The sequence below is a fragment of the Oncorhynchus tshawytscha genome, linkage group LG21 (genome assembly GCF_018296145.1).
Source record: "Oncorhynchus tshawytscha isolate Ot180627B linkage group LG21, Otsh_v2.0, whole genome shotgun sequence".
NCBI lineage: Eukaryota > Metazoa > Chordata > Actinopteri > Salmoniformes > Salmonidae > Oncorhynchus > Oncorhynchus tshawytscha.
In genome coordinates this window covers 342,929-403,876 of record NC_056449.1, presented here as the reverse complement: position 1 = coordinate 403,876, position 60,948 = coordinate 342,929, and the positions used below count along the sequence as shown (strand labels likewise).

Here is a 60,948-nt window from a genome sequence, read left to right as displayed (position 1 = left end):
TAGTAAGTAGAAGGACTGTTACTTCAATTACATTTCACTCAAGTAGAAGTAAAATTACTGGTGTAAAGAAACCATAATTTAAAAAGTACTTGGGGTAAAAGTAATTGATTTTCTTTTAAAATAAAAACATTGACCTTGATAATTAGCTAATTTCGCTAAGGTTACTTGAACGTTGTTAGACATGATCTTCTCCATGCATTACATCGAAAAAGGAAGAGAGGAAATGAATGTACAGTAGGAACTAAGTTCATTTATTTTATGAGTTGCAACAAGGCACATCTGTATTTAGAAAACATTAAGGATATATATAAAAATGTACTATTAACATTTGAAAATAAATTAAATATTCAAAGAAATTAAAATCAGGGGTGGAAAGATTACTGAGTACTACTCAAGTACGACACACTAGTAGAAAGACGATGGCCAAAGCTTACTCATGATGTTGCTTCATTAAAAGGACTCGCAAAACACCGGTCTCAACATCAACAGTGAAGAGGCGACTCCAGGATGCTGGCCTTCTAAGCAGAGGTGCAAAGAAAAAGCCATATCCCAGACTGGCCAATAAAAAGAAAAGATTAAGATAGGCAAAAGAACAGACACTGAACAGAGGAAATTTGCCTAGAAGGCCAGCATCCTGGAGTCGCCTCTTCACTGTTGACGTTGAGACTGGTGTTTTGCGGGTACTATTTAATGAAGCTGCCAGTTAAGGACTTGTGAGGCGTCTGTTTCTCAAACTAGACACTAATGTACTTGTCCTCTTGCTCAGTTGTGCTCCGGGGCCTCCCACTCCTCTTTCTATTCTGGTTAGAGCCAGTTTGCGCTGTTCTGTGAAGGGAGTAGTACAGTGTTGTACAAGATCTTCAGTTTCTTGGCAATTTCTCGCATGCAAAAGCCTTCATTTTTCAGAACAAGAATAGACTGACGACTTTCAGAAGAAAGTGCTTGGTTTCTGGCCATTTTGAGCCTGTAATTGAACCCACAAATGCTGATGCTCCAGATACTCAACTAGTCTAAAGAAGGCCAGTTTTATTGCTTCTTTAATCAGGACAACAGTTTTCAGCTGTGCTAATATAATTGCAAAAGGGTTTTCTAATGATCAATTAGCCTTTTAAAATTATGAACTTGGATTAGCTAACACAACTTGACATTGCAACATAGGAGTGAGGGTTGCTGATAATGGGCCTCTGTACGCCTATGTAGGTATTCCATAAAATACAATAGTTACAATAGTCATTTACGACATTAACAATGTCTACACTGTATTTCTGATCAATTTGATGTTATTTTAAATGGACCATTTTTTTGTTCTTCTTACAAAAACAAGGACATTTCTAAGTTACCCCAAACTTTTGAATGGTAGTGTATATACAGTACCAGTCAAAAATTTGGACACACCTACTCATTCCAGGGTTTTTCTTTATTTTTACTATTTTCGACATTGTAGAATAATAGTGTAGACATCAAAACTATGAAATAACACACATGGAATCATGTATTAACCAAAAAAGTGTTCAAAAAATCAAAATATATTTTATATTTGAGATTCTTCAAAGTAGCCACCCCTTGCCTTGAAGCAGCTTCAGAAACCGCCTTAGAGCCAGCTGGCTAATCTTTTGAATAAGAAAAAAAAGCAGCAACAATATAACATTAGCTAACTAGATAAGGTTAGCAAGATAGCTAGCTAGCTAGATAAGGTTATGCTCGCTATACTGGAAGCTGTCAGTGCCCTATTTGTTTATGTTTATCAACACCATGTGGAAATCCCCACACCCAATTTGTGAATATGTATAAGTAGCCTTCGTCACTCTTCGGAGGTGGAACCTAAACGTGTATTTCCTCTCTAGTACATGAAATTACGTTGTAATAGTGGCGGCAACTTCCTCTTGGGGGACCTTTAACCTCTTGAGCTTATGGCTCAATACTGCCCCCGTTGGAGGAAGTGCGTGCCCATAGTAAACTGAAAATATTTTTTTCCAAAATTGCTAATATATGCATATAATAATAATTATTGAATAGAAAACACTCTAAAGTTTCTAAAACCGTTTAAATTATGTCTGTATGTAAAGCAGAACTCTCAGGGCAGCCTTTCTCCCAAACTCTCTCTTGTCAAGAGAAAAGTTGGGTCAACTTTGACGTCATCGCCCCCACCCTTCCCAGGCAGCTACCGATCTGGGAACAGTATGTATTTGTTCAGCGCGATGTCTGCTTTCAATTGGCACGTTCATTGTTTGAATTTCGCGCTCCCTCATCCTTTGGCGGGCGAAAATGCCCGGTTCACTCTCACATACATGCACTCTATTGCGCGCGGCCGATTTGGGGAACGTTCTTTTCCAATAGACACCAGTTGAAGCCGGTTCGTTTGTTCGCGATGATCATTGTTTTACATGATAAAAACATCATTTTGCTCGATTCTGCACTTAGTTTGACCAGTTTAGTCAACATATAATATGTAATTTTGAAGTTTGATTGCGCAAGAGTGCGGGACCAGAAGGAGCAGAAGTTATTTTGGGTGCATTTCAGCTGAAGCTGTTAGCATATGCTAATACAAAGACGCACAACTTGAAACCAAACGATGTATTGGGTAAGTATGACTCCTTCTACGTCTTCTGATCGAAGAACATCAAAGGTAAGGGAATATTTATGTGGTTATTTTGGGTTTCTGTGGACTCCAAACGTAGAGGAGACACTGCTAATATCTGAGCGCCGACTCATAGCATAGACTAGTGAACGAATTCTGTAACGTTAAAAATAAATGTAACACAGCGGTTGTATTAAGAAGAAGTGTATCTTTGTAACTATATGTAGAACATGTATATTTAGTCATGTTTATTGCTTGTTATCTGACGTTATCTGTCCGAGCTATCATAATTTCTCCGGACATTTTGAGTAGCATTTTTTGAAATGTCGTCATTGTAAACAGAGATTTATGGATATTAATGGCATATTATTGAAAAAAAAAAAATGTACTGTGTAACATGTAATATTACTGTCATCTGATGAAGATTTTCAAAAGGTTAGTGAATTATTTATTTTTTAATCCTACTTTTAAATTTTATATTTTCTGGGACAAAATGGCCGCTGCTTGCATTTTGTTTCAATATAAATGTGTGCTATGTTTTCGCCGTAAAACATTTTAGAAATCTGACTTGCTGGGTAGATGAACAAGGTGTTTATCTTTCATTTGAGCTATTGGACTTGTGTAGGTGTGGAGGTTAAATATGTCTAAGAATATTTTTTCACATTTTGCGTTATGCTAATGAGCTTGAGCCGTAGTCACGATCCCGGATCCGGGATGGGTAGCATCAAGAGGTTAAATACTGTCATTTTAAATCATTTTTCCTCAAGTAGAAGTACAATTACTGACTTTGAAAAATACTCTGAAAAGCTACTCAATTACAGGAACAAGAGCAGTTCTAATTCATTACTTCAAACTTCTGAAAATAAATAAGTATTTTCTAAATTTTCTAAACAAAATTTAAACATGGAAACCGAGGTCATTGAAAACTTGAATGTACTATTTAAAATGCATTTTTGCTGTTACAAGATGGGATAGTCAGAGCAACAGTTAATCTAGCTGTCTGTCAGTATTTTTGTTCTAGATGATAGATGAACAAGTCTTACGTACGTACTCAGATTTGAGAAGCTCTCAGCAGGATGATTCAGGCAGACCTGTGCTGTTGAAAGACATTGGTGTTGAGTTCACAGCTGGTCAATGAGGTCGACAGAGTGAAGAGGAGGCATCAATGAGAATTGTCTCATTCTGGAACAATCAGTGACATTATGTTGCTTTAAAACCAAATCACTAATATATTTTGATACTGATGGTGGACATGCTTTGATTCAAATGTTTAACAATCAAATGTGCTGAAGAAAGCGTGTTTACCCATGTACCAGATTCCTGTGCACTTGTGCAAATACCAATTGTATTGTGGTGATGAAAAAGTGTCCAGAGGTCTTTACTGGTCCTCACTGAAAGGAAGCATCAGGTGAATGAAGTCGGCGTCCATGAAGGACACACCTGTGAATACCTGGCAGAGAATAAACCCCTCTGTTTGCATACCTCCTTCTTTTCACAATGACATTCAGAATGGCCTACACATCAACAAAGCTATCATTTAAAATTGGGAAAATAAAAAACACACAAAAAAGCTAAAGAGGTCGTGGTTTACCCAAATGTTTACCTTGCTGGTGAAAAGAGAGGGATGCAGGGTGAGAAAAGAAATCTGTGTGATGGGAAAGTAGCCAAGGCCTTTAAAGTCTGCCACGGAGCCGTGACAAAAGCGGCCTAATCTCGGTGTTGTCTTTCGGCCTTTCTTCACACATCCTGCCAAGCTGTCTGACAGGAAAGGAATCTTTCCACAGCCCCGCTGACATCACTCAAGCATGGGATGGAGTCAGGGCCTTCAAAGGCCCTTCACATGCGGGACATCTGTGTGAGTGTGTGACTAACAGAACATGAGTGGGCGCGCCACAACCACCCCGCCCTTTACCTGCTCCTCTTTTTACACATAGACCACCCTAGAGGCAATATATATTCTTCCAAATACAACAAATCCACAATGTAGATCCTTATCCCCAAAAGTTGTATTCAAATTCTCCCCTAAAGAAAAGTGTTGAAATCAGAGGCTGAGTCCATGGTAGCATAGTGGATTATAGTGTCACCCACTGGCCACTGGTTCACATCACAGGTAGCTGGTGTCAGTAAGGCAACTGAGCCTGAACAGTAGTGTAGGGGAAACACATTTTACCCCGTATTTTTTTTTGCTTGCCAGTTTACCTACCTTTAGTGGACAAATGCATTGAAAGTATAGGGAGCATAACTTTTTGTCAGCTAATTATACTGCAAATCACAACCTCTAAACGTGCCAATCAGATGAGTAGTTTGTTAATGATTGATGACTCAGGGGTACAGTAGTTACAGTACAGATTTTGTGATTTCAGTGTCTTACTGGCCAATTCATTACTGAGAGATCCATTTGATTGTTTTGTTTAATTTTTTTTTATTTGTTATTGTGACAAACTTCATTGAACCAATTAAATAATACTGTATGTAGCCATTAAAATGACAATGTACACGCAACAGTACAAACACACCCAACAGCTTCAAATCTCTTCTTAACCCTGTGTAGTGGATTCAATTTCAGACCAATACTTCCTATTCCACAGCTCATCTCTCCACAATGAAGAGTTCAACCATTACCAAGTGACTTGATACTACAGCTAAGTCACTCATGCAGAGCATTGAAGTGGATCAGAGATGTCTCCATGAGCCATCACGATGGCTGGCGCTTGGCGGTGTTATGGTGGAGGGCAGGTGGCCCCCAGAGAGGACATGGACAGGGAGGACATGAAGGGGTGTCCGTAGGCCGACGGGGGCTTGAACATGGGCGTCTCCCACCCTGTGTCCCTACGATAAGGCAGGTTAGGGGTCATTTGCATCTCTGCCAGATGGCTGGGAGGAAAGAATTCAAGGTATCAAAGTTATTTTATTGTGTCAAGGCACACTGGTTCTGATTATAACAAGTGATACCTGACAGTGACCGAGCGAGCTGAGTGGTTGACCAGGGTGTTCTGATTGGTCGATTGATCTAAGACGGTACCTAAAGATACAATATTTAGAATTTATACACCACAAGTTCAGCAACACCCTAAATATCGAATGCTAAAACTCACATATAGTGCTTACAGTCAGACTCATAGAAGAGTCTACTAACCACAAACGGAAACATACAGAAGTTGAATCCATTGAAGCGTTGTGCTCTTATGTTAGCAGTGAACAGCTCCACGGGTATCTATCTGTCTGACTGTCTATTGGTAGAGTACACACTTAGAAAAGTGGTTTCCTCTAGGGTTCTTTGGTAAGGGTGATCCATAATGACTTAAAGAACTCTTTGAACCGTTCATTGTTTTTTTTTGCAGTTCAGAAAAGGGTTCTTTAACCTTTTAGCGATAATTAAAATGTAGGGGCGGTAGCTCATTAGAATATTTTGGGACGTGGTTTGCTCACAGCTCTTTTGTGCAACCGTGAGTGAGAGCGTCATTCCAGTTGATCTAATCTGTTGTGTTATGTTATTGCAAGGCCTTATGTCAATTGAGAACAGTTGACTAAATCAGTGGTTCTCAATTCTCTCTTCGGGGATCCACAGCCGTTCCAGAGCTAGCCTACCTGATTCAACTTGTGAATTAATACAATAATAACACCCTATGGATATATAATATGGCTAACCAGAATTTTTTTTAACTTTATAGTTCTTCAAAAGGTTCATAGATTTTTCCCTTATTAAAAGTTATTTATAGCACCACAGAAGTTCCATTTAGAACTTTCAAAAAAGGGAACAGCAACAAAAAGGGATCCACTATAGTTACAAACCAAATAACCATTATTTGGCACTATATAGAACAATTATTTGTGTGTGTGTGTACAGTGGTATAGCAGATGTACCCATCCAACCTGTTTCTTCTGTTTCCAACTCACACCATCAAACACGTAGATCCCCGAACGCAGCTCACTTTCCAGCCCACTTTCCAGCTCACACTCTCAAACACCTAGATCCCCTGAACGCAGCTCACTCTCCAGATCCCAATCACCTGAATTCTAATCACCTGTTCACACACCTGTATGTCATGACCACACACCATTTAGTTCAGTTCTTTGCACCCCATCACTGTGAGGTATTGTTTATTTTGTGACACACATCTTTCAGAGCGCTGGGTTTCCTGTGATTTACACATCCTGTGTATGATATTTTTTGCCTGCCTCACTAACGACGCCTTTTGTCTATTCCCTGCCTTTACTTTAGATTATCGGATTTCCTGTTATCTACCTAGTGCCTGATCTGCTTGACTATGTTACTAGCCTTTTCCCTGCCTGTACTGTTGCCATTTTGGACCCCCTGTGTATGACCACCTGTCTGCCACTGGACCCAGCTACCTGCCTCCTCCTGTAGTCCTTTGCAATAAACACCTGCTGCGCCCTGTGCTTGAAACCAACTCTCTGTCTCCCTTCATGTTTATTACACAGCCATCCTGTGGAGGACTGATGAAGGACAGCCTTTGGACACTTCCAGAGATCTCCGGCTGTTCAATGGAGAGGAAGACTTCAGTTTGTACAAACATACGTTTCTATCATTAAAACCAATGACCGTTTCAGTATGCTGTAGCCTTCATCACTGGCACAAACATCAAATAACGATTTGGATTCAGGGTAAACATCTAATTTAATATTAAACAAAGTAAGCATTTGTAGTGCAATAATTAAATGTCAAAATGAACCATATTTGAATTGAAAAGGTTCACATACTTTCCTAAACAGACCCCTGCCATCCACTTCAATGTTTTCTGCCCTGAGGGGAAATCCCATAACATGGCATGTCACATTTAATTCTCATAGAACCCAGGAAGAAAGATTTTGGAAATGCTCACTCAGACATAATGTTCACAAGCCTCCCTGGCTTATTCAGGTGAGACGGGTGTGCTACTGCAGGGCAAAACCAAACAGCAGCTAAAGCTAAAATGAGCTAGGCCAGTGGTCACCAAACTTTTCAAGATACATTTTTTAAGTTGTGTTTAAAAATGTACATTAACCTAATAAAAATGAGGTTTGTGCAGTAGGCCTAATACAGTATCACAGCATATTGGTTATATGCCTGGCCTGCCAATATTGTTATTCTCAGACCATATTATATTTCAAAACTCCAGCTTTGATAACAAAATAAATCAATTGGTGTAGCACTTGCGAGGCACAGCTGAGCATAAATTTAAATAATTTGCTTTATTTACTGGATTGATGGTACCTGCATCTGATGGTCATTGTGCTTTCAAGACAACTGGGGGAATAAACAAGGCCAAATCATGACATCAGTGATCTTCTGGTCGTTAAGTCGGAGCTCTAGAAAGATGACAGAGTTTCCAACTTGGAATTCCGAATTGGGTGACAGTTCAAAATTACTTTTCCCAGTCGGATCTCGTTTTTTTCTAATTTCCCAGTTGTCTTGAACGCACTGAAGTCGGAAGTCAGAGATTTCCGAGTTCCCAGTTGTTTTGAACACGACATTAGTGTCAGCGGAGGGAGGGAGAGAGCAGCAGAGAGTCACAAGGTGCCATTAATACTAACGGGTTAATCTGAATAAACAATATGTTGATAACAAATTAGTCCCCTCCATGGTCTCATGTTTGAGAAACAAAGCTGACAATAGTGACACCTTGTGAGTAGAAAGCAGTAACACCTATAAAGATAAATACCTTTGATGCTGAAGAGTGCTCTCCAGCTTGACAATATATGCATTCTGCGCTGTAATTGTTCTGGAAAATATACGTTTTTAAATTGTACTAAGCAGTCGTTTATAACAGTACAGTTTCAGAAAGTATTAATACCCCTCAACATATTCCACATTTTGTTGTGTTACAGCCTGAATTCAAAATGTATTAAATTCATTTTTTTTCTCATCCTTTTACCCATCCTTTCAATAGCATACCCCATAATGACAAAGTGACAATGTGTTTGTAAATTTATTGAAAATTAAATCAAATTTACGGGTACGCAATACCCCATAATGACAAAGTGACAATGTGTTTGTAAATTTATTGAAAATGAAATCAAATTTAAATCAATCAAATTTACTTCAGTATTCACACCCCTGAGTTAATACTTTGTAGAAGCACATTTGGCAGCGATTACAGCTGTAAGTCTTTCTGGGTAAGTCTCTAAGATCTTTCCACATGTGGATTGTGAAACATCTGCACATTATTCTTTTTAAAAATGATTCAAGCTCTGTAAAATTGGTTGTTCATCATTGCTGGGCAACCATTGTCAGGTCTTGCCATAGATTTCCGGCCACTCACGAACATTCACTGTCTTTTTGGGAAACTCGTGTAGATTTGGCTTTGTGTTTTAGGTTATTGTCCTTCTGAAAGGTGAATTTATCTCCCAGTGTCTGGTGTAAAGCAGACTGAACCAGGTTTTCTTCTAGGATTGTGCCTGTGCTTAGCTCCATTCCGTTTCTTTGTATTCCTGAAACTCCCCAGTCCTTAACGATTACAAGCATACCCATAACATGATGCAGCCACCACTATGCTTGAAAAAATAGAGACTGATACTCAGTAATGTGTTGTATTTGAATTGACCCAAACATATCACTTTGTATTCAGGAATAAAAATGAATTGCTTTGACACATTTTTTTGCAGTATTGCATCCTGTTGGATGCATGTTTTGGAATATTTTTTATTCTGTACAGGTTTCCTTAATTTCACTCTGTCAATTAGGTTAGTATTGTCGTAACTACAATGTTGTTGATCCATCCTTATAATTCTCCTGTCACAGCCATTAAACTCTAACTGTTGCCCATGGTGAAATCCCTGAGTGGTTTCCTTCCTCTCAGCAACTGAGTTAGGAAGGACACCTGTATCTTTGTAGTAACTGGGCGTATAGATGCACCACCCATAGCGTAATTAATAACATCACCATGCTCAATGTCTGCTTTGTGGTTGAATCTATGTTTTAAATGCACTGCTTGATTAAGGAATGTGTGGGGTAAAGAGATGAGGTAGTCATTCATAAATAATGTTAAACACTATTATTGCACACAGAGTGAGTCCATGCAACTTATTATGGGACTTGTTAAGCACATTTCTACTCCTGAACTTATTTAGGCTTGCCATAACAAAGGGGTTGAATACTTATTGACGAAAGACATTTCAGCTTTAATAAATGTTTTAACATTTCGAAAAACATAATTCCACTTTGACATTATGGGGTATTGTGTGTATGCTATTGACAAAAAAGTAGGGATGCATGATATATTGGTGAACATATCGGAATCGGACGACATTAGCTGAAAATGCCAACATCGGTATCGGCCCAATGTCTAGTTTAACGCCGATGTGCAAAACCAATGTAACAGAGATAGATGAGAACTTGTTTGTATATAACGTAGATTCATGATATAATGACGCCATGTAAAATTTTGCGCTACACGTGCAACACAGCATTCTTAATCTAGCCCACAATGTCTGCTGTGTGGATCGATCAGTCAACAAGTCGAGTAGTCATTTCAAAGAGTAAGGACATTTAGGCAAAATACATTAACGCCAAGATAATGGAATTCATTGCACTTGACAATCAACCGTTCTCTGTCGTGGGTGATGTTGGCTTTCGCCGACTGGTCGAGCACTGGTACAAATATTTTTTTGTTGTACTATTTTTCAGATGCTGCCCTACCAGAGTTACACAGCAATAACGTCACTGCTTTTAGCTTCACAACTGACAATTTGGACCAGTGATATCAGCTCCATGAGCATGTTGAGTCTGACAGCACAGTGGGTCGTCGAGGATTTCGTACTGAGGAAAGTCGTATTGCATGCTCATGAATATGCTGGTTGTCATACCACTGCTGCCATTTCAATGGCATTTGAGAACATGTTTGAAACTTGGAAACATGAACACACTAGATAGCTCCATTCAAACAAATGACTCGAGAAATAAGCTAATCAACTGCGCCTGCATCAGACGTGATACCCTCTGTCATTGGCATTGAAACGCCTGCTCAACAAAACTGGCAGGGATGTAAACAAATGTGCACAAAATTTGAGATATGCTTTATGTGCGTATGGAAAGTCTCGGGGAACTTTTTTTTCAGCTCTTGAAACATGGGACAAACACTTTACATGTTGCCTTTCTATTATTGTTCAGTGTAGTATTCGTATTCTAATTCCTAATTCTAACGCCACCGATTCTGTCACATAACAGTGGAGTGAACATGCCCATTCTGACTTTGTCAATGCTAAGCTAACCAGTTAGCTAGCAGCTAGTGTGCGATGTTAAGTGCTGACTAGTTTCTAGCGAGTGAAGACGGCCCCTTTTCCCGACGAGATGGATGTTTTTACTGGCCCACATTGGCAAATGAAACAGTTGCCCTTTGACAACAGTCTGCCCAGGCACCAAAACTGCCCACACAGGCTGTGAACAAGCGATTTGGTGACATTCTCTCTTTATTGTGTCGCCACCATGCTCAATGCTATGTACAAGGACCGTTACTTTGATGCAGAAAAGAAACAGTTTACGTGAAATGTTACATACACAGCTGGACAAGATGGAAACGGTGCGGTGACAGTGCGCACCGAGGAAGAAGCCACAGACAGACAGAGCTGAAACTTCACTTCTTGACATGTATGATGCAATCCTGGTTGAGAATGAAACGACTTAACAAATGAACAACGAAACAGCACAGCAAGTAAGTGAAAGAAATGTTTTACTGGTAATGGGGACATACAGTGCCTTGCGAAAGTATTCGGCCCCCTTGAACTTTGCGACCTTTTGCCACATTTCAGGCTTCAAACATAAAGATATAAAACTGTATTTTTTTGTGAAGAATCAACAACAAGTGGGACACAATCATGAAGTGGAACGACATTTGTTGGATATTTCAAACTTTTTTAACAAATCAAAAACTATTCAGCCCCCTTAAGTTAATACTTTGTAGCGCCACCTTTTGCTGCGATTACAGCTGTAAGTCGCTTGGGGTATGTCTCTATCAGTTTTGCACATCGAGAGACTGAAATTTTTTCCCATTCCTCCTTGCAAAACAGCTCGAGCTCAGTGAGGTTGGATGGAGAGCATTTGTGAGCAGCAGTTTTCAGTTCTTTCCACAGATTCTCGATTGGATTCAGGTCTGGACTTTGACTTGGCCATTCTAACACCTGGATATGTTTATTTTTGAACCATTCCATTGTAGATTTTGCTTTATGTTTTGGATCATTGTCTTTTTGGAAGACAAATCTCCGTCCCAGTCTCAGGTCTTTTGCAGAATCCATCAGGTTTTCTTCCAGAATGGTCCTGTATTTGGCTCCATCCATCTACCCATCAATTTTAACCATCTTCCCTGTCCCTGCTGAAGAAAAGCAGGCCCAAACCATGATGCTGCCACCACCATGTTTGACAGTGGGGATAGGGTGTTCAGGGTGATGAGCTGTGTTGCTTTTATGCCAAACATAACGTTTTGCCAAAAACGTTCAATTTTGGTTTCATCTGACCAGAGCACCTTCTTCCACATGTTTGGTGTGTCTCCCAGGTGGCTTGTGGCAAACTTTAAATGACACTTTTTATGGATATCTTTAAGAAATGGCTTTCTTCTTGCCACTCTTCCATAAAGGCCAGATTTGTGCAATATACGACTGATTGTTGTCCTATGGAAAGAGTCTCCCACCTCAGCTGTAGATCTCTGCAGTTCATCCAGAGTGATCATGGGCCTCTTGGCTGCATCTCTGATCAGTCTTCTCCTTGTATGAGCTGAAAGTTTAGAGGGACGGCCAGGTCTTGGTAGATTTGCAGTGGTCTGATACTCCTTCCATTTCAATATTATCGCTTGCACAGTGCTCCTTGGGATGTTTAAAGCTTGGGAAATCTTTTTGTATCCAAATCCGGCTTTAAACTTCTTCACAACAGTATCTCGGACCTGCCTGGTGTGTTCCTTGTTCTTCATGATGCTCTCTGCGCTTTTAACGGACCTCTGAGACTATCACAGTGCAGGTGCATTTATACGGAGACTTGATTACACACAGGTAGATTGTATTTATCATCATTAGTCATTTAGGTCAACATTGGATCATTCAGAGATCCTCACTGAACTTCTGGAGAGAGTTTGCTGCACTGAAAGTAAAGGGGCTGAATAATTTTGCACGCCCAATTTTTCAGATTTTGATTTGTTAAAAAAGTTTGAAATATCCAATAAATGTTGTTCCACTTCATGATTGTGTCCCACTTGTTGTTGATCATTCACAAAAAAATACAGTTTTATATCTTTATGTTTGAAGCCTGAAATGTGGCAAAAGGTCGCAAAGTTCAAGGGGGCCGAATACTTTCGCAAGGCACTGTACGTAAATGCCAACAAAATGTGTGTGTGTGTGTGTGTGTGTGTAACCTTTATTTAACTAGGCAAGTCAGTTAAGAACAAATTATTATTTACAATGACGGCCTACCCCAGCCAAACCCGAACTACGCTGGGCCAATTGTGCGCTGCCCTATGAGACTCCCAATTACAAACAGATGTGATACAGCCTGGATTCAAACCAGGTACTGTAGTGACGCCTCTTGCACTGAGATGCAGTGGCAAGGAAAATATCGGATATCGATATCGGCCAAAAATGTAGTATCAGTGCATCACTACAAAAAAGCTCAATTGAATACATTTTTAATTCAGGCTGTAACACAACAAAATGTGGAAAAAGGGCACTGTATGTGGTACTGAATTATGTCAATGATTTGCATTCTTACTTGGACATTTGCTGAATTTTTTGCTTCATCTTGAGTAAAACTTCTTCTAACTTTTCATTCTAAATGGGTTGTGAAAAAATTTGCACAGATGTTTGAGATTGTAACACCACCATATATAGGCTACCATTAAACTATTATTGGTTTATTAATAATAATAATAATAAGAGGTACGACTAAATGTTCCTCTTACCCTCTTCTGGTAATGCACCAACAGCCTCTTTTGGTGCCTAGCCTGGAATAGTAACACCTACAGTAATAGGGTAGATATATATGTTGTTTTTAAACATGCAGTACAGTGTTTGAAAATGATTGCTATCAATAATTACTTATTTGCCTATGAGCATTACGAGCAATACCTTGCTTATCTCTGTGAAGTGTTTGGTTGCAACAGAATTGATGTCAGAGAAGAGGGCCTTCACTTCTGCACTACTCTGTGAAAGTCAAGATTGTAAAGTTATGGCTACCATCAAATAGACTTATGTATGCCATCAAATTGATTTGTTTATGAGCCTTGCCAGTTAAATAAAGGTTCAATAAAAATAGACAGATATATAAGATATCGCTGCTTACTTTGTCTGAGAGAGGAGTAACTTGACATTTTGCTTTACATATCATGCATTCCCCTTGTTTGCCTGAAAGAAAAATGAAAATGTGTTTATTGGAACAATACCATATACAATAAAATAGCAGAGTATTACACTACTAGGAGGCCCTCAAACTGCATGGAGCATTTTTTCTTTTGGCCAAACTGTTTCTGTAACATCAGACAAAGACCAGCAGAGGACAGTGTTTTCAAGTTTAGCCTGTAACTGTTTTGAAAAAGACAGAACTGGAGCAAACTGACAAAGTAATATATTTTTCGTTCATATGACGTTAGGCCTATATCATCAGTAGTTAGGCAATGATATGTTGAACATAATTTCACAAGAGACATAAAAGGGTGCATTAGCACAATCAAATAGAGACTGAACTTGCTACCTTTCTGAAAACACATGTTGCAGATGACATGACCACAGCTGGCAACAGCTAGTTGGCAGTCAGGACCAGGGAGGTTGAAGCAGGAGTTACAGCAGATCCAGTAAGGCATTTTCTACAGCTAGCTAAGATATTAGCAAAATGTTCAAAGTAACGGATATTTTATTGAAGACGGATCAACATCTGACTTACATAATGGTTTCTTTGTTTCTCTGTGGAATTAGCAAGCTTTCAAAAAACTTTCCGTGTCGTTTTACTGGCTTTAGCTAGCTTATTAGCTAGCTTCAGATTTTCGGTTTGTTTTGATTTTGGATCGCTTTCTGATTGGCTGGCTACGTCATCATTGACGTTTTGGATAAAAAATATGGAGATGAAAATGTTTAAAATATATAAGTAGTGTGTCACAAACAAAAAATGTTGTGCAAATATAGAATGCAACTTTTAAATAAAATTCAGTCAGTAAATATGCCATATAGTTAAACAAACATATGTCAATATCCAAAAGCAAATTAGGCATCATTAACAAAAACAAATTCAACACAACAGTGGTCAAATATGTTTTTGTGAATATGACAAGATTTGTGACTCCACAGATAACATTTGTGACCTACATTTTACATATTTGTGACTTGCATTACATTTGTGAGTTGACTCCCATTTGTGAGTTGCTTCACATATTTGTGACATTTTACAGATCAGTTTATGCAGATAAAGATACGGAATCCAGAGTAGGACATCCTCAGTTCTAATAAAAATGCATATATCACAATTACCCTTTCCTCCTTTCCTATATTAATTTCCTCCTTTCCTAGCTTGCTTACATTGATCCCTTTCCTTCCGTTCCTCCAATCCTTTGCTTTCCTAGCTTTCTTTCCTCCTATCCTTTCTTTCTTTTTTCTTTCCTCTGACCTTAGCTTCCTTTCCTCCATTTCTTTCTCCCTTTCCTTCCCTAACTTCCATTTCTCTCCTCCTTTCCTTGCTCTCTTTCCTTCCCTGGCATATTCTCCTCATTTCCTAGTTCCCTTTCCTTTCCTCCTTTGCTTTCTCACAACTCACAAATGTAATGCAAGTAAGTTACAAATAAGTAAGATGCGGTCACAAATTAAATCTGTGGAGTCACAAATGTTGACATTCATAAAAACATATTTTTGACCCCTGTTGTGTTTGCAAATTAAGAAATATGTTTCTAAATTATGTGGTGTTAACCAGAAAAAAATGTATTTGCACATACTTGCTAATCATAATTTGTTTTTGTTAATGATGACTCATTTGCTTTTGGATCATTACATACACTACCGTTCAAAAGTTTGGGGTCACTTAGAAATATCCTTGTTTTTGAAAGAAAAGCAATTTTTTGTGACTCACAACTTATATATTCACAAAATGTTGATAGAAATCTACATCCATAAAAAATAATGTGTGTTATAATTCATAGAAATTACAGTCAAGTAATAATAATGCAAAATAGCATAGGTGTGTAAGATTAAACAAAGCACATTTTTATTAATCCATACATTGTCTCAAGAAGAATGTACAGTAACATAGATGCATCAGCACTGATGTAAGTCTAGTTTTGGAATAGCCGTTGACTCTAGTAGCCACTTTGCATTGTACTGCAAGATATAAATCTAGCCCTAAAGCCAAGCATATCAAACCAACTTCTTTGCAATCAAGAAGTCTTTCAGTCTTTTGATTTGCCAAAATCCAACTGATAGTAGAACGGAAGTCTGCACAACAGCCCACCACAAAACTTTCCCATTGGTTTCTTCACTGATCTGACGGAAAGTTTCCTCTCTTTCCTGTGAATTAAAAAAGTAGTGGTGCATAGTTCATTTTGGACCGTTCTTAGTTGAATAGGGCAGGCATATTAGCTCAATGCAATATGTGTTGTCTTCATCAAACAATGCATCTGTAGTTCTGATCAAAATACTAGTCTGCTTTGTTCAGAATCTTTGAAAATGACTCTTTCATAAAGTGTTTGTTTGTGATTATTTCCTATGTGTGTGATACTTTGCATTCTTGACAAGTCTGTAGGGTTTACCCTCTGGAAGTCTTGCTGCCTGGTGATGTATAGGATCTGGTCCCTCAGGTGCTCCAGGCTGTACTCCATGGTCTGGACTGTGTCTTTGTGTCTCTCAACACTGGGGTCAATGGAGTGCTCTCCCATCTGAACATCAAAATGAATCCTCTGCGATGGAGATATCAGAACATTGTTCAGTAATGGTTGGCTGAGAGAAATTGATGATAAAATGAAGTCTTGTTAGACTTCAGTGCAGCTTTTGACATTATCGATCATAGTCTGCTGCTGGAAAAACGTATGTTATGGCTTTCCACCCCCTGCTATAATGTGGATAAAGAGTTACTTGTCTAACAGAACACAGAGGGTGTTCTTTAATGGAAGCCTCTCAAACATAATCCAGGTAGAATCAGGAATTCCTCAGGCTAGCTGTATAGGCCCCTTGCTTTTTGTTCAATCTTTACTAACGATATGCCACTGACTTTGAGTAAAACCAGAGTGTCTATTGAGCAAGTTGAGATGACAACACTGCTTGTAACCCTGGATTGTAAACTGTCATGGTCAAAGCATATTGATATAACAATAGCTAAGATGGTGAAAAGTCTGTCCATAATAAAGTGCTGCTCTGCCTTCTTAACAACACGATCAACAAGGCAGGTCCTATAGGCCCGAGTTTTGTCACACCTTGACTACTGTTCAGTCATGTGGTCAGGTGCCACAAAAATGACTTAGGAAAATTGCAATTGGCTCAGAACAGGGCAGCACGTCTGGCCCTTGGATGTACACAGGGAGCTTATATTAATAATATGCATATCAATCTCTCCTGGCTCAAAGTGGAGGAGAGATTGACTTCATCACTACTTGTATTTATGAGAGATATTGACATGTTGAATGCACCGAGCTGTCTGTTTGAACTACTGACACCCATGCATACCCTACAAGACATGCCACAAGAGGTCTCTTCACAGTCCCCAAGTACAGAACAGACTATGGGAGGCACACTGTACTACATAGAGCTATGACTACATGGAACTCTATTCCACATCAAGTAACTGATGCAAGCATAAAAAACACCTTATGGAACAGCTGGGACTGTGAAGCAAAAAAATATATAGGCACAGACACATGCATACACACACACACGATAACATACGCACTATACACACACGCACACATGGATTTAGAACTGTAGATATGTGGTGGAGTAGGGGCCTGAGGGCACACTGTGTGTTCTAAAATCTGTGAATGTATTGTAATGTTTTTCAAATGGTAGGAACTGCCTTAATTGTGCCTTGGCAGCAGTTAATGGGTTCCGTAATAAATACAAATACAGTCCAGCAGACTCAGTGCATTCAAAGTATAAGTGTGGATGAACTCACCAGCCTTTCACCGGCAAAAACTGAAAACCTTGTTGAGTTGGACTGCATGCACAACCAATGTGGGCCAGAAGCGTGGGATGTGAATGTGAATTTTCCAAATCTGCCATATCTTTTTTTCATCAGTATCTGGAACCAAAGAGGAGAAAAATATGAAGAGTATGCTCTCTTTGTTTAAGGAATGGTTTTATGTAATCAGGACAAGCAAACATATGTTTTTGTTTAGGGAGTGGGTTGGGTCGTAAACTGCTCTGTAAACCTACGTACGTCATGGTTTGGATCTCGCACAGTGATAGTGAGGCCAAGATGAGGGGAGTTAAGGTTATTTTTTACATCCCAATTCTCCAAAAGAAAATAACCTGCGAAAAACACAACACAGACAGTATGAGGCAATATTCTAAGTGTTTTATTACAACTCAGTGTGCTTTAGATTGCTTGGGGTTGAACCATTATTACATAAACAGTAGAGGATTTTGCAAATTAAGCCTGTCCCTCTCCAGATGTAAATACTATTAGAATATCAAATGTCATATGCCTCCTGGATGACGTCATCATGATCTCTGCTAATCCATTTAACTTTTTTTTGTGTTTTTCTGATAGGCGGCTGAGATACAGCACAGTGAAATTCAACCATGCAGAACAGTGTCCTCTTTTCCAACTGCCCACAGAACTCACCTGTGACCAGCATGTCGCCTGGAATCTCCTCGATGAGGCATTTCTCCTCCAGCTCACCCAGATCAAAGTACATAGCAGCCGTCAGCACTAGGTAACACAGCATCCACAGCCCAATGCCCCTCACATTCATTTGAACTTACAAGATGTGACTAACTTAAATTAATATAATGAGCCTTATGGTTGCTCGTGTGCAGGTGACTCTGGTGTGAAAACTTACACCTGCTGTTGCTGCGACTGACCACCCAAACTGTGAGTTTGAGGGTGTACCCAAGGACAACAGAGAAACTGATAGGCCTGGCCAGTAGTAGAAGCCTACATGTATTGATAAAGAAACATGAAATAGTTCACTTATTAACTCATGTTCACTGTACCATCGTGAAACCTACTCGCAAAGACTGTCATTCATCAAAAGCCAAGAACCTGTCTTTCTCTTTTTCCTGTTACTTTTCCCAGTAATTTTCCATCAGTTGTCAATGGTTTGAATTAAGACCAACCTGAGAAACAACCAGGAATATATATGAAGAGAAAGCCACCAATGGCCAAGATGTAGGTTATGATTGCTATTGCTTACAATTTCTGGAGTCAGTTTATTTCTCTGGTTTTCTGTAGCTTAGGGGTTTTCTAGGAAATAGCTCATTTGTGCTACATTGTGATTGACACTTTGTCATTATCTTATCATGGGACATGTCTTGACATACAGTATGTCAGGTATGACTTATGAAAGCTTTGGCATATATAGCAAATGACGTCAATGAGTGACAAAGCTTTTGATGAAAGGGACACTCCTTTGAGATCGGTGTGTTTCATAGCCCTATTTTATGCTGTGGTGTATGATGTAGTTTGTTAATTGTATGTTATATTTTAGCTTTACATCAATCAAAAATAAAATTACAATCGGCTTACATGTATTTACATTTTTTTTTTGGACTTACATACAGACACAAATTAATTTAGCAATTTCTTTCCGATTACCTCAATGGCACGATCGAGTATGTTATTTCTACTGCTTGATACTGTACAGGTCAAAATTCTGTAAATAAATATACTCTCTGTAGTAGAGATCATCATGGAAAACAATGCTTTATTTGTAAACACTTAAATGCACACTGCACAATGTTTAAGACAATAGTTGTAATTGAACTGCATCTTACAATGCAATTCTGAACTCCAATCTGGTCTATTGCAAGTACTGGATCCATTGAAGCACCATGATTTCCCTGTTCTCTGAGGTTTTGGCAGCTATTAGGCCAATGACGTAGGGGAACAAGGAGAAACTAGGCCCTATGGGGAAAGTTTCAAGACAACCTCTTAATTTCTCTGGCTTCCCAATAATTGCCTGTCTGTGACCCATTTATAAATCTTTCCCAGTGGCTTTCCCATCTTTCCCAATTTAAAGTGGCTGGTGTCCAAGTGCTTGATACCGTTCCATTTATTCCATTCCAGCCATTACTATGAGCATTCCTCCCTTCACCACCCTCCGCTGTTCCCAGCGAATACACTAGGCGGCCCAGAGAGAAAAGGGTCTATCTTTACAGCTTGGGCTTCTCCAGTGGAGATGACGGACGTATCTTTCGTCGTCTTTGTCGTCTTGCAAGGCCTCTTCTTTTCTGTTTCTTACTCCTGCCGGCCAGACATAAGCAGTTGTTAGAGATGTATTTAATCTCCTCTTCCAGTGGGGGGCAGACTACCCAATTGTTAGCTGGTTGTAGGTGGATGTAGCGTGTTCTGTTGCGCACACTTGAGTCTCCGCATTTGCCTTTGCACAGGCCCCAGGGTGACCATACAGACACCTCACAGTCCAGAGGGGTGGAATCTAGTGGGAAGGACACCAGAGACTCTGTTAGCAATATCCATGAAGACATTATTTTAGCAAACACTTGAATTGCAAGAGCCCAGATACAAGAGACCTGGAACACTTGAGCATGCAGCAAGCAGTAAGGGGTGATATGAATTCAGTGAGCCTTCTTCCAGCCAAGCTCTAGGGCCCCTCTGTGTGTGTGTGTGGGGGGGGTCTGTTAGAGTTATAGCATGCAACACACGGATATGCCCTCAGGCATAGGTTAAAAGGACTGATTCAGCTAAGCCACCCAACACCATTTCATATAAAAGGGGAAGACTTGATTTATTGGCTGGTACTAAACTTTAAGTAAATTTTCTGAAAAACAGATCAAATATTTACATCATATTTCCAAGTGCTATGTAAAATATAGCTGTAATACTGGCTCGTATGTGGCTGTACATTCCTGGCTAATGTGGCTATACTGCAGTTTAAGTCTGGATGGACTTTTATTGAATAATTCAATTAGAATAACTTCACTTTGTTTTTTAAATCATGTGATTTGCCAAGCCCCTACCTACAAAGTTATGACCTTGTAAAATGTTGATATTTTTCATAGATTGAGGCTTTTTGGATAATTAGAAAAGCAGAAGGATGGAACATGGAAATAAAAGCAAGGCTCGAGTTGACATCTTATTTTGGTTCCATTACAAACACTCCAAACGTGCTGAGTGGCAGGAAACTTCCAATGCCTTTGGCCTCCTTTCTCCTGTTTGTTGCCTGGTTGCCATGGGTTCAGAGGACCAGCACTTGCTGACTCCATCTCAATGCTGTTGCACAATGGATCCGATTTACTACAGATTTCTTCTTTACGTTTTGCCAGATGGCCAGCACCAATTCTTTGCTCTCTCCTTTCATTTTAACAGTGCTAAATTTGAGAAATTTGGATCATAATATTTATGGGGGGTTTTTCGATCAGAGGGGTAGGATTGGAAGATATCCAATAGATATTAGTTACGCATTTTCACTGTATTTGTCTCTTACATGTGTCTTGATTACTTATGAATGAGTCCTCAATCTCATTGCCAGTCTGGTTGAACTGGGTGGGCTCCATGAGTATGCTGAAGATCTGGTTGCTGTTGATCTTTGTAAGGGTGACCTTGCCCATGGGGGTCAGATTCTTCAGACGGGGGTAATAGCAGGAGTTGGCAGGATGGTTTGGAGAAGATGACGTTATCTGGAAAGGACAAAATCAAGTTGTACTGGTATTGATTACCAAAGCTGATAGTGATACTATCATACAGTACCAACATGATGATGAACCATGGGCTCTTTTAGATTTACCTGTGTGACTTTGTCCTGAGGAATGGTCTCAAAGTTGGGAGAGGAAAAGGTGAAGCCGCTGTGAGTGCCTGCATCGTAGGGGGTACAGCTCCAGTGTCATGCTCTCCTTCACGAAGGTTAAAAAAGCCGTCTACTCCCAGGAACCAGCTGGGAACTATCTGCACTACGAAGGACAGCTGGGGAGAGAGAAAGGAGTAGTGTGGGTTATGTGGACGTTTCTAGTAGTCCACCTAACAGTATACTCAAATTTGGTGAGAAAGTTGAAGGATCAGCAATCTCGATCTGCACTGCATTAATCCTTGCTCTCATGTCTTTCCAGAGCTTTCCTCAACTACAATTTTTTTTCTGAGGTCTTGTCTGACTTCTTTTGATTTTCCCATGTCAAGTAAAGAGGCACTGAGTTTGAAGGTAGGCCTTGAAATACATCCACAGTTACACCTCCAATTGACTCAAATGATGGCTTTAGAAGCTTCTGATAGGCTAATTGACATGACAACATTTTCGGGAATTTTCCAAGCTGTTTAAAGGCACAGTCAACTTAGTCAACACAGTCAACACAGTCAACTTCTGACCCACTGGAATTGTGATAAAGTGAATTATGAGTGAAATAATCTGTCTGTAAACAATTGTTGGTAAAAAAGTAGAAAAGTAGATGTCTTGCCAAAACTATAGTTTTCTAACAATACATTTTGTGGAGTGGTTGAAAAACAAGTTTTAATGACTCCAACCTAAGTGTATGTAAACTTCCGACTTCAACTGTAGATGCATGCTTCTCAGATCCTCACTACACAAACATCAATTTGACATTCAGTAAGGCAGTGGTTGAGAAGAGAGAGAGAGGAGTACTTACTGAGTTTGCAGACACAGATGAGTTTCCCTTTGAAGTTGAGGAGTGAAGTGTAGAGGAGAGGAGAGAGCTGCAGTGGAGTGGAGGACACCACCTGTGCCTGAGCTGTCGTGATAAGGGACTTCGAGACCTGAATGCTTCCCTCAGCTATTTATGCCTTCCAGAGGTTCCCTCAGTCAAACAATATAAACAACCCCTGCCCTGACCCCTCCCAGCACCACTGATGCATGCAGCATGCTCCATATTAGCTCTCCCTTCCGCCCTCCTCCCAAGGTGTGAGTTAATAGATCATAGTTAGAAACGGGGTGATCGTTTTTTATACAAGGGTCTACTCTACAGTGTGTAATGAGCTGGAGCAGGGAGCACGGCTGCCTGTGAAGGACCTCTTGGTTTCTTAGGAAAGCAGAGTGGTGGGGGAAGTGGCTTGGCCAGTAGACAGCTTGGCAAAGGGATATGGAAGGGGAGGCAGCCTGAGCCGGCAGCCCTTCTAGCCCACATTCAAGCTAAGAGCAGCAGGCTGGAGCTGTTCCCCTCCCACTCCCACTCGCCTGCTCTATAACTCTGATACAAGGGTTGTTTTGTGAGATTCTGTTGATTAAGTTCCAGAAGTTCAATTAGAAGTGCACGTGCAGTATATATTCTGTTATGAAATTTTGCAAGCAACCAATTTGTCACATCATTGTGAGTGATGTAAGTTAACCTATTATCAATATATCCAATTGTACCATATCCATACTGTATTTTAATTATGCCACGGTCTAAAGTAATGTGCATTGTCTGCTAAAACTCTGTAACACTTTGGTGAAACATATGTAGCCTTAAGTTTTACAGGAACTAGTAAATACCGAAGTCAAACATGGTGAGACTGAAGATGTAGGTCAGAAGTGGCAGAGGCAAGTTTGCCAAAATGTCTACCGAAAGAGAGAGCGTACAAATCAAATCCAATTATTTATATAGCTGTTCTTACATCAGCTGATATATCAAAGTGCTGTACACAAACCCAGCCTAAAACCCCAAACAGCAAGCAATGCAGGTGTAGAAGAAAGGCCAAAACCTAGGAAGAAACCTAGAGAGGAACCAGGCTATGAGGGGTGGCCAGTCCTCTTTTGCCTGTGCCGGGTGGAGATGATAACAGAACATGGTCAAGATGTTCAAATGTTCATAAATGACAAGCATGGTCAAATAATAGTAATCACAGTGAACAGGTCAGGGTTCCATAGCCGCAGGCAGAACACTTGAAACTGGAGCAGCAGCACGGCCAGGTGGACTGGGGACAACAATGAGTCATCATGCCAGGTAGTTCTGAGGCATGGTCCTAGGGCTCAGGTCCTCCGAGAGAGAAAGAAAGAGAGAATTAGAGAGAGCATACCTAAATTCACACAGGACACCGGATAAGACACCAGATATAACAGGTTGACCCTAGCCCCCAGACAAACTACTGCAGCATAAATACTGGAGGCTGAGACAGGAGGGGCCAGGAGACACTGTGGCCCCATCCGATGATACCCCCGGACAGGGCCAAACAGGCAGGATATAACCGCACCCACTTTGCCAAAGCACAGCCCCCACACCACTAGAGGGATATCTTCAACCACCAACTTACCATCCTGAGACAAGGCCGAGTATAGCCCATATCAAAGATCTCCGCCACGGCACAACCCAATGGGGGGCGCCAACCCAGACAGAAAAACAACGTCAGTGACTCAACCCACTCAAGTGACGCACCCCTCCTAGGGACGGCATGGAAGAGCACCAGTAAGCCAGTGACTCAGTCCCTGTAATAGGGTTAGAGGCAGAGAATCCCAGTGGAGAGAGGGGAACCGGCCAGGCAGAGACTGCAAGGGTGGTTCATTGCTCCAGTGTCTTTCCGTTCACCTTCACACTCCTGGGCCAGACTGCACTCAATCATAGGACCTACTGAAGAGATGAGTCTTCAATAAAGACTTAAAGGTTGAGACCGAGTCTGCGTCTCTCACATGGGTAGGCAGACCATTCCATTCAAATTGAGCTCTACAGGAGAAAGCCCTGCCTATAGCTGTTTGCTTAGAAATTCTGCCTCTTGTGACCGTAGCATACGTGTAGGTATGTACGGCAGGACCAAATCGGAAAGATAGGTAGGAGCAAGCCCATGTAATGCTTTGTAGGTTAGCAGTAAAACCTTGAAATCAGCCCTAGCCTTAACAGGAAGCCAGTGTAGGGAGGCTAGCCCTGGAGTAATATGGATCAAGTTTTGCAGTTTCAGAGTGACATTCATTCATTCGTTATAGAATGGATGTTTCGGCGGTTGTCGTTCTTCCCGTTCAATGATACCGAATTCCTAGCTGTAGACTAGTAATTAATATCAAAGACTTCTTCTTATTCTGTCGGTATCGATAGTCAAAGAGTTTAACCACGTGGTATGGTTAAAAGATTCAGCAATGGTCTATAACCTTTGTACCCTCATAATGGAGGAAAACATGGTCTGGTGATAATTTCTCAAAGTTGTGTTTATTTGCAATTGCAGAAAAGGGCTGTCCCAGGATGCCTGACCCTAACTGGGCTCAGGGGCGGTCCTCTGATTTAGTTAAACTCAAAAGGGAGTTTCCTTCATAAAATGTTTACAAAGAGTATCATACTCACTCATTCATCTTATACAACAATTAGATGTAAACCTCATATCTGAGGCTATTATATAAACAGCGTTATGGTAATGTGGCCACACCGTCTCCCATGAGCCCAGTTGTAACAAATGGACCACTTCGTAACTGGATTCTTCACCAATCTTTTATACTTTCTCCGGAACATGAAATTTGTTCGGACCTCAAGTTCTGTGAGGTGGAAGAAATTCCTTTGTCTTTGTCTCTTATACTGTGTGGCCATGAGGCAGGGTCTTCTCAGGAATTTACAGGGAGAGGGGGATGGGCTTGCTGTACCCAAAGAGGGCAACGTCATGACACTAGGTTGAGACACAGACACGCTCTCAATGGGGATAGCTGAGCTGACTACACTGACTGTGCTAGTGGCAGACTCCACTAAGCTGGCAGGCTGCCTGGCTAACAGCCTACTGCCTGGCCTGCACCCTATTTTATTGTGGAGCTAGGGGAGTTAGAGCCCTGTCTATGTTCGTAGATAAGATGAGAGCACCCCTCCAGCTAGGATGGTGTCCGTCCCTCCAGAAGCCATGAGAAAGTTGTCCGGCTGCGGAGACCATGCAAGGGGATTTATACGACTATCTGTACTTACTGGTGGCACAGACGCTGTTTCATCCTTTCCTACACTGAAATTACCCTTGCCTAACGATTGTGTCTAAAGCTGGGCCTGCAGCACAGCTATCCTCGCCGTAATACGATCGTTCTGCTGTATATTATGAGTACAGCGACTGCAATTAGAAGACATCATGTTAATGTTACTACTTAGCTGCAGCTGTTGGAGGTCCTGACAAACCATGTCCAGATAAAGCGTCCGGAGTGAAAAAGTTGAATGAAAAAAAGTTGAGTCAGGGAAAAACTAAAAATATAAACGGTATTTAAAAAGTAAAAACCAAAAAGTTGTCAGGTAGCAAAGTAAGGTTAGCAACAAAACGCACAGCAGCACGTAAACAAGTCTGCAAGTTGTGACAAAGTGTTGTATTGCCAAAGCAGCCATATGAGGTCACAGCGCCCTGGCCCTCTGGCTGTGAGAGTGGTTGAGAGACCTTTAAGAGGGGTCTCCCCACAACCACACACCACCAACACCTGGACAAAATAACATTGACATCCCTTTGACACGTTTCTCTTTCTCCCTACAGCACCAAACCTCTCCCTTAGAGCTCGTTAGGCAATAATCACCTCCAATTTCCAAGTGTAATTTCCTTGTTATCTTACTTCCATCAAAATATCAAGCCTCAACCATCTTGATGGTAATGGAATCTACAGACAGGCAGCAGGTGGGATATACATGTTGGCCCTTTTTTTATTTTTAAACGTCTGCCAAAGTTGTAAAATCCTATACAACTTGCTTAATAAGAATCTCAACTTCTCTCTAAGCTCTTTTTCTCTGCCTACTCGTGTTCTTTTCAATCTGTTTGAATAAGCCTCTGTTCCAGTGATGTTCTGTGTATTCAGTATAGCAGTTATGAGACAGAGATATGAGAGTTTATGTGGTTAAGTTCCTTCAACCTTTTTGCATTGATTGAGCCAATGTGAAAGATTGTATTTACCTGTTGTTTTGGTACTGACCTAGCTACACTACATGACCAGAGTATGTGGACACCTGCTTGTTGAACATCTCATTCCAAAATCAAGGGCATTAATATGGAGTTGGTCCACCCTTTGCTGCTATAACAGCATCCACTCTTCTGGGAAGGCTTTCTACCTGATGATGGAACATTGCTGCGGGGACTTCCATTCAGCCACAAGAGCCTTAGTGAGGTCGGGCGATGGTGTTGGGCGATTAGGCCTGGCTTGCAGTTGGCGTTCCAATTCAGCCCAAAGGTTTTCAATGGGGTTGGGGTCAGGGCTCTGCAGGCCAGTCATGTTCCTCCACACCGATCTCGACAAACCCTTTCTGTATGGACCTCGCTTTGTGCACAGGGGCATTGTCATGCAGAAACAGGAAGGGGCCACTCAAGAACATTCAGAGACTTGTCCTGAAGCCACTCCGGTGTTGTCTTGGCTGTGTGCTTAGGGTCGTTGTCCAGCTCTGAGGTCCAGAGCTATGGAGAAGGTTTTCATCAAGGATCTCTCTTAACTTTTCTCTGTTGATCTTTGCCTTGATCCAGACGAGTCTCCCAGTTCCTGCTGCTGAAAAACATCTGCACAGCATGATGCTGTGACCACCGTGCTTCACCGTCGGGATGGTGACAGTTTTCTTCCAGATGTGACACTTCGAATTCAGTTTCATCAGACCAGAGAATATTCTTTCTCATGGTTTGAGTGTCTTTATGTGCCTTTTGGCAAACTCCAAGCGGGCTGTCATGTGCCTTTTACTCATCTCCACAGAGGAACTCTAGAGCTCTGTCAGAGTGACCATTGGGTTCTAGTCAACTCCCTGACCAAGGCCCTTCTCCCCCGATTTGGCCGGGCGGCCAGCTCTAGGAAAAGTCTTGATCGTTCCAAACTTCTTCCATTTAAGAATGATGAGATAACAGGATTTTCCTATAGCAGATTATGGAGTCTATATCATTGTTTTCAGCAGGGTGCCAAGTTGAAATTGTGGTAGGCTGCGTTTCCACCTGTCCTTCCTTCCAAATCTATTAGATAACAGGATTTGGAGATAATGGAATCAGTGGTATCTATATTCCAGTGTTCAACAGGGTGCCAAAAGACATTGTGGTGGTGGAGTTTGGTGGGGTGTATGACAGGAAGAAGGCTCTGGCATATTTTTCACCATATACCCTAACTGACCTTTTTAAGAATTACAGAGATGTATATTTTCCCAATATTATAATTTTTTTCTATCTGTAAAATTAAAACAGTCTCGCAAATTATGCTGGCATTAAGAGAAAGGTCACCCAGTTGGCCTGGTTCACAAGCATACAGTATACCATTCACTAGTTAAACACATCCAGCTTTCAGAGTGGCGCACTCACTGAAACACAATTCTGTTGAGTCTTGAAGTGCTTCATACATCTATTGCTTTGCATTCACTTCTCTCTCTTCACCTCTTGCCATGCTGGTTTGAAGTGCCCTACTGCTTTTCCTATTTATGTGTGCAATTCCATCAGCCCTGTTTGAGATTTTATTTGTCTGCCGAGGATGAAAGTTCATTGCACCATTTTACTATGGCTCAAAACGCAAACCTGGCTCTCACCAAAGATCTTTAAAACACTCTGTTTTTAGAGGGCAATTCTAAAAGGTGTAACTCAGTTCACTTTGTTTTGATAGGTGCACACATTTTACAACAAGACACTCAATGGACTACAATGCCTTCTTTTCTCACAGGTTCATATTTAATAAAAATGTATTACAATAGTAACAGTTTCTCACATTTCTTGACAGTTGAAGGGAGATGGTTGAGAATGATCTCTTGGTGTCTTCTGTCAGTGCAGTCGCTGGCACTCTCCGAGAACGGTCTGAATGTTTAAGAGCAGATGGAAAGGTTACCAAAGAGAACGTTTCCATGCCTTCCCCCATTGGGGCCAATCAACTGTTAGTCTACAAAATACATAATATATAAGATGTTATTAAAAGTATTGCAAAGGAATTACAACCTTAATTTGAAACTGTTCTCTCCGAGCTGTCTGTATGTAAAAGAATGCCATAATAATAAATTCCCTTCCTCACAATCAAACAAACAATTATCCATTGTGTTATGGTGCAAATAACAGCTTAGCGATCATGACTTGAACTGTGTTTGAGTTATAGCAGAGACAGATTTCATCCAGACTTTCCAGTGCCTTTCCTACACACGTCTTTCCTACGCACTTCTCAGTATTTGGTATTCAGACTTACCTTATTCTGTCATCTAACATGCTCTGCAGGTGTGGCTACCTTGCACGCTCTGAATACATTTCATTCAATCACTACAAACCCTACCACTTTCTGGACAACAGATTTTCTCGTGGTTTTCATTCAATATGGTTTTCAGTACATTTATCTTAAGCAATCCCTTTAAATACGGTAAACCTTTAAATTTTGGCGACAGACTCACTAGATAGAATATATCGAGAGAAACGGTTCCAAATATTAGGGATCAATTAAAGAAAGCCATCGCAATATACGGTACGGATACTTATTTTCCACCATAATTTGCAAATACATTCTTTAAAAATCCTACAATGTGATTTTCTGGATTTTTTTTCTCATGTTGTCTGTCATAGTTGAAGTGTACCTATGATGAAAATTACAGGCCTCTCGCATCTTTTTAAGTGGGAGAACTTGCACAATTGGTGGCTGACTAAATACTTTTTTGCCCCACTGTACATTCAATTTGATTTGACCACCAAGTGCTGAAGCACGATCGTCTGTCCTCGGTTGCAACACTCACTACCGAGTTCCAAACTGCCTCTGGAAGCAACGTCAGCACAAGAACTGTTCGTCGGGAGCTTCATGAAATGGGTTTCTATGGCTGAGCAGCCGCACACAAGCCTAAGCTCATCATGAGTGGTGTAAAGTTCGCCGCCATTGGACTTTGGAGCAGTGGAAATGCGATCTCAGGAGTGATGAATCACGCTTCAGCGTCTGGCAGTCTGTCGGACGAATCTGGGTTTGGCGGATGCCAGGAGAACGCTACATGCCCCAATGCACAGTGCCAACTGTAAAGTTTGGTGGAGGAGGAATAATGGTCTGGGGCTGTTTTTAATGGTTCGGGCTAGGCCCCTTAATTCCAGTGAAGGGAAATCTTAACGCTACAGGAATGACATACAATGACATTCTAGACGATTCTTTGCTTCCAACTTTGTGGCAACAGTTTGGGGAAGGCCCTTTCCTGTTTCAGCATGACAATGCCCCTGTGCACGGTCCAAGCAAGGTCCATACAGAAATGGTTTGTCGAGATCGGTGTGGAAGAACTTGACTGGCCTGCACAGAGCCCTGTGGACTTGAATGACCTAAACTCCATTGAACACCTTTTGGATGAATTGGAACGCTGACTGCGAGCCAGGCCTAATCGCCATCAGTGCCAGATCTCACTAATGCTCTTGTGGCTGAATGGAAGCAAGTCCCCACTGCAATGTTCCAACATCTATTGGAAATAGTCGGCTTCCCAGAAGAGTGGAGGCTGTTATAGTGGCAAATGGGGGGGCAACTCTATATTAATGGCCATTATTTTGGAATGAGAATGCACTACATGGCCAAAAGTATGTGGACTATCAACTGTTACTAAAGATCCTCAGCAACAACCACACGGCCGTGACGACATTTACAGAGGAAGCAAATAAAGGTAACAAAACAATGTAATTAAATGGAATGATAATGTCGGCTATACCAACTGAAGGGAACTAACAGTAAATTGGCAGTTGAATATGTGTGGTTATAAGGCTTACGGATGGTTGATACTGATAGTGGATAATATTTAACATGATAGAAACAGAAATTCATAAAGCATAGCATTTCATAAACTTTGCTATTGGAATGTTATGTTAATATGCATCCTTTGCTGCCATATGACTGGTTCACATTTGCCTCCAGTGATAAGGTAAAAAAGATTTATATTTACAATTCACATATCCACATTAATTACTCATTTACTTAACTCTTATCAATAGCTCTTATCAAGTTGTAAATTGCAGTGCATGGTGTTATTTATATTGGTTAGAAATAAAGCTGATGCTTTTTCCCCTTTGAACCAGTTAGACCTTATTCAAGTGTTGAAGTACCCGTTCAGCAGAACGTAGCGGGTAGGTTAAGAAAGACGTTTCAATTTATAATGTCTGCAAATAAATGATAACTAAGTGTGAGCGGACCAAGTAATTGGGCGTCACTCTAAAGCGGGAAGGTGGAATAAACGAGTCAGGAGTAGGTTCTTGATTGAACACAGTTCTCTATTGAGGGCATTTGGTCAACAAACACTCCAACATAATCAATGAAAATCTTCCAAGGAAAAACATACATCTTCTTCAGATGAAACAGGAACACAATAGGATTATCTTTAAACTACAACAAAAAGTCACAGGATTGTCACCGTCTTAGTGGTTCTTCCTGGATAGCTCCTCTCTCTCGGTGGCCATCTCCCAGAGATAGTTTTCCCCTCCTTCTCTACTGGTTCCATTCTCTCTCTTATAAAGGAAGGAGAGTATGTCATTAGTACCGTCAGCTGTGCTTAATTGCCTCTGGTTACCTTGTCTCCCATGCCTTGTTGGGCTACTATCCATGAGCCCAGCCTGCCCTCTGGTCCTTCCACATAAGGCAACAATGGGTGTGCAAACCAGGTATTGAAAAAGTTTTGTCCAAAGTGTTGGTTAGTAAGCTATTTGTCAGGGGCGTAGGCATGGATGGGTATGGGTGGAGAGAGGCCCACCCACTGGGGAGCCAGGCCCTGACAGGCCCAGCCAATCAGATTGATGTGGTTTAAGCATTGTGGACACTATCAAATGTTTGTATTTTTTCAACAACAAAAAAGTGCGAGTTGAGAGTGAAAATCAAAAAAATCTATAACAGCTTGAAAAACAGGATATTTCACACAAGGTTCCCTTTCTTCCCTGGGCAGGCCGTTTGGAAACTTTTTAGGTAGATTTTGAGTGTACCCACTTCTCAAGGCACCACTGCACCACTGCATAGGGCTGTTGGAAAGACAGCAGTCACACATAGCATGATGTTAAAGCATAAGCAGTCCATGAACTCGGACATAATAAGCCAGTAGGTCCCAATCATAAGAATACAAAAACACAACCATTAAGCATTTCCCAATCGAATGTAAAACTATTGCTTCCCATTGCCTTTGTCACGTTAAGCACACAAAGTAACCGGTGACAAAAAGATTAAAGTGGAACTGACAGCGTTTTAACTCATTTGCAGATGTGAAACAAACAGACAATCATATCAGTCAAAAATATAAAATTCCCATTTTATTCTACAAAACCATCTTCATAAGAGATTATAAAAATAAAAAAACAATTATAAAAAATTGTTGTCAAGAGACTGGACATTGGCAAGAAGAACGCTAGGGAGTGGTGCACGGTGTGCCTGTCTCCGGAGTCTGACCAGAAGACCGCCTCGTTTCCCTCTTTTTCGGAGTCGTTTTTTTGGGTCGCTGCATGGAATCCACTCCGTTGTCCTGTTTGTAAGGCAGAACACAGGATCCGCGTCGCGAAAAACATATTCTTGATCGTACTGATGGTGAGTTGACGCTGATCTTATATTCAGTAGTTCTTCTCGACTGTATGTAATGAAACCTAAGATGACCTGGGGTACTAATGTAAGAAATAACACGTAAAAAAACAAAAAACTGCATAGTTTCCTAGGAACGCGAAGCGAGGCAGCCATCTCTGTCGGCGCCGGAAGCTCCAAAAGCCTGAGAGCAGCATTGAAGTTGTTGGTGTCATTAATTAATTTGAGGAGCAATTATATAATAATAAAGGTGAAATAAATAAAATATAATATGTACAGTCAAAAGGGTTCGCAAAGCACTGCAGAGGTGTCTAAAATTGTATGCAAAGTAAAAACATACCCTAAAGGCCTTGTAATGGGAGAAAATGATGACGGATACACATTTGGAAAGATTTCACTGATTCTAGTCACAGAATCACAGGTTCATTTAATTGTTGGGGTGTATCAGTCTGTGTCACTGGTCGATCTCGGGGTTCATTTTATACCAGATTCTCTGATTTAATTATGCGTGTGTTAATGAAGATAGTCTGAGTAATTATTACCCACTACCAGTTTATAAAGTGTCAGGTTTCTCTGTTGTTTCCCTGCATCACTCAGTGTGTTCTCCTTAAACCAGTGTAGGCATGGAGGGTCTTCAATATGCAATTAAACACCAATTCCCCGAGTTGGAGACCGAGATGGTGAGATCTTTGTCGGAGCATCTGAGGGCAAATGTTGGCATGGAGAATATTAACGACCTTGAATATGTTCAGCAGGATGATATAAAATGCAATTTGACGCCAATATAGTGCTGGGAATTGCTTCAGTCCGTCAACCAAAGAGGTGAGATCTTGATTGATAAATGTAACATATTTATGTAATTGTTATGAAAAAAGGGTGCTATCTAGAACCTAAAATGGTTATTTGGCTGTCCCCATAAGAGAACCCTTTGAAGATCCCGTTTTGATTCCAGGTATATGTATAACCCTTTTGGATCCAGGTAGAACTCTTCTGGGTTCCATGTAGAACCCTCTCCACAGAGGGTTCTACATAGAAACCAAAAGGGTTCTACCTGGAACCAAAAAGGGTTCTCCTATGGGGACAGCCAAAGAACCCTTTCGGAACACTTTTTTCTAAGAGTGTACACACACAAGTTTAAAAAGGTTCTGCAAGTAGTTTATTTGCCCTCAAAGGAAATGGCTTATGCTATGAAGGAGCGAGACAATTATAAAAGTACTAAAATATACAAATGTTTCTGTAAATTGTTTGTTTGTCTTCTGGTATGGTATGGAGTGCAGCGCAAAGCCTAACATAAGAAAATGAAGAATGAATAGGATCTGTAACAATGGATAGGACACTTGTCCTCCTCCAAGCATCAGTGACCTCCAGGAACAGTGGCTTTCCCTTTCACCAAGTTATGGCTCTGCAGCCACTTCAATGCTCGTGATTGACAGTCACCTGACTCTCGCTCTCCCGAACAAGGGTAAGAATTGTCAACTTTTTAAAAAGCCAAAAGCCCAAGTTGAGGAGAGAGATCCAGTGCCTGCTGAATGAAATCGACGGTTACATAAATGGCAATTACGATCTAACAGCCACTGCTGCCATTCTTCTGTTGATGACCCACTTCAAAGAGAAGGACACATCTCGTTCCCCTTGGCAGATGTAAGGAATAGTGTTTTAGTTTATATGATTAATGGTGTTTATACTGTACTATTACACATAATTAGAATATGTTTTATATGTATGTTTTGTGATTTTAGGTCACTGCTGTTAGCATTTGTTAGTTACATTGCAGTGATATTTCTTGTTGTTATTTTTTCAATGCCTCAACTGATTTAATATATTCTATGTTGGGTTGTGCAGGTTCCTGGTTCGAATAAACCCTGAAGGAACCAAATGCACAGCGAAAGCTGGAGTGAGCCACAAGACCGGAAAGGTTGTTCAGAGGAAGCCATTGCCAATTGATCCACATGTTACACTCTTTCTCGCAGTCCTGAAGGAGTTTGAGTGGAAAAACTCCAACATGTAAAGTACACAAACACACACACCTGATGAACACAAACTTTATTTGTTAGTTGTCATCTGCATTTTTACCCAGCGAGTAATAATAGTAGTATTGATAGGAGTTATGATAGCAATAGCAATTTCTCTTTCTATTCTTTCTATTCCCATGTTTGTCCTAGTTGACGTATCAGAGCTAAGGAGGATCAGCGTTTCAAAGATTGGGGTAATAATCTGCACGCCACCCAGATTTATTCAAGACTTGTTTGCACCTCTCATTCTCTCAGAAATCTTGCCATGCGGGTTGGGTCGGCAAATTATCTACTTGCGCCATGCCGGAGCCTGTGTTGGCTTAAGGTAGTGTGCTTCTCTGGCTCCAGTCTAGCCCTGCTTGCTCCTCTATCCATCCTTCTCTCTCAGCCCCTTTCTCTCTCTCTCTCTCTCTCTCTCTCTCGTTTCTCTCTCAAAGACAGGCAGGCAAGCAGTACTTGTTATAATTTTTTGTAAATATGTCTCCCTGTTCAACTGTTGTTTTCCTATTTTTCATTGATCTGTTTAAGATTGTATTTTTTTCTTACTTAATCCTGTATTTTCAAGAATGACCTATTCTGTTGTCTTGGTTTGTGTATGGTGAAGTACATTATTGGCCAGTATTTGTCAATGTTCTTATCACTGTATCTCTGTCTCTCTCTCTCTCTCCCCTACTATCTAGAACATTCTCTTCCGGCGCCGACAGAGATGGCCGCCTCGCTTCGCGTTCCTAGGAAACTATGCAGTTTTTTGTTTTTTTACGTGTTATTTCTTACACTAGTACCCCAGGTCATCTTAGGTTTCTTTACATACAGCCGACAAGAACTACTGAATATAAGATCAGCGTCAACTCACCATCAGTACGACCAAGAATATGTTTTTCGCGACGCGGATCCTGTATTCTGCCTTACAACCAGTGTAACCGAGTGGATCACATGCAGCGACCAAAAAAAAAACGACTCAGAAAAAGAGGGAAACGAAGCGGTCTTCTGGTCAGACTCCGGAGACGGGCACATCGTGCACCACTCCCTAGCATTCTTCTTGCCAATGTCCAGTCTCTTGACAACAAGGTTGATGAAATCCGAGCAAGGGTAGCATTCCAGAGGGACATCAGAGACTGTAACGTTCTCTGCTTCACGGAAACATGGCTAACTGGAGAGACGCAATCCGAAGCGGTGCAGCCAGCGGGTTTCTCCACGCATCGCGCCGACAGAAACAAACATCTTTCTGGTAAGAAGAGGGGCGGGGGCGTATGTCTTATGGCCAACGTGACATGGTGTGATGAAGGAAACATACAGGAACTCAAATCCTTCTGTTCACCTGATTTAGAATTCCTCACAATCAAATGTAGACCGCATTATCTACCAAGAGAATTCTCTTCGATTATAATCACAGCCGTATATATCCCCCCAAGCAGACACATCGATGGCTCTGAACGAACTTTATTTAACTCTCTGCAAACTGGAAACGATTTATCCGGAGGCTGCATTCATTGTAGCTGGGGATTTTAACAAGGCTAATCTGAAAACAAGACTCCCTAAATTTTATCAGCATATCGATTGCGCAACCAGGGGTGGAAAGACCCTGGATCATTGTTACTCTAACTTCCGCGACGCATATAAGGCCCTGCCCCGCCCCCTTTCGGGAAAGCTGACCACGACTCCATTTTGTTGATCCCTGCCTACAGACAGAAACTAAAACAAGAAGCTCCCACGCTGAGGTCTGTCCAACGCTGGTCCGACCAAGCTGACTCCACACTCCAAGACTGCTTCCATCACGTGGACTGGGAGATGCTTCGTATTGCGTCAGACAACAACATTGACGAATACGCTGATACGGTGTGCGAGTTCATTAGAACGTGCGTTGAAGATGTCGTTCCCATAGCAACGATTAAAACATTTCCTAACCAGAAACCGTGGATTGATGGCAGCATTCGTGTGAAACTGAAGGCACGAACCACTGCTTTTAATCAGGGCAAGGTGTCTGGTAACATGGCTGAATACAAACAGTGCAGCTATTCCCTCCGCAAGGCTATCAAACAAGCTAAGCGCCAGTACAGAGACAAAGTAGAATCTCAATTCAACGGCTCAGACACAAGAGGTATGTGGCAGGGTCTACAGTCAATCACGGACTACAGGAAGAAACCCAGCCCAGTCACGGACCAGGATGTCTTGCTCCCAGGCAGACTAAATAACTTTTTGCCCGCTTTGAGGACAATACAGTGCCACTGACACGGCCTGCAACGGAAACATGCAGTCTCTCCTTCACTGCAGCCGAAGTGAGTAAGACATTTAAACGTGTTAACCCTCGCAAGGCTGCAGGCCCAGACGGCATCCCCAGCCGCGCCCTCAGAGCATGCGCAGACCAGCTGGCCGGTGTGTTTACGGACATATTCAATCAATCCCTATACCAGTCTGCTGTTCCCACATGCTTCAAGAGGGCCACCATTGTTCCTGTTCCCAAGAAAGCTAAGGTAACTGAGCTAAACGACTACCGCCCCGTAGCACTCACATCCGTCATCATGAAGTGCTTTGAGAGACTAGTCAAGGACCATATCACCTCCACCCTACCTGACACCCTTGACCCACTCCAATTTGCTTACCGCCCAAATAGGTCCACAGACGATGCAATCTCAACCACACTGCACACTGCCCTAACCCATCTGGACAAGAGGAATACCTATGTGAGAATGCTGTTCATCGACTACAGCTCGGCATTCAACACCATAGTACCCTCCAAGCTCGTCATCAAGCTCGAGACCCTGGGTCTCGACCCCGCCCTGTGCAACTGGGTACTGGACTTCCTGACGGGCCGCCCCAGGTGGTGAGGGTAGGCAACAACATCTCCTCCCCGCTGATCCTCAACACTGGGGCCCCACAAGGGTGCGTTCTGAGCCCTCTCCTGTACTCCCTGTTCACCCACGACTGCGTGGCCATGCACGCCTCCAACTCAATCATCAAGTTTGCGGACGACACAACAGTGGTAGGCTTGATTACCAACAACGACGAGACGGCCTACAGGGAGGAAGTGAGGGCCCTCGGAGTGTGGTGTCAGGAAAATAACCTCACACTCAACGTCAACAAAACTAAGGAGATGATTGTGGACTTCAGGAAACAGCAGAGGGAACACCCCCCATCCACATCGATGGAACAGTAGTGGAGAGGGTAGCAAGTTTTAAGTTCCTCGGCATACACATCACAGACAAACTGAATTGGTCCACTCACACAGACAGCATCGTGAGGAAGGCGCAGCAGCGCCTCTTCAACCTCAGGAGGCTGAAGAAATTCGGCTTGTCACCAAAAGCACTCACAAACTTCTACAGATGCACAATCGAGAGCATCCTGGCGGGCTGTATCACCGCCTGGTATGGCAACTGCACCGCCCTCAACCGTAAGGCTCTCCAGAGGGTAGTGAGGTCTGCACAACGCATCACCGGGGCAAACAACCTGCCCTCCAGGACACCTACACCACCCGATGCTACAGGAAGGCCATAAAGATCATCAAGGACATCAACCACCCGAGCCACTGCCTGTTCACCCCGCTGCCATCCAGAAGGCGAGGTCAGTACAGGTGCATCAAAGCTGGGACCGAGAGACTGAAAAACAGCTTCTATCTCAAGGCCATCAGACTGTTAAACAGCCACCACTAACATTGAGTGGCTACTGCCAACACACTGTCAATGACACTGACTCTACTCCAGCCACTTTAATCATGGGAAATGATGTAAATATATCACTAGCCACTTTAAACAATGCTACCTTATATAATGTTACTTACCCTACATTGTTCATCTCATATGCATACGTTGATACTGTACTCTATATCATCGACTGCATCCTTATGTAATACATGTATCACTAGCCACTTTAACTATGCCACTTGGTTTACATACTTATCTCAAATGTATATACTGTACTCGATATCATCTACTGTATCTTGCCTATGCTGCTCTGTACCATCACTCATTCATATATCCTTATGTACATATTCTTTATCCCCTTACACTGTGTATGACAGTAGTTTTTTTGGAATTGTTAGTTAGATTACTTGCTCGTTATTACTGCATTGTCGGGACTAGAAGCACAAGCATTTCGCTACACTCGCATTAACATCTGCTAACCATGTGTATGTGACAAATAAAATTTGATTTGATTTGATTTGATTTGTAATGTTGCTCTTTTCAAATGTTGTTCTTTGTGGTTAAATTGCAATTCATGTGAAATTCATGTAATGAATTTGTGTAAAAATATATATATTTATTCATGTTGTTTTTCTTACAATATTACATTTCAGGGAGCTGTCTTTTAAAGACAACCTGCAATGCTGCATTGTACTGTAAATTAATTGTATATTACTGCAGGTATTTCACTGTACATTTACAGCATTATACTGGCACCACAGCTGACAGTTTAATACTGTCATTTTTCTTTACAGCAGTAATGCTGTAATGTAGTTTACAGTACTATTTTCCTTACTGTATGTTACATGTTAAATATTATAGCATCCTTGCTGTAAATTTACAGCAGGAATGGTGTAATATATTTTACAGTAAGGAAAATAGTACTGTAAACCATATTACAGCATCACTGCTGTAAAGTCAAATTACAGTATTAAACTGGCAACTCTGGTGCCAGTATAATGATGTAAATTTATGGCGGAATTTTTTACAGTGTATAGTTGAAGTCGGAAGTTTACATACAACCTTATCCATATATATTTAAACTCAGTTTTCACAATTCCTGACATTTAATCCTAGTAAAAACTCCCTGTCTTAGGTCAGTTAGGATCACCACTTTAATGTAAGAATTTTCACAAGGTCCTTTGCTATTGTTCTGGGATTGATTTGCACTTTTTGCACAAAAGTATGTTCACCTCTAGGAGACAGAACGCGTCTCCTTGAGCGGTGTGACGGCTGTGTGGTCCCATGGTGTTTATACTTGCGCACTATTGTTTGTACAGATGAACGTGGTACCTTCAGGCGTTTGGAAATTGCTCCCAAGGATGAACCAGACTTGTGGAGGTGTGGTTCATCCTTTTTTCTGAGGTCTTGTCTGATTTCTTTTGATTTTGCCATGATGTCAAGCAAAGAGGCACTGAGTTTGAAGGTAGGCCTTGAAATACATCCACAGGTACACCTCCAATTGACTCAAATGATGTCAGCTTCTAAAGCCATGACATCATTTTCTGGAATTTTCCAAGCTGTTTAAAGGCACAGTGTACTTAGTGTATGTAAACTTCTGACCCACTGGAATTGTGATTAAGTGAAATAATCTGTCTGCAAACAATTGTTGGAAAATTGACTGTGTCATGCACAAAGTAGATGACCGACTTGCCAAAACTATAGTTTGTTAACAAAGAAATTTGTGGAGTCGTTGAAAAACAAGTTTTAATGACTCCAACCTACGTGTATGTAAACTTCCGACTTCAACTGTATATTAATTGGGGACAGGTTGAAAAGTATTAAACATTTATGGCAATAGCTAGCTTGCTGTTGCTAGTTAATTTGTCCTTGTATATAAACATTGGGGTGTTATTTTACCTGAAATGTACAAAGTCCTCTTGACAATTATTCTACAGATAAAAGGGTAACGTTAAACCAAGTTTTTTTCTAATAATCTTTCTTCCTTCAGGCTTCTTCTTTGGACTTTATATGGTGGTTGGCAACCAACTTTAAGGTGCATTGTCACAACTGACTGGAGTGTGGACCTCAGTTCATCTTTCAATCACCCACGTGGGTATATGCTCCTAAAAATGAGGAGATAGGAGAGGCAGGACTTACAGTGAGTTGAGCATCACAAATAGCACCAAGTTCTATTTTAGCTCCTGGCTACGCAGATGCTTGTTGACGTGCGCGAGCAGTGTGGGTGCAATGATTGAATAACATGTATGTGTACATTTATTTTGCAACGCTCGCGCTTACAATGCGAGCAGTGTGGTCAACATGTTAGTTAGCATTTACTGGTAGGTATCATACATTGAAACATCTTTCCTACCCTACCGCCTACCGATGTCATTCTTCTGTGAGCTGCTCCACCAGTTGAGAGCTGCATAAACTTGCTGCCTGCAGATGATATTCCGCTGAAACTAGGCTGTGTGTGCGTGTAAATATATATCACGTGCTTTGCGATTGTGTCGGCTACTTTGTTCATGCTTTCTCTATTGTGCTACATAATTGATAAGTCGTATACAGTACCTTCACTACATAGCTTTTGTAGGAGTCAGTAGTGATTAAGGAGTATGAGCCATGCTCACATAAAAAGTGCATATACGGTTTATACTTGCATGTACCCTCCTCTGCTGGCCCTTTGTACTTAAAACAAATTCACACTCCTATATGGGTTGCTGTCCTTTCAGGATCCTGTCACACACTGATGGCCTGTAGGTTTGCCATTGCGCAAACATGTCTATAATAGATAAGGCTCTTAGGATATTAATGTTCCAAGGAGTGTATATATTTGTCCTGGTGAAACGATTTCAAGCGTTGGAAGATGATAATTACGAGTGTTTTACTCCACTGGTCTCGGCTGGTCTTGGGAAGGAATTAAGAGTCCTCACCGAGTCAAGACCAAGTACAAATGTATCCGACACCAAGACAAGACACACTCAATATGTGGTATCGAGATCTTACTTGATACCGGTACTACAAGACTGCTTGAAACTAGTCCGATTTTCTCAAACAATGCTGCTCCTCAGATGTTTGAATATTAGTGGTTTTGCTTTGGAAAAACTTTCAAATTCACTTTGAGATAGTTCAGAGGAGTGCTTAATAAAAGAGTCATGAATTCAAACCCATCGCCGCTGACAAGGCAGCATTCAGATTATAGCCAAGAAAATAGACCTTGAGCATTGTGAGGGCTAGATGACTAAATGATGTTAGCAGGCATTAAAACTGTCTTTCCTCAGTAAAATAATCTCTCTAACCATTTCTCTAGATGAGCTTGTAAAGGTACCACAGAAGTCATAATAGCTGAGACATTGATGCAAACCAGATGACACACAACAGCTCCCATTCAAATCACAGGTGGGAAAAAAAAACAGACAGAAAGTGGGTCGACTTCCTACAGTCTCATTTCGCAAAACGTAACCATTAACGATGGAGGATCAAACAAAAAATATGGCCTAAATGTTTGCATAGCCAAACTGGACTTTTCTTAATCCAAAACATAAAACATCCTTCTTCTGTTTTTAGTAGTCTTTTTAGGCCCCCTCTCCCTCCGTATCAACCTTAAAGATGACCCGTTTCTGATCTCATGTGACTCTTCTCCCATAGTCTGTTTGCCTTACATTTTAACTGTTGCTCAATCTAAAATGTCATATGGGTCCACAAAAAAACAATTCGATTTGAGGATTTGTGTACGTTTCATAGAGCGAATTACTCTTGTCTTTTGGATGATGTTTTGAAAAATTAGCTTCTGTATAAATGTTTGATATGTAGGGATTGAAACAAGGTTTAAGACATTGCCCTTCTTTTCAAAGCGGCGCACAGAAGTTTTATTGTGAGCTGAGAGGAGAACCAGCCATCCAAGTGAGCACATTCTCCTCCAGACTTTACAATGTGCTATGTAGGCTAAACCCCTTCTCACCTTATTTTTGGTCATATGTGTAATAACGCCACAACACTGTATATGGATCTATAACAGTTTGGAGATAACGTTTCCATTCAATGTCTTGTGTATTTCCCTGTCTGTGCTCCAAGTCAACCAACTGCAGCTCTGCTAAGAGAGGGAGAGAGAGTTGGGTTTGGAAGTCTGGAAATTCTGACAGGCAGCATCTCAGTCACTGCTGAACTTATCTGTGAAGGCTTGACCTACCATTCCACAAACACATCCATATGTGAGGAGCCTAATGTTTGTTGGACAGGTTGAAATGGGAGGAAGAAAGTCAAGGTAGGATACCAAATCAAGCCTCAACTCCATCTGCTTTTTATGCCCTGAATGAAATGTCAGAACGTCCAGCTGCTCTTTTCCAGGGATTGTAATTTAGAGTGACAAGAACACACACATACACAGCTCTTTCTATTGTCCATGCCAGCAGCCTGACTCAAGCCTGTTAGGAAAGACACTTACAAAATATACAGCCATGATTGTAACTAGTGTCTTAGTTGTAAAGTGAGCAATTTAAGTCAAATTTGTGCAGAGAAATCATTCTTTGTGAAACAAATGTATGTTTTATTGACATTCAAATATAATTCACCCTAAAAAAAGAGTAACCCCATTGCCTCAAAGAAAATCTAACAAGTTGAACAACAGAGTAGATTGATATTTGATTGAGTATGCTACTTACTTGTCTCCTATAATTAAATGCATAAGTTTCTGTGTTCCAACATATACAAATGTAATTCATCAAGATCTTTTTTCCCCCCACGAAGCAAGATGAATCTGTGTTTATTCCTATATCCTTGAGATGAAATACATTACTATGTTTATTGAAAATCGAAACAATAATCTCATGGGAATTCAGATACATGTACAATGGCCTTGCTGGCAGCTATTGGGTAATGCATCCATTTTACCTTGGACTGAATGCCAACGGACAAAGACATAACATTTGACATTTTAACAGGGACTTTTATTTATTTTTAAAATAATTAATACAAATGCATACAGTCACAAACATCTCTTTTGGATTTTGGTTGACCCAAAATAATTACACTACTGTTGAAAGTTTTAGAACACGTACTCATTTAAGGGGTTCTCTTTATTTTGACTATTTTCTACATTGTAGAATAATACTGAAGACATCAAAACTATGAAATAACACATGGAATCATGTAGTAACCAAAAAAGTGTTAAACAAATCAAAATATAGTTCATATTTGAGATTCTTCAAATAGCCACCCTTTGCCTTGATGACAGCTTTGCACACTCTTGGCATTCTCTCAACCAGCTTCACTTGGAATGCTTTTCCAACATTCTTGCAAGAGTTCCCACATTTGCTGAGCACTTTTCCTTCACTTTGCGGTCTGACTCATCCCAAAACATCTTAATTGGGTTGAGGTCAGGTGATCTGATGCATCATCTGATGCAGCACTCCATCACTCTCCTTCTTGGTAAAATAACCCTTACACATCCTGGATGTGTGTTGGATTATTGTCCTGTTAAAAAACAAATGATGATCCCATTACAGACACCCGGGAAGAACTATTGGATATTAGAGCGGCAGTAACTCACCAGAACTACCAGCATTACGACCAGGAATACGACTTTCTTGGAGCAGATCCTTTGTTCACTCTCCCCAGAGCAATTTAACTTATTCCAGAGACTGACTCAAAACATCGCCGGCAGAGGAGAGGTACTCGAGGCAGCCTGCTGGTTCAACTTAAGAGGCGCACACACCACCCACCGCTTCTGAGTATATTACATGCTAATGTTCAGTCTTTGGATAACAAAGTTGATGAGCTTAGAGCAAGGATTTCTTTCTAGAGAGACATCGGGGCCTGTAACGTACTTTGTTTCACGGAAACATGTCTCTCTCGGGATACTCTGTCGGATTCGGTAAAGCCAGCAGGATTCTCAGTACATCACGGAGACAGGAATAAATATCTCTCCGGGAAGCAGAAGGGCGGAGGGGTGTGTTTCATGATTAACGACTAATGGTGTAATTAAAGGAATATACAGGAACTCCTTTTGTTCACGCGACCTAGAATACCTCACAAACAAATGCAGACCATATTATCTGCCAAGAGAATTCTTCTCTGTCGTTGCCACGGCCATTTACATCCCCCCTCAAGCCGATACCACAACGGCCCTCAAAGAACTTCACTGGAATTTATGCAAACTGGAAACCACATATCCTGAGGCTGCATTTATTGTATCTGGGGATTTTAACAAAGCATATTTGAGGACTAGGCTGCCGAAGTTCTATCAACATATCGACTGTACTACTCACGCTGCTAAGACTCTCAACCATTGCTATTCAAACTTCCGGAATGCTTACAAGGCCCTCCCCCGTCCTCCTTTTGGCAAATCTGACCATGACGCCATCTTGCTCCTCGTTTCCTATAGGCAGAAACTCAAACAGGAAGTACCCGTGCTAAGGACTATTCAACGATGGTCAGACCAATTGGAATCCACGCATCAGGATTGTTTTGATCATGTGGAATGGGATATGTTCCGGGGTGCTACCAAAATAACCTAGAGTTTATAAGGAAGTGATTTGGAGATGTAGTACCCACTGTGACTATTAAAACCTACCCTAACCAGAAACCGTGGATAAATGGTAGCATTATCACGAAACTGAAAGCGCAAACCATCGCATTTAACCATGGCATGGTGACTGGGAATATGACAGAATATAAACAGTGGGCATCCCGAGTGGCGCAGTGGTCTAAGGCACTGCATTGCAGCGCTAGCTGTGTCACTAGAGATCCTGATTCGAGTCCTGACTCTGTTGCAGCCGGCTACGACCAGGAAACCCAAGGGCGGAGCACAATTGGCCCAGTGTTGTCCGGGTTAGCGGAGGATTTGGCCGGCAGCGATGCTCTTGTTCCATCGCGCACTAGCGACTCCTGTGGTGGGCTGGGCGCAATGCACGCTGACACAGTTGCCAGGTGTACAGTGTTCCCCCCGACACGTTGGTGCAGCTGGCTTCCTGGTTAAGTGGGCATTGTGTCAAGAAGCAGTGCGACTAGGCTGGGTTGTGTTTTGGAGGAACGCATGGCTCTCGACCTTCGCCTCTCCCGAGTCCGTACGGGAGTTGCAGCGATGGTCTAACACGGTAACTACTAATTGGACACCATGAAATTGGGGAGAAAAGGGGTACAAAAAAAATGTATATAAAAATAATATAAACCATGTAGTTATTCACTCCTCAAGGCAATCAAACAAGCTAAACGTCAGTGTAGAGATAAAGTGGAGTTGCAATTCAACGGCTCAAACACGAGACGTATGTGGCAGGGACTACAGACAATCACAGACTACAAAAGGAAAACCAGCCACGTCGCCGAGACCAACGTCTTGCTTCCGGACAGGCTAAACACATTCTTCGCACGCTTTGAGGATAACACAGTGCCACCAACTCGGCCCGCTACCAAGGACTGTGGGCTCTCCTTCTCCATGGCCGACGTGAGTAAAACATTTAAACGTGTTAACCCTCGCAAGGCTGCCGGCCCAGACGGCATCCCTAGCCGCATCCTCAGAGCATGTTCAGACCAGCTGGCTGGTGTGTTTACGGGCATCTCACTATCCCAGTCTGCTGTCCCCACACGCTTCAAGATGGACACCATTGTTCCTGTACCCAAGAAGGCAAAGGTAACTGAACTTAATGACTATCACCCAGTAACACCCGTAGCACTCATCTCTGTCACCATGAAGTGCTTTGAGAGACTAGTCAAGGATCAAATCACCTCTATCTTACCTGCCACCCTAGACCCACTTCAATTTGCTTACCACCCCTTTAGATCCACAGACAATGCAATCGCCATCACTCTGCACACTGCCCTATCCCATCTGGATAAGAGGATGGTACCATAGTACCCTCCAAGCTCATCATTAAGCTCAAGGCCCTGGGTCTGAACCCCATCCTGTGCAACTGGGTCCTGGCCTTCCTGACAGGCCACCCCCAGGTGGTTAATGTAGGAAACATCACCTCCACTCTGCTGATCCTCAACACTGGGGCCCCACAAGGGTGCGTGCTCAGCCCCCTCCTGTACTCCCTGTTCACCCATGACTTTTTGCACAGGACGAGATTGCACACTTTTTGCACACACGAGTTTGCACACGACACAACAGTAGTAGGCTTGATTACCAACGATAACGAGACAGCCTACAGGGAGGAGGTGAGGGCTATGAGAATGTGGTGCCTGGAAAACAACCTCTCACTCAACGTCAACAAAACAAAGGAGATGATCGTGGACTTCAGGAAACAACAAAGGGTACACCCCCCTATCTACATCGATGGGCCCTCAGTGGAGAAGGTGGAAAGCTTCAAGTTTCTTGGCGTACACATCACTGACAAACTGAAATGGACCACCAACACAGACAGTGTGGTCAAGAAGGTGCCACAGAGCCTCTTCAACCTCAGGAGGCTAAAGAAATTAGTCTTGTCACATAAAACTCTCACAAACTTTTACAGATGCACAATTTAAAGCATCCTGTTGGGCTGTATCCCCACCTGGTATGGCAACTGCACCACCCGCAACCACAAGGCTCTCCAGAGGGTGGTGCGGCCTACCCACCCTCCAGGACGCCTTCAGCACTCGATGTAACAGGAAGGACAAAAGGCCATCAGACAGTTAAACAGCGATCACTAGCACGTTAGAGGCTGCAGCCTATAGGCATAGACTAGAAATCACTGGCCACTTTAATGTTTACTTATATCTGGCATTACTCATATCATATGCTGTATTCTATACTATTCTACTGTATCTTAGTCACTTAATGTTTACATATCTTGTGTTACTCATCTCATATGTATATACTGTTTTCTATACTATTCTACTGTAGTTCAGTTCCGCTCTGACAACGCTCATCCAGATGTATATAGTCTTAATTCATTCCTACTTATATTTGTGTGTATTCAGTATATGTTGTGTAATTTGTTAGATATTACTTGTTATATATTACTGCACTGTCGGAGCTAGAAGCGCAAGCATTTCGCTACACCCGCAATAACATCTGCAAATCACCTGTATGTGACCAGGAAAATTTGATTTGATCTTTTACAAAATAGGGCCATCTTCCGTATACCAACCCCCCTTCCCCCACCTTGTCAGAACACAACTGATTGGCTCAAACCAATTAAGAAGGAAAGAAATTCCACAAATTAACTTTTATCAAGGCACACATGTTAATTGAAATGCATTCCAGGTGACTATCTCATGAAGCTGGTTGAGAGGATGCTACTTTGAAGAATCTCAAATATAAAATATTTTTTGATTAGTTTAACACATTTTTGGTTACTACATGATTCCAAATGTGTTATTTAATAGTTTGTATGTCTTCACTATTATTCTACAATGTGGAAAATGTAAAAATAAAGAAAAACCATTGAATAAGTAGATGTGTCTAATCTTTTGACTAGTACTGTACATCAGTACGTCAGTTGTTTTGCTCACAGGCCTCATGTATAGAGCAGACACTTTCTTTAGATTCTTTGGGGGGTGACTATCTGTTTTTGCATGTAGTGCATCTGTTGTTAATCAATGCATTTGTATGGGCTAATAAAAGTAAGGCGAAATACATTTTTTACATCAAATATATATATATATATATATATATATATTTTTTATTTATATATATATATATATATATATATTTTTTTTTTTTTTTGATACCTACAATTTCTTTTTTGATACCTACAATTTTTATTTAGCCTTACTGCTTATTAGTCCATACAAACGCATCGAATAACAGATGGAACAACAGATAGTCCCCCCACAAAAAATCTAAAGGAAGTTTGTCTTAAAATTATTTTCTTTTTTTAAATCAAAATTTTTGTTGATACTTCAAGGGGTCTTAAAATTCAAAATCAAATAGCTAAATAATTCTTAAAACAATTCCATATAGCTTAGTAGAACCCACCTCCTCCCCCGGCTTAGACTCTTATGGGTTAGTATGTTTGCTAATATAAACAAAACAGGCAGGCAGGTAGAAAAAGAAAGCACTATCTGGCATAAATGGAAAATAACTAGAGAAATTAAATTTCCTGAGAAGTTGTGCAAAAGCTTCCTCTTTTGGGGCTTGTTGGGGAATATATAAAAACTTTAAAAAATCATTTGGTTGCGTAATAAGTTGCGTAATTTCACCCTTTTTTTCTATTAGACTGCAATATAAATATTGTTTTCATAGTTCTAAAAAACTGTACACAAACAGGTTATTCATGTTATAATCAACTACTTCTGCTTTAACGATGAACCCATAGGACACAGCAACAGATATTCGCCCACTTTACTAGGTCAAACTACAGTCTAAACAGCAGGATTCTCTTTAAAAGATATTTGTATTTTCTTTCCAATTCCACATTATTATTATTTTTTTCTGCAAAAAAAAAAATGTTTGAAAAAGATTACCACTATGGTTGGACCAGATGAACTGTAATAGACCTCTGAGTCTGTCTGTTTCATGGCAGCTGTTTGAAACCTATGAGGCTTCAACTCCATTCCTTTTCCAACAAATTAAGACCAGTAGAGTTATTTTTGGTTGGACAGAGAGCTCTGTGGGGCAGGGCTACAACAACTGGTCATTGGTGTGCTGCTCTCTGTCTGACTCTGCTTTGCCTGGCTGGCCCGGCGAAGGGGCGTGAGAGGGGTGGGCGACGCTGGGCAGGCTGTGTGTTATGGGCACGGCATTAGGAACGATTCCCTCTATAGGCGGAGGGAGCCCCCCAGAGGCCAAACTCACAACACCAGGAGGGTACCTGAGATAAGGAGAGGATGAATCAGAAAATGCTATAGCACTTGTAAATGCATATACAGTACCGGTATCTACTTTACTTTATCAACAGTGGGTTCAATACCTGTAGGGCCCATTGAGCTCAGGATGAATGACAGCAGGGTCCATATTGACCCAGTGAGTAGTCTGGGACAGGAACTCTTTATTCACACAGTTCTTTAGGCTGTCTGGAATACGACCTGGAAGCAGGAAACAGTCATTGATGAAGCACAACGCCGTTATAAGAGAGTTTGTTATTGTGGCTTTGCTGTTGTTTATTAGTGAGAGGGGAGCCTGGGAGCCTGATACATTTCCCTTTGGGGAAAACAATAATCAACCCAAGAATACCCATTATTAGTGTAACAGGTATGTTACCTGAAATGGCTCGTCGGATCTCCCGGGCTGCCTCCTCTCTCATCTCAATAGAAGCCTGTTCGCTGTACCAGGCAGCGTGGGGAGTACATATCAGGTTAGGAGCATCTTTCAGAGGTCCCTGGCTGAAGCTGAGAAAAAGGAAACCAAGTTGCGTAATAATAGACTCTCCTCAACACAGTGGGAAAAAAATATGATCAAAATGGAGACAGTATAAGAATATAAGAATAATGTAAAGGGAGCTAACCCGAAGGGCTCTGTCTCGTGGACGTCCAGGGCTGCCCCTCGTATCCTCCCCTCTTTCAGGGCCTGTGCCAGGGCCTTCTCATCCACGAGCCCCCCTCGGGCCGTGTTAACCAGGAACACACCCTGGCGCATCTACAACAGACCATATAAAATATGTAAACAATGCAGTGCACAACTGTAAATTAAATGTCTTAGTAGGTTTAGGTTTAATTTATTTGCACCAAAGCAAATAAGTGATGAACAACAATACAGATAAAAACAAATAAATACAAAACGGTGTGCAGGTGTATATGTAATACATAAGTACAAAAATGTAACATGTTTGTTAAAACAGATAACAAAACCCGCTAATCATAAATGTACAAATGAACTGATCAGCAATCACAAAAAATAATAAACAGTAAATAATTTTGTTTATATGTGTGTGTGCATGTGTGGATGTGAGTGTGTGAGAGATGGGATACATGGAGGAGATTACTGATGAGTAGTTTGGTTTCATCAGGCTGACCCCCTGTCTTTGCTTGTTATTGAGGGATGATGAGGTTTTGGCAATGTGAAGATAAGAATTCCAGAGTACGGTACCTCTGTATCTGATAGAGAATTGACTATGTGAGGTGTGGCAGTGGGGAGTGTGAAGGTTATCACAGTGTTATATAGATGGATTTCAGAATTAACCTATAAAAATCCATTGAAGGGTTTAGGTAAACTGTCTGGGAGGTATGAGTATTTGTAGATGAAAATGCATAATTGACATACATTGTGGTAAATATACAAGATATTGAGTTTCTTAAACAAAGGTGCAGATGGAGCCAGGTAATTAGAGGTGGCTAGTCTTGCACATTTCTTTTATATGATGAGTAATGTGTGCATGTTGGAGGCATATGTACTGGCCCAGGCAATATTACAGTAAATGAGATATGGGTAAATTAAGCTATAGTAAAAAGTTAGGAAGCGTGCCTGATGAACTAAACCACTAATATTTCTGATGATACTGTCAGGCATGTGCGTACTTGTGCTGAAGTCAGGTGCAGGAGGGCAGAGAATTGTGAACAGGTGCACACTTTATTTCGGCAGGAGAGACATACAGAGTGACGCAACTGCTTCGAAAAAACCTCCAGCCAACAAGGCAGTGTATAATGCGCAAAACAGTCGCAACACATCAAAATGTACACAAAACAGGCTTCGTGAAGTAACACGGGAAAAACGCACACAAAAACACGTAACACACAAACAATCTACCACAAAGACGTGAAAGACGTGAGGGGGAACAAAGAAATGTATACGTGTAGTGTAATTGGGGAATGAAAACCAGGTGTGCAAGGAACAAGACAAAACAAATGGATACATGAAAAATGGAGCGGCGATGGCTAGAAAGCCGGTGACGTCGAAACGCCGCCCGAACAAGGAGAGGAGCCGACTTCTGCGGGAGTCGTGACAGATGCCAACAGATTTCATCACTTCGATGGGATAGTTATTTGATGATTTTCCAAGTTGACTTTATATTATTTAAGGATTCTTGGAATTAGTAAAATATATATTTGGGGAATATCCAAAGTAGGTGCGTAAATTTGTTCTCATACTTTTTGTAAATTGCAGAATTCAGGGGACAGGGATTTGTGAGAAACCTTTTACACAAACTTTTTTTTTTTACTGAGGATTTTTTGAGACTGGTTTCCAGAACCCTTCTAGTGCTCTCACGTGATTTAACTCAGGGAAAGCAGAGGTGAAAAACAGAGTTGAAAGATGTGAGAAGTCTGGTAAGCACACTCCACAACGGCCTGATTATAAATATTTTTCCATGAAATATCATCAATCAACATTTTAAAGCACAATTCATTTAGTTAAATATTCTACATTTAATGCTCCTAATCATTCCCATCTGTTCATTTCCAGCTGCCAAAGAGAAGTGGAAAATTGGAAAGTGGTCAGAAATGTCAGGATAAAGTAAACCTGTATTAGCGACATTATTCAAAGAATTTGTAAAAAATATTATCAATAAGGGTGGCAGATAAACTGGTCACTCTAGTGGGCTTATAGATGAAGGGATACATATAGCTGGAGTATAAAGTATTCATCATGTCCCTGACCTGTTTGATGGTGAAGTCATTGATGAGGTGGTGGTTGTGCTCATTGAGGCTGCAGTGGAGGGTGACACAGTCGCTGTGGAAAAGCAGGTCCTGAAGGGTGTTTACACGCTGCAGGCCCAGGGCTCGCTCCACCCCGTCAGACAGGTATGGGTCATAGAAGATCACATTGAACCCAAACGCTTTGGCTCTGAGCGCTACACCCTGGCCTACACGGCCTGAGGATACACAACATGGACATTTGAGTAATTCACAGGCATGTAAATACTGTAATTACACCAAAGGGATGCAATAAAGGTTAAATCCTTACAGCATATACCATGCCTGTTTTGTAACAATTCACAGCAAACAATGGCATATAGAAAAACTATCGAACACTATTGAACAATCCCATATCTAAACAACCAATTATCCACAATCGTATCTTCAGCTAATACCTAGTTGGGTAGTGTAATACAACATTGTACTGAAAGATCTCTGACTAACCGAGGCCGATGATGCCAAGTGTCTCCCCGCGGATCCGCGCCGCACCGGATGCCACCTCTCTGATCTGCTCCACGCTCTGTACCCTGGTGCCCTCGCGCAGTGCCTGGTGAAGCCACGTGGTTCGTCTGTACAAGTTCAGGATGTGACACAGTGTGGAGTCCGCTGTCTCCTCCACCGACGCTGCTGGCATGTTACACACTGCTATCCCTATTGGGGGAGAGGACTATTGTAAACAGCTACTCATAGTGTAAGGTGGAGTAACGTAAGGTAAGTATAGTTTACTATATCAAAAGGTTGTTTTTATTATGGAGATCTGAGCAGTTGCACTTTGTTTTAAATGGAATGCCATAACATGCAGAAAATTATATAATATTTGACCTAGTAAGCCTGCATGTCTTTGGGTGGACATCTGTATAAAGTTGAGAAAGAGTAATGCAGGGCCTCACCTAAATCTCCAGCCGACTTGATGTCGATATTGTCGAAGCCGCTGCCTATGCGGACGATGATCCGAAGTCCCTTGAATTTCTCCAGGTCCTCCCTCATTAGCGTGATGGTGTGGTACATCAGAGCTCCTACAGCCTCGTTCAGTACCTGCCAACAGAAAGCTCTCAGGTTTAGTGCACAGAGGACAGTTGTATAGCACCCTTCAATAAGAGAAATAGACCACTTTGAACTAATGTGTCATCAGAATTAAAAGCAAACTGAATTAAATCAAATCAAATTTTATTTGTCACATACACATGGTTAGCAGATGTTAATGCGAGTGTAGCGAAATGCTTGTGCTTCTAGTTCCGACAATGCAGTAATAACGAACAAGTAATCTAACTAACAATTCCAAAAAAAAAACTACTGTCTTATACACAGTGTAAGGGGATAAAGAATATGTACATAAGGATATATGAATGAGTGATGGTACAGAGCAGCATAGGAAAGATACAGTAGATAATATCGAGTACAGTATATACATATGAGATGAGTATGTAAACCAAGTGGCATAGTTAAAGTGGCTAGTGATACATGTATTACATAAGGATGCAGTCGATGATATAGAGTACAGTATCTACGTATGCATATGAGATGAATAATGTAGGGTAAGTAACATTATATAAGGTAGCATTGTTTAAAGTGGCTAGTGATATATTTACATCATTCCCATCAATTCCCATTATTAAAGTGGCTGGAGTAGAGTCAGTGTCATTGACAGTGTGTTGGCAGTAGCCACTCAATGTTAGTGGTGGCTGTTTAACAGTCTGATGGCCTTGAGATAGAAGCTGTTTTTCAGTTTCTCGGTCCCAGCTTTGATGCACCTGTACTGACCTCGCCTTCTGGATGACAGCGGGGTGAACAGGCAGTGGCTCGGGTGGTTGATGTCCTTGATGATCTTTATGGCCTTCCTGTAGCATCGGGTGGTGTAGGTGTCCTGGAGGGCAGGTAGTTTTCCCCGGTGATGCGTTGTGCAGACCTCACTACCCTCTGGAGAGCCTTACGGTTGAGGACGGTGCAGTTGCCATACCAGGCGGTGATACAGCCCGCCAGGATGCTCTCGATTGTGCATCTGTAGAAGTTTGTGAGTGCTTTTGGTGACAAGCCGAATTTCTTCAGCCTCCTGAGGTTGAAGAGGCGCTGCTGCGCCTTCCTCACAATGCTGTCTGTGTGAGTGGACCAATTCAGTTTGTCTGTGATGTGTATGCCGAGGAACTTAAAACGTGCTACCCTCTCCACTACTGTTCCATCGATGTGGATGGGGGGTGTTCCCTCTGCTGTTTCCTGAAGTCCACAATCATCTCCTTAGTTTTGTTGACGTTGAGTGTGAGGTTATTTTCCTGACACCACACTCCGAGGGCCCTCACCTCCTCCCTGTAGGCCGTCTCGTCGTTGTTGGTAATCAAGCCTACCACTGTTGTGTCGTCCGCAAACTTGATGATTGAGTTGGAGGCGTGCATGGCCACGCAGTCGTGGGTGAACAAGGAGTACAGGAGAGGGCTCAGAACGCACCCTTGTGGGGCCCCAGTGTTGAGGATCAGCGGGGAGGAGATGTTGTTGCCTACCCTCACCACCTGGGTGCGGCCCGTCAGGAAGTCAGAACCCAGTTGCACAGGGCGGGGTCGAGACCCAGGGTCTCGAGCATGATGACGAGCTTGGAGGGTACTATGGTGTTGAATGCCGAGCTGTAGTCGATGAACAGCATTCTCACATAGGTATTCCTCTTGTCCAGATGGGTTAGGGCAGTGTGCAGTGTGGTTGAGATTGCATTGTCTGTGGGCCTATTTGGGCGGTAAGCAAATTGGAGTGGGTCTAGGGTGTCAGGTAGGGTGGAGGTGATATGGTCCTTGACTAGTCTCTCAAAGCACTTCATGATGACGGATGTGAGTGCTACGGGCGGTAGTCGTTTAGCTCAGTTACCTTAGCTTTCTTGGGAACAGGAACAATGGTGGCCCTCTTGAAGCATGTGGGAACAGCAGACTGGTATAGGGATTGATTGAATATGTCCGTAAACACACCGGCCAGCTGGTCTGCGCATGCTCTGAGGGCGCGGCTGGGGATGCCGTCTGGGCCTGCAGCCTTGCGAGGGTTAACACGTTTAAATGTCTTACTTACTTCGGCTGCAGTGAAGGAGAGACCGCATGTTTTCGTTGCAGGCCGTGTCAGTGGCACTGTATTGTCCTCAAAGCGGGCAAAAAATGTATTTAGTCTGTCTGGGAGCAAGACATCCTGGTCCGTGACTGGGCTGGGTTTCTTCCTGTAGTCCGTGATTGACTGTAGACCCTGCCACATGCCTCTTGTGTCTGAGCCGTTGAATTGAGATTCTACTTTGTCTCTGTACTGGCGCATAGCTTGTTTGATAGCCTTGCGGAGGGAATAGCTGCACTGTTTGTATTCAGCCATGTTACCAGACACCTTGCCCTGATTAAAAGCAGTGGTTCGTGCCTTCAGTTTCACACGAATGCTGCCATCAATCCAAGGTTTCTGGTTAGGGAATGTTTTAATCGTTGCTATGGGAACGACATCTTCAACGCACGTTCTAATGAACTCGCACACCGTATCAGCGTATTCGTCAATGTTGTTGTCTGATGCAATACGAAACATCTCCCAGTCCACATGATGGAAGCAGTCTTGGAGTGTGGAGTCAGCTTGGTCGGACCAGCGTTGGACAGACCTCAGCGTGGGAGCCTCTTGTTTTAGTTTCTGTCTGTAGGCAGGGATCAACAAAATGGAGTCGTGGTCAGCTTTTCCGAAAGGGGGGCGGGGCAGGGCCTTATATGCGTCGCGGAAGTTAGAGTAACAATGATCCAGGGTCTTTCCACCCCTGGTAGCGCAATCGATATGCTGATAAAATTTAGGGAGTCTTGTTTTCAGATTAGCCTTGTTAAAATCCCCAGCTACAATGAATGCAGCCTCCGGATAAATCGTTTCCAGTGAGTTAAATAAAGTTCGTTCAGAGCCATCGATGTGTCTGCTTGGGGGGGGATATATACGGCTGTGATTATAATCGAAGAGAATTCTCTTGGTAGATAATGCGGTCTACATTTGATTGTGAGGAATTCTAAATCAGGTGAACAGAAGGATTTGAGTTCCTGTATGTTTCTGTCATCACACCATGTCACGTTAGTCATAAGGCATACGCCCCCGCCCCTCTTCTTACCAGAAAGATGTTTGTTTCTGTCCGCGCGATGCGTGGAGAAACCCGCTGGCTGCACCGCTTCGGATTGCGTCTCTCCAGTTAGCCATGTTTCCGTGAAGCAGAGAACGTTGCAGTCTCTGATGTCCCTCTGGAATGCTACCCTTGCTCGGATTTCATCAACCTTGTTGTCAAGAGACTGGACATTGGCGAGAAGAATGCTAGGGAGTGGTGCACGATGTGCCCGTCTCCGGAGTCTGACCAGAAGACCGCTTCGTTTCCCTCTTTTTCTGAGTCGTTTTTTCGGGTCGCTGCATGTAATCCACTCCGTTACACTGGTTGTAAGGCAGAACACAGGATCCGCATCGCGAAAAACATATTCTTGGTCGTACTGATGGTGAGTTGACGCTGATCTTATATTCAGTAGTTCGTCTCGGCTGTATGTAATGAAACCTAAGATGACCTGGGGTACTAGTGTAAGAAATAACACGTAAAAAAACAAAAAACTGCATAGTTTCCTAGGAACGCGAAGCGAGGCGGCCATCTCTGTCGGCGCCGGAAGTTGCTGTGGCTGTGTTGTTTACTCCAAAGGCCCTGACATGGGCTCTCCGTTGGGCTCTTGTAGTAGAAGCTAATCTTTCAAATAAAATTTTATTGGTCACATACACATATTTAGCAGATGTTATTGCGGGTGTAGCGAAATGCTTGTGTTCCTAGCTCCAACAGTGCAGTAGTTTCTAACAATTCACAATACAATACAAAAATCTAAAAGTGTATTGAGAAAGAGAGAGAGAGAGATGGTCGTAACAGCCTGGCCATTGTTTTTAGGACATCATTAGTTATGGTATGTTAACAAGCTTGTTTAGCCGCACAAGGTCTTGCTTATAGTATGGTCAACAAATACTGGTTTTAGGCCAGGGAGTCTTTTTTGAATTATGAAGCTGAGCAGAGCGATAATCATTTGGCATGGAGGGGCAGGGCAAGGCAGGGCAGGGCAGCACCTTCTCATGGATCTCCTGGGTGGACTGGGCATCACAGAAGGCCACAGTGGCCACGTCTTTCAGGATTGGCATCTCTATGGTGCAGTCACGCCCGTCCAGCAGGGCCACCAGGGGCCGTGGGTTCATGGTCCCATTCATGATAGGCGGTCGAATGCCTGAAGACAGAGAGTGGACGGGTAAAACATACTGTATTTGACATATTTTACTGGTATGGGTTGTGAATTTGACATGGTAGTGTGGGAAAATTGCAGTTGTGTTTATGAGCATATACACTGAGTATACAAAGCATTAAGAACCCCCTGCTCTTTCCATGACATAGACTGAGCAAGTGAATCCAGGTGTAAGCAATAATCCCATATTGATGTCACTTGTTAAATCCACTTCAGTCAGTTTAGATAAAGGGGAGGAGACGGGTTAAAGAAGGATTTTTAAGCGATGAGACAATTGAGACATGGAGGGCAAAACAAAAGATTTCAGTGCCTTTTAACGGTGCCTTTGAATGGGGTATACACACAGGAAACTATTGAGCATGAAAACCCCAGCAGCGTTGCAGTTCTTGACACATGGTAGCAGATGCGCTTGGCATCAAATTGAAAATTACAGTGAAAGTGGTAACTAAGTCATAAATGACTTGGGGCATTAAGAAAATGTTGCAGTTTTAACAGCCCAGTGCAGTCAAAAATGAGATTTCACTGTGTTTTATATATCTTTCCACACTATGAGGTTGAAATAATATGGTTAGCTGTTGCTGTGAATTTGCCTTTCACAAATTTCAAAATACAATACCGTTTTGGAATGCAAATGCGTACTACTGACAGTGACGCACAAATATCATAACCCCCCCCCAAAAATGCTAACCCCTGCTATTATAATGGTGAGAGGTTAGCAGGTCATGGGGGTATGATATTTGAATGTCTGTAACTTTCTCTATCATTTTTTTTTCAGGTAGTAAAATTAATATACATATGTTTTCAAAATGCATACTGCCTCCAGATCATTGCCCTTGATTTTAAGCAATGTTGTGCTGCTATTTTTATTGACTTGGCTAAAGCTTTTGATATGGTAGACCATTCCATTCTTGTGGGCCAGCTAATGAGTATTGGTGTTTCTGAGGGGTCTTTGGCCTGGTTTGCTAACTAACTCTCTCAAAGAGTGCAGTGTATAAAGTCAGAACATCTGCTGTCTCAGCCACTGCCTGTCACCAAGGCAGTACCCCAAGGCTCGGTCCTATGCCCCAAGCTCTTCTCAATTTACATCAACAACATCTCTCAGGCAGTAGGAAGCTCTCTCATCCTTTTATATGCAGATGATACAGTTTTATACTCAGCTGGCCCTTTCCTGGGATTTTGAGTTAAACACTCTACAACAAAGTTGTCTTAGTGTTCAACTGCCCTTAACCTGGTTCTGAACACCTCCAAAACAAAGGTCATGTGGTTTGGTAAGAAGAATGCCCCTCTCCCCACAGGTGTGATTACTACCTCTGAGGGTTTATAGCTTGAAATAGTCACCTCATACAAGTACTTGGGAGTATGGCTATACGGTACACTGTCCTTCTCTCAGCACATATCAAAGCTGCAGGCTAAAGTTACATCTAGACTTGGTTTCCTCTGTCGTAATCGCTCCTCTTTCACCCCAGCTCCCAAACTAACCCTGATTCAGATGACCAGCCTACCCATGCTAGATTACGGAGATGTAATTTATAGATCGGCAGGTAAAGGTGCTCTTGAGCGGCTAGATGTTCTTTACCATTCAGCCATCATATTTGCCACCAAAGCTCCTTATAGGACACATCACTGCACACTAGACTCCTCTGTAAACTGGTCATCTCTGTATACCTGTCGCAAGACCCACTGGATGATGATAATTTATAAAATCTTCTTAGGCCTCACTCCCCCCTATCTGAGATATTCACTGCAGCCCTCATCCTCCATTTACAGCCAGTCACATTCTGTTAATGGTCCCCAAAGCACACATCTCTGGGCCGCTCTTCTTTTCAGTTCGCTGCAGTTAGCAACTGGAACGAGCTGCAACAAACACTCAAACTGAATAGTTTAATCGGAATCTCTTAATTCAAAGACTCAATCATGGACACTGTTACTGACGGTTGTAGCTGCTTTGCGTGATGTATTTTTGTCTCTACCTTCTTGCCCTTTGTGCCCAATAATATTTGTACTGTATTTTGTGCTGCTACCATGTTGTACTGCTGCCATGTTGTGTTGCTACCATGTTGTTGTCATGTTGTGTTGCTACAATGCTGTGTTGTCATGTGTTGCTGAATTGCTATGTTGTTGTCTTAGGACTCTATGTAGTGTTGTGTTGTCTCTCTTGTCGTGATGTGTGTTTTGACCTATATATTTTTATGTATTTAATTGTTTTAATCCCAGCCCCCATCCCCGCAAGAGGCCTTTGCCTTTTGGTAGGCCGTCATTGTAAATAAGAATTTGCCTAGTTAAATAAAGGTTAAATAATAATAAATAAAATAAAAAATAAAATATGCATTTGAATGGTGAATGGGAAGGATGTATCAATTAGGCTACCATGAGAAATATGGCTATAAATAGTAGCTCTTTTTAATCGTGGCCATAATAACTTTTTTTAACAAAAGATTGCATTTAGAACTTTTGCGCAATGATTGGGCTGTCTGACAGATTTTCAGCTCAAAGACTTAGCTGTGCGCTTGTGATAAATAAAATACATAACGAATATACACACACTGCAATTTAATTCCACTAAATTATGCAAATTAACCCATAGACTTAAGCACGACCGGTCAAATATATTTACTGGTATTTTCACCAATGAGAAGGCAAAAAAAACATTATTTCGCAATGTGATTTTTTTTTCTCCTGGTCAATTGGTGCCAATCTTATTTTATAAATTTCTTAATTAGCCAAAAGCCCAGACAAGTGACCTGGAAGATCTTAAATTATCGGACATTTGAGAAATGTACTGTATGCATTGGCTGTTTAACCACCCACACAGCCACCACCACCAACATATTGTCTAAATTAGCCACAATTACATGTCCTTCAAATAGCCTATAAAAACATATTTTGTTTCATTCTGTTGAGACAGTTAAAGAAAACGGGTGGTAACGCGAATGTCTAGCAACCTAAAGGTTGCATATTTGAATCTCGTCATGGACAACTTTAGCATTTTAGCTAATTAGCAACTTTGCAACTACTTACTGCTTTTTAGCTACTTTTGGAGTTACTTCGTATGTTAGCTAACTCTTCCCCTAACCCTAACTTCAAGCCTTTAACCTAACTCCTAAGCTTAACCCTAAACTTAACACTTTTTTGATGAAGATGGCTGCCTTTTTATTGGCTCTTAACCAACCGTGCTATTTTGTTTGTTCAATCGCATTGTTTGTAACTTATTTTGTACGTAATGTTGCTGCGAACATCTCTTATGACAGAAAAGAGCTTCTGGACATCAGAACAGCGAATACTCACCTCGAATTAGACGAAGAATCTTTCTTTAATGAGTCGGACGGGAAGGATATACTCCAAACACCCGTACAGGCCCTCATCTCCGTCATTCGCTGGAGAAAGAAACAGAGATTTTGCGGAAAGAGATCGGGGAGCCTTGTGAGGATCAGGCAACGAGTGGATAATCTGCCTTTGCCATCCGTACTGCTAGCTAACATTCAATCGCTGGGAAATAAATGGGACGAACTGAAAGCACCTATGTCCTAGAAACTGTAATATCTTATGTTTCACAGAGTCGTGGCTGAACGGCGACATTCATAACATACAGCTGGCGGGTTATACACTATCGGCAGGATAGAACAGCAGCCTCTGGTAAGAAACTGGGTGTGGGCCAATGCATATTTGTAAACAACAGCTGATGCAAGATATCTAAGGAAGTCTCGAGGTTTTGCTCACCTGAGGTAGAGTATCTCATGATAAGCTGTAGACCACACTATCTACCTAGTTTTCATCAGCATTTTTCGTAGCTGTCTACATACCATCACAGTCTGGTGCTGGCACTAAAACCACACTCAAAGAGCTGTATATCGTTATAAGCAAACAGGAAAACGCTCATCCAGAGGTGGCACACCTAGTGGCCGTGGACTTTAATGCAGGGAAACTTTAATCAGTTTTACCTAATTTCTATCAGCATGTTAAATGTGCAACCAGAGGGGGAAAAAAACTCTACATCCCCTTTACTCCACACACAGAGAAGCGTACAAAGCTCTCCCTTGCCCTCAGATTTGGCAAATCTGACCTTAATTCTATCCTCCGGATTCCTGCTTACAAGCAAAAATTAAAGCAGGAAGCACCAGTGACTCGGTCCATAAAAAACTGGTCAGATGAAGCAGATGCTAAACTACAGGACTGTTTTCATGGCACAACCTGAAATATGTTCCAGGATTCTTCCAATGGCATTGAGGAGTACACCACATGAGTCACTGGCTTCATCAATAACTGCATCGATGACGTCGTCCCCACAGTGACTGTGCGCACATACCCCAACCAGAAGCCATGGATTTACAGGCAACATTCGCACTGAGCTAAAGGGTAGAGCTGCCGCTTTCAACGAGCGAGACTGTAACCCGGAAGCTTAGAAGAAATCCCACAATGCCCTCCGACAAACCATCAAACAGGCAATCAATCAAACAGCATCAATACATGACTAAGATCGAATCGTACTACACCGGCTCTGACGCACGTTGGATGTGGCAGGGCTTACAAACTATATCAGACTACAAAGGGAAGCACAGCCGAGAGCTGCCTAGTGACACGAGCCTATCA

At 41.8% G+C, this 60,948-nt stretch overlaps 4 protein-coding genes across 8 annotated transcripts in view; all 4 read right to left on the bottom strand.

Moving 5' to 3' along the window:
- Positions 1 to 7,935: 7,935 nt before the first annotated feature.
- On the bottom strand, positions 7,936 to 14,556 carry LOC121840336 (probable E3 SUMO-protein ligase RNF212). Of its 3 annotated transcripts, none has more exons than XR_006079511.1 (6): positions 14,436 to 14,556; positions 13,839 to 13,900; positions 13,625 to 13,699; positions 13,459 to 13,515; positions 13,269 to 13,327; positions 7,936 to 8,301 (listed from the first exon to the last, which is right to left on the bottom strand). XR_006079511.1 is itself a non-coding variant. In XM_042302862.1 (6 exons), exons 1-6 carry the CDS (start codon positions 14,353 to 14,355, stop codon positions 8,226 to 8,228), a joined length of 438 nt encoding a protein of 145 aa, XP_042158796.1. In that variant the 5' UTR covers positions 14,356 to 14,556; the 3' UTR covers positions 7,936 to 8,225. The 3 variants fall into 3 exon arrangements, 2 of the variants coding, with proteins under 2 accessions (XP_042158796.1, XP_042158797.1); XM_042302862.1 differs by having other exon boundaries at positions 14,247 to 14,556; XM_042302863.1 differs by lacking the exon at positions 7,936 to 8,301 and having other exon boundaries at positions 13,078 to 13,327; positions 14,247 to 14,556.
- A 1,165-nt stretch (positions 14,557 to 15,721) lies between these two features.
- Positions 15,722 to 18,562, bottom strand: si:ch211-255i20.3 (transmembrane emp24 domain-containing protein 11). Its single transcript, XM_024382453.2, has 5 exons — positions 18,312 to 18,562; positions 17,904 to 17,995; positions 17,640 to 17,765; positions 16,285 to 16,431; positions 15,722 to 16,042 (listed from the first exon to the last, which is right to left on the bottom strand). Exons 1-5 carry the CDS (start codon positions 18,439 to 18,441, stop codon positions 15,893 to 15,895), a joined length of 645 nt encoding a protein of 214 aa, XP_024238221.1. The 5' UTR covers positions 18,442 to 18,562; the 3' UTR covers positions 15,722 to 15,892.
- Positions 18,563 to 19,375: 813 nt separating this feature from the next.
- LOC112220463 (spondin-2-like) lies at positions 19,376 to 34,318 on the bottom strand. The gene is given in 6 exon segments (XM_024382337.1): positions 19,376 to 20,124; positions 21,133 to 21,325; positions 21,433 to 21,513; positions 21,515 to 21,542; positions 21,544 to 21,608; positions 34,310 to 34,318. Coding segments are annotated over 6 exon segments (660 nt in total). The 3' UTR covers positions 19,376 to 19,840.
- Positions 34,319 to 47,261: 12,943 nt separating this feature from the next.
- LOC112220715 (C-terminal-binding protein 1) overlaps positions 47,262 to 60,948 on the bottom strand; it is a 17,607-nt gene continuing 3,920 nt past the window's right edge. Inside the window, exons 2-10 of one of the 3 annotated variants that reach the window (XM_024382568.2) lie at positions 59,647 to 59,735; positions 56,192 to 56,346; positions 52,018 to 52,162; positions 51,572 to 51,778; positions 51,089 to 51,303; positions 49,003 to 49,133; positions 48,759 to 48,886; positions 48,469 to 48,583; positions 47,262 to 48,369 (exon numbers count right to left, since the gene is read on the bottom strand). In XM_024382568.2, coding sequence (XP_024238336.1) covers positions 48,180 to 48,369; positions 48,469 to 48,583; positions 48,759 to 48,886; positions 49,003 to 49,133; positions 51,089 to 51,303; positions 51,572 to 51,778; positions 52,018 to 52,162; positions 56,192 to 56,329 — 1,269 coding nt within the window. In that variant the 5' untranslated portion in view covers positions 56,330 to 56,346; positions 59,647 to 59,735 and the 3' untranslated portion in view covers positions 47,262 to 48,179. The remainder of the gene's footprint in view (positions 48,370 to 48,468; positions 48,584 to 48,758; positions 48,887 to 49,002; positions 49,134 to 51,088; positions 51,304 to 51,571; positions 51,779 to 52,017; positions 52,163 to 56,191; positions 56,347 to 59,646; positions 59,736 to 60,948) is intronic. The other 2 variants (XM_024382569.2, XM_024382567.2) reach the window with 2 other exon arrangements.

Coding starts and splice junctions, on each gene's coding strand:
- LOC121840336 (XM_042302862.1), bottom strand. CDS start 14,355: ATGCCTTACTGGATCTGCTGTAACTCCTGCTTCAACCTCCCTGGTCCT. Junction 13,901..14,246: donor CAACATGTGTTTTCAGAAAG/GTAGCAAGTTCA, acceptor TTTTTCTTTCAG/GCAAACAAGGGGAATGCATG. Junction 8,302..13,268: donor AAAATTCAGCAAATGTCCAA/GTAAGAATGCAA, acceptor TATATTTTCCAG/AACAATTACAGCGCAGAATG.
- si:ch211-255i20.3 (XM_024382453.2), bottom strand. CDS start 18,441: ATGAATGTGAGGGGCATTGGGCTGTGGATGCTGTGTTACCTAGTGCTG. Junction 17,766..17,903: donor TGCGAGATCCAAACCATGAC/GTACGTAGGTTT, acceptor CTTTGGTTCCAG/ATACTGATGAAAAAAAGATA. Junction 16,043..16,284: donor GGCAGCAAGACTTCCAGAGG/GTAAACCCTACA, acceptor TTTAATTCACAG/GAAAGAGAGGAAACTTTCCG.